General features: G+C 47.5%; 1 protein-coding gene across 1 annotated transcript; it reads left to right on the top strand.

Moving 5' to 3' along the window:
- The first annotated feature begins 1621 nt into the window (after window positions 1–1621).
- On the top strand, window positions 1622–21781 carry cmc2 (C-x(9)-C motif containing 2). The gene is made up of 4 exons (XM_085991826.1): window positions 1622–1674; window positions 8888–9042; window positions 18328–18399; window positions 21417–21781. The coding sequence occupies exons 2-4, from the start codon at window positions 8962–8964 to the stop codon at window positions 21489–21491; spliced, it is 228 nt and encodes a 75-aa protein (XP_085847952.1). The 5' UTR covers window positions 1622–1674; window positions 8888–8961; the 3' UTR covers window positions 21492–21781.
- The last annotated feature ends 50308 nt before the right edge of the window (window positions 21782–72089 follow it).

The following is a 72089-nucleotide window of genomic DNA, read 5'->3' on the forward strand; positions in this document are numbered from 1 at the left end:
GTGCATCTTGTCGACTTACATCAGGTGTCAAGGTCTCGACGTGTTTGATTTTCTTCACTTCCTGGTGCAACCGTTTCTTCTTCCTCTCTGGCTCCTTCTCCTCTGTCATGTGACATTGGTGCCGGCATTCATTTCCACTTGCTGAGCTGTCCTCTGCCATCTCACTGTGGCGCCGAAGCCTAAAAGTTCGAGAGTAGCAAAATTGGCCGGTCGGTAGATAGGGTTGGGGGCATGTAACATCTCTAGCCTTTTCCAGTTCTGACGAAGGGTCCCAGACCTGAAACGTTAACTCTGTTTCTCTCTCTCCACGGATGCTGCCTGGCCTGCTGAGTGCTTCCAGCATTTTCTGTTGTAATTAAAAGTGAATGTTTTGTGGGCTATGTGACAGATCAGGGAACTGTCTTTCTAGAATTCACAAAAAATATTGGGCCCGATTGAGGATTTAATAAGATCATAAGAAATACGAGCAGGAGTAGGCCCCTCGAGCCTGCTCCACTGTGCAATAAGATCGTGGCTGAGTGATCATCCTAATTGATTGCCAAACCCTCCCTCAGGACCCAGCTTTTGCTTTTTTTTATTAAACATATTTATTTAAATATGGTAGTACTTGTTACAACTCATCAAATACGTAATAAATCCATTACATTCATTAGCCGCAATAAAACAAAGCCTTAAAAACAGCTTTTTTTTGAGTTAAACATATTTCCAGTCGCCCGCCATTTTAATTCACCGCTCCATTTCCACTCGGACCTCACCGTCCTTGGCCTCTTGCATTGTTCCACAGAAGCTCAACGTAAACTCAAATAACAGCACCTCATCTTCTGATTAGGCACTTTGCAGTCTTCCGGACTCAATATCGAGTTCAACAATTTCAGATCATAACCTCGGCCCCTATTACATTTTTACTTATATTTTTTATCCACCCCTTTGTTTTGGTTTTTCCCTCCCCCCCTTTCCTTTTTTTCTCTCTCCCACATGGCAGCTGTCTCCCATTCTGCCAGAACATTTCACACCTAATCTGAGCCGTCTTTTGCCTCCACTAGTCCTATCACCATCTCGTCTCGTTTTGAATACCTCTTAATGTCTCTCCACTTCTTTTGTTCTCTCCCAGCCCTGCCTTTCGATCTATTTTATTTCCTTTCCAGTTTTGAAAAAGGGTTTTGACCCGAAACGTTGACTCTATTTCTCTCTCCACGGATGTTGCCTGGCCTGCTGAGTTTTTCCAGCATTTTCTGTTGTTATTTCGGATTTCCAGCATCTGCAGTATTTTGCTATCATATTTATTTAAATATGGTAGTACTTGTTACAACTCATCAATTACATAATAAATCCATTCATTAGCCGCAATAAAACAAAGCCTTAAAAACAGCTTTAGGGTTAGCTTTTGCTTTGATGTTGCTGCCCCTTTAAATCCCCAATTCTTGCCCAGTGCCTGCTGTGCCTTGATGCTCCACAAGGCGCAGGGCGTCATAGCCAACAGCTCCCGCCTCCCCTATTGGCTGATTGGCTCTTTCAGGATGCACCCGCCCCTTTCTGGCTCACCTATTGGAGGTTGTTATTTGACAGACAGAGGAATGCCATTATCTGTATGGCCCCTTCCCCTGTCAATCACAGGCAAAATGTTACTTCCTGCCATGAGTGACACAAGGTTCTGAGGGCAGCTGGAGACACAGGGTGAGTGTTGGCGAGGCAGTGTATTTAAACCCTGGTAGTTAGAAGTAAATCGATCTTAAAATGTCAGGGGTTGTGAATAAAATGCAAATGTTGAAGTAATAAAACACCTGGAATTATAGGTTTAAATGTGGAAATTAATGTCTTCCCCCTTGTGTGACCCTGAGCTCCTGTCCACTGCCTCAGGAGACTTTATGCCACTGTTCACTTCTTATCTTATTTATCTCATTGCTACTCGAGAGTTGTTGTGAGTGAGCCATATCTGTCGCATTTGCTTGTGTAACAACAATCACTGCGATTACTCAGTGGTCTGGTCGCACTCTTCGTCTCTTGAGTCAGAAGGTCGTCGTGAGTTGGAGTCTCGGACTCGTTCAAGTTTGAGACACGAATGCGTGTTGGGTGGGGTTTCTGCTTTGGGCGCAGTCGGGCAACTGGGCGCAAATTGCGCTGGCAGGAATGACGTATGAGGAGAGATTGGGTCGATTGGGCTTGTATACGCTGGAGTTTAGAATAATGAGAGGGGATCTCATTGAAGCTTATAAAATTCTAACAGGACCAGACAGACCAGATGCAGGAAGGATGTTCCCACTGGCGGGGAGTCCAGAACCAGCGGTCACAGTCTAAGGATGATGGGTAAGCCATTTAGGACTGAAATGAGGAGGAATTTCTTCACCCAGAGAGTGGTGAACCTGTGGAATTCTCTACCACACAAGGCAGTTGAGGCCAATTCATTAAATATATTCAAGAAGGAGTTAGATATATTTCTTAAGGCTAAAGGGATCAAGGGATATGGGGAGAAGGTAGGGGCAGGGTACTGAATTTGGATGATTAGCCATGATCTCATTAAATGGCGGAACAGGCTCGAGGGGCCGAATGGCCTACTCCTGCTCCTATCTTCTATGTTTCGCGAAGTGAAGTTACGGTTCTAGTTTCCGCCCAAGCTCATCTTTGCATAATCACAAACGTTAAACCTTCCAGGAACCAGCGCAATCAGTCAGTGTAATGGAACGTAATCGTTTTTTCCCCTCTGCATTAAATAATCTTCCTTGATGTGTTTAAGAGCGGTAACCTGGTGCGGTTTTATTACTACAGCTGAAAATGGGTTTATCACCAAAAATAAGCACTTTTAATAAGAGTGTCTCGTCATCCGTCTGTGAATAACCTGATTTAAAATCACTGAAAATGACTTAAAAACTATACAGAACCATTTACTAGTTTCATTAGTGTACACTAGCCAGTTTCTTAGTAAATTACATTTTTTTAATATGTAAAAACTTTAAAAATATGCCTGTACGAGCTCAGTTTGAAGAACCTCTTCGCAGTCGGTGGAAACTCTCCATCCTCATTATTTCGATCTGGGTGCGTGGCCACTTTTGTGGGCTGGTTGGCTTCGGGCAAAATTATTTTTAAACCAGCCTTAAAGATCGTGGCAACTCAATTTACACTTGATGTAGCTTGTGTTTAAAATTCCCTGATCGTTTCATAGAATCATAGAAATTTACAGCACAGGAGGAGGCCATTTGGCCCGACGTGCCCGTGCTGGCTCTGAAAGAGCACACACTCCCGCTTTTTGTCCGTGACCCTGTGAGTTCCTCATCCTCCAGTACCTGTCCAACTCCCTTTTTAAAATTATTTATGGAATCGGCTTCCACCACCTTTTTCAGGTCGAGCGTTCCAGATCCCGACAACTCTCCGAGTGAAAACATTTCTCCTCCTTCCCCCCCCCTCTAGATCTTTTTCCAATGATTTTTGCGCTGGTTTGGCCAATTTCATCTATTTTGCACTGATAATACTAGTGGAAACCCTACCGCATAACCTAGGCTGACACTCCAGTGCAGTACCGAGGGGGTGCTGCACTGTCGGAGGTGCCATCTTTTGGATGAGACGTCAAACTGAGGCCCCGCCTGCTCTCTCGGGCAAACATAAAAGATCCCATGGCAATATTTTGAAGAAGAGCAGTGGAGTTTGTAGCTTTTAAAAGCTCTTTATAAAATATTGTCCGTGACTACACAAACCACTCTGGGTACAGGTATATTGTGTATCAGTAAAACAGGTTTATTAAACATTAAACACCCAGTGCAAAGAAGTAATACTTAATGCAGTGGGGAAAGAGTTAAACTGACATCGCTGGCAGTTTCACTGAAATCGCTGGCAGTTTCACTGAATGGTGTAATAAAGACAATAATCTAATAGGCCTTTGCAGTAGTAAGCTTTTTCTAAGTTGCTGAACTAGCAGTTGAGATAACCTAGTCGGACGTGGAACCATAAGAGGCCTAGAGCATGTAAGTTCTGTTCTGACAGGAAAGTAAAACAATGAGTTGGAAGTAAAGAGGCCTAGAGAGGCAGGAAAGGAGGACAGTGAGTCAGAAGTACAATGTTGATGAGACCCCATCTAGCTTAAACAAAGGTCATAGGTGCAACAACAGCTTGGGGGATAACGGACATATACTTTTCCGATAATAAAGGCGGTACTTTAATGTAACGCGGCATAGGCAACCAATCAGTGAAGATGCATGCAGGCCAAGGTCCAATCAGATGGCAGGAATGAATTTTGAATGAGCTGGATGTATGTGTTGTAATGTATAAAAATGTAGTGTTTGCTGCACCAATTTGGAAAAGTCTGGCTAAGGCAGAGCAGACTGTTTCCCCACCAGTCCAATAATGACAACTTGACTATCGATCTAAAACCTTGTGTCGAGTGTTGGTTTAAAATACTCCACAACACTTAACAAGAAGATAGTCGCAGTCTGTTCATCGATCCCCGGCGTTCCTTCCGAGTGACTGTGGTGCGGTCTCTTTATTCTCTTGCTGTGTTCTGTTGACTGAAGCTGCTTCTTCCTCCGGTTTCGCACTGCTTTCAATGTTCAATACCTAGATATTTATACCCTTTTTCCTCTGTTTTGCCTTCGTGGCAGTTAGTAAACAAGCTATCCTTATCTGAGAACAACCTTCACACTAAATTCTCACAGATGTCTTTTTTGCTTTTTAATCAGCTCATTGTTTAGCCGGTTCTGCATTTTTGAGAAGACAGGGAGTGGTGACTGTCTCCAGTCCCCTATCTTCTTTTGCAATGTTGATGAATTTCTTGTTCCCCACGATCTCCTTGTTTACTAACAGACCATTTTACAGAATAACATCAATTTCTAACAGAGTTTAGTCAGGTTGGCATAATTCCCATCCTGCTTTGCTTCTCAGCTGTTTGCCATTTTATACAGGCTTTTTAGGTTTTTAACATACAATTTCACATATTATAGTTATTTAATAATGGTTACAAAATCTTAACAATGTTTACTAAATCCTACAGGTACTCTCTATCCTACAAGTTCTCCCCAGCCTAATCAGTAAAAATAATGAGGAGGAGGAATTCCTTGAGTGTTTAAGGGATGGTTATCTGGATCAATATGTCGAGGAACCAACTCGGGAACAGGCTATATTGGACTGGGTACTGTGCAATGAGAAGGGACTAATCAGTAATCTTGTTGTACGGGGACCCTTGGGTCAGAGCGATCATAACATGATCGATTTCTCACTCGAAATGGAGAGCGAAGAAATTGACTCAGAGACTAAGGTCCTGAATTTAAACAAGGGGAATTATGATGCCATGAGACGGGAACTGAGTAGGTCTGATTGGACAACGTTCCTGGGAGGACTGGAGGTAGATAAACAATGGCAAACATTTAAAGATAGAATGACAAAATTGCAAAAATTGTTTATACCAATCTGGCATAAAAGGAAATCTAAAAAGGTGACTCAACCGTGGATAACAGGGGAAATTAGAGACAGCATAAAATCCAAAGATAGGGCGTATAAAATAGCCAAAAAAAGCGCCAGAGCGGAAGATTGGGAACAGTTTAAGATAGAGCAAAGGAGGGCAAAGGGCATGATCAAGAGGGGCAAAATAGCTTACGAAAACAAGCTGGCGGAAAATATAAAAACTAACTCCAAAAGCTTTTATAAATATATCAAAAGGAAAAGACTGGTGAAAACCAAAGTTGGTCCATTGCAGTCAGATACGGGGGAATATATAATGGGAAATAAGGAAATGGCAGATCAACTAAATGCATACTTTGGGTCAGTCTTTACGAAGGAAGACACAAAAAACCTCCCTGGGATATCGGGAAAAATAGGGACATTGGCAAAGGAGGAACTGACGCAAATCAATATCTCTAAGGATATGGTGTTAAGGAAGCTAAAGGGATTGAAGGTGGACAAATCCCCAGGGCCTGATAACATGCATCCTAGGGTACTGAAGGAGGTGGCCCTAGAGATAGCGGATGCACTAAGGATGATTTTTCAGAATTCATTAGACTCGGGAACAGTGCCGATGGATTGGAGGGTAGCTAACGTTACCCCACTATTCAAAAAGGGGGGTAGGGAAAAAGCAGGTAATTACAGACCTGTAAGCCTTACATCAGTTGTGGGCAAAATGCTGGAGTCCATCATTAAGGATGAAATAGCGGAGCACTTAGCAAATGGGGACAGGATAGGACAGAGTCAACATGGATTTACAAAGGGTAAATCGTGCTTGACTAATCTATTGGAATTTTTTGAGGGAGTAACTGGTAGAATAGATGGGGGAGAGCCAGTAGATGTGGTGTACCTGGACTTCCAAAAGGCCTTCGATAAGGTCCCACATAAAAGATTAGCATGGAAAATTGAGGCTCATGGGATAAAGGGGAAAGTTTTGGCGTGGATAGGGAACTGGCTGTCAGATAGAAAACAGAGAGTTGGAATAAACGGCTCATTTTCTGAATGGCAGGCAGTAACAAGTGGGGTACCACAGGGATCTGTCCTGGGCCCCCAGCTGTTCACAATTTACATTAATGACCTGGATCAGGGAGTCGGATGCAGCATTTCCAAATTTGCAGACGACACTAAACTAGGAGGGGGGGGTGGGCTCAGAGGAAGAGACCAGGAAGCTCCAGAGCGATTTGGACAGACTGGGCGATTGGGCGGATAAATGGCAGATGCACTATAATGTGGACAAGTGCGAAGTTATCCACCTTGGGTGCAGGAACGGGAGGGCAAATTATTATTTAAATGGCAATAGATTGGGAGAGGGGGAAGTACAGAGAGACCTGGGTGTTCTTGTACACCAGTCACTGAAGGCGAGCATGCAGGTGCAACAGGCGGTCAAGAAGGCAAACGGTATGCTGGCCTTCATAGCAAAAGGGTTAGAATACAGGAACAGGGATACCTTGCTGCAGCTGTACAGGGCACTGGTGAGACCACACCTCGAGTACTGTGTACAGTTTTGGTCGCCTCATCTGAGGAAGGATGTTCTTGCCATGGAGGGGGTGCAGCGGCGATTCACCAGGCTGATACCAGGAATGGCGGGAATGACCTATGAGGAGAGACTATGTAGTTTAGGGATGTACACACTGGAGTTTAGAAGATTGAGAGGGGACCTCATAGAAGTGTATAAAATTCTGACAGGTCTAGACAGACTGGATGCAGAAGGAATGTTTCCCTTGGCGGGTGAGAACAGAACTAGAGGACATAATTTAAGGATAAGGGCTAAACCATTTAGGACAGAGATGAGGGGGAATTTCTTCACTCAGAGAGTGGTGAACCTGTGGAACTCATTGCCACAGAGGGCAGTGTACGCCAGCTCAGTAAATATATTTAAGAGGGAATTAGATATATTTCTACGGGCAAAAGGGGTTAAGGGTTACGGAGAGAAGGCGGGGACGGGATACTGAATTAAAGGATCAGCCATGATCTCATCGAATGGCGGAGCAGGCACGAAGGGCCGAATGGCCTACTCCTGCTCCTATCTTCTATGTATCTATGTATCTATGTGTCCTGGCCAATATTTATCCCTCAACCAACATCACTAAAACAGATGATCTAGTCATTACCACATTGCTGTTTGTGGGAGCTTGCTGTGCGCAAATTGGCTGCCGCGTTTCCTACATTACAACAGTGACTAAATTTCAAAAGTACTTAATTGGCTGTAAAGCGCTTTGAGACGTCCGGTAGTTGTGAAAGACGCTATAGAAATGCAAAGTCTTTTCTTTCGGAAGTAATGAATCGTGTGAAACTTTGAGCTGTGTATCTTATCGTAGTACTGGCAGGTCTCCTGTGGCATTGCTCATGGAGAGCTGGAGGAACGCTTGGATCATGAAGGGAAGTGTGATGTTGACAAAGTGTGCACTGCATATAAGAATTGTATTATAATGGCCCAGAAATTCGGGTCGGAGGCTTCCCGCGGGTGCAAGCCTCTGACCTGCACTTACCTAGTGTGCCGGACGTTGTGCTGTGGGCCCGCATGGAATTCCGATCCTGGGCCTCCTCCAACTGCCGGCGCGCAGTGCTTGCGTATGCCAGGGGCGCAGTTAGTTCGATGCGTCCCCTGGGATCATGTGGGCCATGGAGAGCCAATGGTAGCAGGGAATGCTTCATTCATAAGTTTGACAGGAAGGGCTGTCAAACCTATAAATACTACAAGCCCCAAAACATCACTAAAAACTCAAATACATTAAAAAAAAAAAAATCACATTTTTGAAATAAACTATAAATTACATGAAATAACTATTTTAAACAATTTAAATTTGTGAAAAAATTAATTACATTTTCTAACGGGGCTAAAAATAAACTTACCTTTCTTTAAAGTATTTAAAAATAATAAACCTGTGGGGAAAAAATGTTTTAATTTTAATTAATTCACCACTTACCTTGTTAAAAGCAGGCCTTGCGACTGCTTTTTACATGTCTAATTTCTGGAGACTTACCCTCCCGGAGAAACCTGGAAAAAAAACGTAAGTTCGATGCGCACGCACTGTCTCTCTGTCGCACGCGCTCCACCTCTTAACCCCTTCTTTCAGGGGAATGGAAGTGCCGGTTTCCCGCGCATGCGCAGTGCATGCACGAAACCAGCACTTCCATTGGGCCTACGGGTGAGTACCCCGTGCGTACTCACCCGTGGAGGCCCAAATTTCTGGGCCAATGTGCGTTATAATAAATACCCCAAATTGAGACACTACATCAGGAAAAGAGAAAATGATGTGAGTAGGATGATTTATTTTCTTGAAAGGAGCAACTGAAAGAAAAAGTGATATTTTTTTGTTGCCATTCTGACACCTGCCACCAACCTGTCTTGTCTCAGTTGTGAATGGAATTTGCTCACTCTGGTGTAAACATGAGCAATTTTGCTGATAATGTGCAATTTAATGATTTATCTGTGCTGATCTGTACCTATAAACCTGACTTTCAGAGGTGAGTTTTTAACCCTGACATCAGTATTAAGGATCCGCTTCCAGATTAGCAAAGAATAAGCCATAACCGGACATGCACCCGGATCTATCTCCACACTTGCATACGGAGGAGTGCAACAGTATCATTGATCGTCTCAAACAGTGCCATAGAGAAGTAAGTATGAATTAAGATGCTGCACTTTCTGAAGTGTTCTGTAGTATGTTTTAATGAATTCCTAGGCACCATTGCTGATCCTATTTTTGGGACGGTTAATTCCAAATATTATGCTGTTGTCGGTTTTCCTTTTTTGGCCCACCGAGCCTTTCGAGCGATCGCACAGATGTGCTGTGCTGTTGCATTCACAGTGTAACCCTGGGATAATCTGGGGAAAAGATGAACGACCTCCTTTTTTGCTTTGCCGAACGAAGGAATGTAGCGCAGACGACGATTCGCAGGAAGTTGGCCTGTGTAATCGTGCATTAATTGTGCGACACCCTGGAGCAGGCTTGTTTTTTTGGCTGATGTCCATATTTTCTCTCGTCACGCCCACAATTAGAAATTGAGTAGATCAACAAACTTCAGTTTATCAAGGCGGATAGAGCAATGAGCATCAGAAGCGACAGTGTGACTGCAATGTGATTGTAACACACTATACAGTGTAGTGTATGTGCTTTAAGTCAGAACTACTTTTTACAGCTCCTGTATACTGTAGTACCGGCAGTGACCACACCGGTATATAAGCTGTGCGCATGCCTCTGTACCCCAGTCTAGAGATTACCCTCCTCCAGTAAAGACCTGTTATTTGTTTATGTACAGCATCCGTGTAATTATTTATCCACTGAACCACGGATCTAACAGTGGCGACGAGTGTTGATGCGAATCTACCTGCAACATTAAAAAAAAAAAAAATAGTCGAGTCCAGGAACACGGGCGTCGACCGCGAGCAACCGCCCAGCAGTCAGGCAGAGATCCAACTTCGCTGGGGAGGTTGTGGAGAGCCGGGCTTGGTTCCCCAGCCACAACGAGCAGTAAGAGACCGACGACAGGTCCAGAGCAGACCCTTCCTGAGCAGCGGCGGCTGGAGCCGACTGACAGCAGAGAGAGAGAGTCGGGCAGCGTCGACGGGGTAAGAAAGAGGGTGAAGAGAGCAGGGCGCAGCCGGGGGTTGATCACCGAGCGGCGTCGAGGGAAAATACTGCAAACCGGAGAGAGAGAGGGTAAGAAACAGCCAGGTTCTAGACTGAGCGGCGTCGACAAATATCAAGAGAAGAACGCGCAGAGCACAGCCAGGGATCACGGGCTGATCAGGGTCCGCGGGCCGAAGCAAGGGGAGACGCCATTGAGCCGCGGAGAAGCAGGGAGAGCGCGGGAGACGCCATTGAGCCACGGAGAAGCAGGGAGAGCGCGGGAGGCGCCATTGAGCCGCGGAGAAGAAGGAAGAGCGCGGGAGATGCCATTTTGCGAAGCCGCAGCGGAGAAGACGGGTGAGCGCGGGAAGGAAGGAAAGAGCGGGAGATGCCATTTTGTGCCAGCGGAGAAGAAGGGGAAGCGCGGGAGGCGCCATTGGTGATAGTTAACGCACAACCAAGGATGCCGAAGAGTGGCAGTATCTCTACGTTCGACAATGAAGTCGAAGATTGGGCGACATATGTGGAACGTATTGAGGTGTACTGCAGGGCGAATGAAGTGCCAGATGCTAATAAAGCACTGGTTCTGTTAAATTCCATGGGTGCAAAAACTTATGGGTTACTGCGAAATCTAATAACCCCAGAGAAGCCGGTAAACAAGAATTTTGAAAGCATAGTAGAAATCCTACAGGACCACTTAAACCCCACACCGCTGCTGATAGCAGAACGATTTAAGTTCCATAAAAGGAACCAACACAAAGACGAAAGCAATGCTGAGTACCTAACGGAACTGCGCAAGCTATCGAAATACTGCCAGTTTGGAGTGGGACTAGCAGACACGTTAAGGGACAAGTTTGTGTGTGGGCTACAAAGTGAAGGAACCCAGAAACGGCTTCTATCAGAAAAGGACCTTACGCTGGACAAAGCTTTCAGTATGGCAGTATCACACGAAGCAGCCGCAAGGGGTGCTGCAGAGATACAACGGAGACCGCAAGAATATGGCACCAACGAAATGACCTATGGAACAGGGAAGTGCTATTGCTGCGGCAGGACAACACATGACCAGAAAGATTGTTGGTTCAAGGACCAAGTGTGCAGACAGTGTGGGAAAGCAGGACACATAGCAAGAGTCTGCAGGTCTGGGAAGAAAACCAACAGTAAGAAATCTCCACAGGAGAAGTACAAAAAGGTACACCAGGTGATGGACAGTGGTTCAGACGAACAGAAAAGTGACACAGACTCCGGAAGCAAGGAGCTGGGTTGTCTGAAACTACATAATGTAACCGAAATGGAGGATCACCAGACTATCTGGGTTACAATCAAGATAGACGGAGTCCAAGTGGAAATGGAATTGGACACAGGGTCAGCTCTATCAGTCATAAATCAAAGAGACTACAAGCGGCTATTTTCACACATACCCTTGAAAGCTACAGAGATTGTCTTGAAGACGTATACGGGGCAAAAAGTCTACCCCAAAGGAAAAATAAGGGTGAAAGTGACATATATAAAGGTCAGGAAATACCTAAAATGGATATATATGTATTGCCAAATGGAGGACCACCACTGCTAGGACGCGAATGGATCCAGAAGATACATTTAGATTGGCATTCCATATAGGCACTGAAGGTGGAGGCCAAAAAGGATGATAACGTCACACTTGGACGACTGTCAAAAATGCTAACTGACACAAAAGAAGTGTTCCAGGAGGGACTAGGAACACTAAAAGGAATAACAGCAACAATTAAAATAGAGGATAATGCAAGCCCAAAGTTTCTGAAGGCCAGACCAGTGCATTCTGCGATCAGACCAGCGGTTGAAGCGGAGCTGGAAGGGTTGGAACATTCAGGAGTACTGTCCAAAGTGGACTGCAGCGAGTGGGCTACACCCATTGTTCCTGTAATGAAGAGGTCGTTGAGTAATACGCCTGGGGAACCAAAGAAGGTCCGCATCTGTGGGGATTTTAAGGTGACAGTGAACCCAGTCCTTCACACAGTGCAATATCCGCTTCCACGAATTGAGGATATTTTCGCCTCGCTATCTGGTGGTAAACGCTTCACCAAAATTGATCTAGCCCAGGCGTACTTGCAAATGGAGGTAGAAGAAGCTTCGAAACATTACCTTACGATCAACACCCATAAAGGTCTCTATCAATACAACCGGCTGGTGTTTGGAGTAGCCTCGGCTCCGGCTATCTGGCAAAGGGCGATGGATCAGGTCCTGCAAGGGATTCCAGGGACCCAGTGTTATTTGGACGACATCTTGGTCACGGGCGAAAATGACGGTGATCACCTCGTTAACTTGGAGAAGGTGCTCGCCAGATTAAAAGAATATGGGCTACGAGCTAATCGCCACAAGTGCGAGTTTTTCCAGAAACAGATCTCTTATTGCGGCCACGTCATCGATGAAGAGGGGTTACATAAGTCCCCTGACAAGATAGAGGCAGTAGTCAAGGCTCCAGCAACGGAAAATGTGTCACAACTGAGGTCGTTCCTCGGGCTGGTAAACTATTACCACAAGTTCTTACCAAATTTGTCTACGGTATTACACCCGCTGAACACCCTACTGCAAACAGGGGTACCATGGAAGTGGGATGACGAACGTAGACGAGCTTTCCAGAAGTGTAAAGAATTGATCACATCAAAAGAGGTGTTGGCCCATTTCAACCCAGCACTACCAGTTCGTTTGGCATGTGATGCATCACCCTACGGCATTGGAGCGGTGCTGTCGCACAAATTCCCAGACGGGTTGGAGAGGCCAGTAGCCTTTGCATCTCGGTCACTAACCTCAGCCGAGCGCAACTATGCCCAGATTGACAGGGAGGCCCTCAGCCTAGTATGGGGAGTAAAAAAATTCAACCACTATCTGCATGGACAGAAGTTCACCTTGCTGACTGACCACCAACCACTTGTCTCCATCTTTAATCCTAAGAAGGGCGTGCCAGTAATGACTGCACAGCGGTTACAAAGATGGTCCCTGTTTCTAGGGGCGAATCAATATGAAATAGAAAATAAAGGCACAAAACAGCATGGAAACGCTGATGGGCTATCACGCCTGCCACTGCCTACTGTGGAGGAAGCACCAGCAGTGGACCCTATCGAGATATTTTACTCGTCGCTAATTGAACGATTGCCAGTAACAAACGTGGATATAGAGAAGGAGACCCGCAATGATCCGACGCTGTCACGGGTATATGAATTGACGGTGAGGGGATGGCCAACACATGGCGACTCACTGTTGCCAGCATTCTCATCCAGAAGAGAACAGCTGTCAGTATGCCAGGGGACAGTGATGTTGTGGATCCAGAGTGGTGATTCCACCCAAGTTAAGGGAGAGAGTGCTAAATGAGCCACATGAAGGTCATCTGGGGGGAGTGAAAATGAAAAGCCCAGCTAGGGCTTATGTGTGGTGGCCGGGAATCGATCAACAAATCGAAGACCTAACTAAGAGCTGCTTAGGATGCTAGAAGGTCCAAAATGCACCACCACATGCCCCTCTACACCCATGGGAGTGGCCCTCCTCTCCATGGCAACGGGTGCACATTGATTTTGCTGGTCCATTCATGGACTCAATGTTCTTAATAGCAGTGGATGCTCATTCAAAGTGGCCTGAGGTGATAAAGATGTCTTCAACCACTGCAAAGAAAACGATTGCAGTCCTACGGACCATATTTGCCAGAAACGGGTTGCCAGAGCAGATCTGCTCTGATAATGGACCACAGTTTGTGTCCGACGAGTTCCAAAAATTCATGAAAAGGAATGGGGTAAGGCATTACACATCCGCCCCGTATCATCCAGCCACCAATGGATTGGCTGAGAGGTTCGTACAAACCTTTAAGAAGGCGATAAAGGCTATGTGCGACGAGGAAATTCCACTACAGCATAAGATGGACAATTTCTTATTAGCCTACCGAAACGCGACACATGCAGTTACCAACCAGACCCCGGCCATGATGTTCTTTAACCGAAGGTTGAGATCTCGTCTGGACTTGCTCAGACCAAATGTGCGAAGAAATGTTGAGGACAAACAATTCCAGCACATCAACGAGAAGCCGACAAGGAGCTTCAATGTAGGGCAACCAGTCTTGGCCCGGGACTATCGAACAGAGAAGTGGCAACCCGGAACGATATGTACAAGGCAGGGGCCATTAATGTACACAGTGGATGTCGGGGAGAACATTGTGAGACGCCACGTTGATCAGATCTTAGCATCACAGGAATGCATCAACCCCATGTCTCGAGTACCTGGGGATGAACCCGACATACCGGTAGCATCTACTTCAGACCCAGTAGCAGTGGAACCCGATGAACTACCCGATGAAAAGGGGTCAGAATCGCCTCTGCACCAAGAACAAGAACCTCTGGAAAGGCGCTATCCCGAAAGGGTCAGGAAGCCGCCCCAAAGACTAATCTATAAATGGACTTTTGTTATTGAATGTACATGTAAAAATGTAATTGTTATTTGAATATTAAGGGGTTATTATTAATCTAAAAAGGGAGGAATTGTAGTGTATGTGCTTTAAGTCAGAACTACTTTTTACAGCTCCTGTATACTGTAGTACCGGCAGTGACCACACCGGTATATAAGCTGTGCGCATGCCTCTGTACCCCAGTCTAGAGATTACCCTCCTCCAGTAAAGACCTGTTATTTGCTAATGTACAGCATCCGTGTAATTATTTATCCACTGAACCACGGATCTAACAATTAGAGCCAGTATTTGGACCCTGATTGCTAAGGCAGGGGACTCCTCTATTTAAAAAAAAAAAAAAAAGTTATTTTGTGAGTTCTGCCTCCTTGATGTTGGTTGGCGCAAAATCACTGTTCCACTGACTTGATCTCCGTTGTCTTGTAGAAATGACCATGTACTAACTCTCTGATCTGACCCTGGACTTCCACAAGGTGGGGGGGGTTGTGGTGGTGGTGCTGGGGGGGTTGTGGTGGTGGAGGGGGGGTTGTGGTGGTGGTTGGGGGGGTGGTTGTGGTGGTGGGGGGGTGGTTGTGGTGGTGGGGGGGGTTGTGGTGGTGTGTTGTGGTGGTGGTGGTGTGGGGGGGTTGTGGTTGTGGTGGGGGGGTGTTGTGGTGGTGGTGGGGGGGTTTGTTGTGGTGGTGGTTGCGGGGGGTTTGGGGGTGGGGGGGTGGTGGTTGGTGGTGGGGGGGTGGGGGTTGGGGTTGGTGGTGGGGGTTGGGGTGGTGGTGGGGTTGTAGTTGGGGGTTGCGGGGGTGTTGTGGCTGGGGGTGTGGGAGCTGGGGGGGGGTGGTGCGGGGGCAGGATATGGAATGTATTGTGGGCACTAATGACTACTGAAGGTAGCAGGCCAGATAGAGAAGGTGGTTAAGAAGGCCTACGGGATACTTGCCTTTATTAGCCGAGGCATAGAATATAAGAGCAGGGAGGTTATGCTTGAACTGTATAAAACACTAGTTAGGCCACAGCTAGAATACTGGGTGCAGTTCTGGTCACCACATTACAGGAAGGATGTGATTGCACTAGAGAGGGTGCAGAGGAGAGTTCCGAGGATGTTGCCTGGGCTGGGGAATTTTAGCTATGAGGAAAGATTGGATAGGCTGGGGTTGTTTTCTTTGGAACAGAGGAGACTGAGGGGAGATTTAATTGAGGTGTATAAAATTGCAAAGGGCCCAGATAGAGTGGGTAGGAAGGACCTATTTCCCCTAGCAGAGAGGTCAATAACCAGGGAGCATAGATTTAAAGTAATTGGTGGAAGGATTAGAGGAGTTGAGGAGAACTTTTTTCACCCAGAGGGTGGTGGGGGTCTGGAACTCACTGCCTGAAAGGGTGGTAGAGGCAGAAACCCTCATCACATTTAAAAAGTACTTGGATATGCACTTGAAGTGCCGTAACCTGCCAGGCTACGGACCAAGAGCTGGGAAGTGGGATTAGGCTGGTGAGCTCTTTTTTTGGCCGGCATGGACACGATGGGCCGAATGGCCTCCTTCTGTGCAGTGAATTTCCATGATTCTATCAATGAAACATAGATTCAGGTTAATTTACTTTTAAGTAATTTTTTTGTATTTGCCTTTTTTCTTCATTATGGCGAACTGTTGTCATAGCTAGTAAGCCCAGGTCTCTCATCCCAGCAGTGATACAGACCCACTGACGTTCAATAGCAATGACGAATATAAAGGCAGAGCTCGTTGCGTCTGTGGAGATGGTTTCTTATTCTCAGTGTGAATGAACGATAGTGCCACACAGAGTTCTGCTGCAATAGGAGGAAGTGTCAAATGTAAAAGGACTTCTTAATTCTTACAGCTTCTCCAATCAGCATTTGCATTCTTTTTTTAAAGTGTGTATTTGAACTTTTCCAAGCAATTTGGTTTGTCATATTCTACCTTTTTTTGAGTTTACGAATAGATTCAGTGTTGAGACATGAACGCATTTTTTAAAATGGTGAGTGACTGGGAAATGTTGGTATTCAGAGGGACCTGGGTGTCCTTGTACACGAATCACGATGTGAGCTCGGGGCAAAGGAACAATGTAAGAACAGCTCGAGAGTGAGAGTGCAAGAGGAGTTAAATAAATTCACAGTTCAGTTATTACTATAGGAACAGGAGGCGGCCATTCAGCCCCTCGAGCCTGCTCCACCATTCAGTTCAACCAGGGCTGATCTGCTCCTCAACTCCATTTACCCGCCTTGTCTCCATATCCCTTGATACCCTTAGCTAACAAAAATCTATCGATCTCAGTTTTGAAAGCTCCAAGTGACCTCCAGTGTCCACAGCCGTTTGGGGGAGAGTGTTGCAGATTTCCACTACTCCTTGTGTGGAAAAAGTGCTTCCTGATTCCACTCGTAAATGGCCAAGCTCGAGTTTAAAGATTACGCCCTCTTGTTCTGGATTCCCTCACCAGAGGAAATAGTTTCTCTCTATCTACCCTACTGAATCCTTTAATCATTTCAAACGCCTCGATCAGATCACCCCTCAACCTTCTGAACTCATTGGAAAATCCCTCCTCTCATGCCAACCAACCACCTCTTGATGTTACTGCCAGTTCCCAGCTGATCTTGTCCTCCCCTAACATCTACACTTTGAGCGATGGATTCACCTAGGAACCACCAGGAGAGCTCGGACATCCACATCTAACCTTTGACTACTGAGCTTCTTGCTTGCTGCAAAATACATATCTTCTGCCTGATACAAAGCATTAGGAAAGATCATTAATATCTTACACCGAGACTGCCAATGTGAAACTACACCTTGGTAAGTGTAGCATTAAATCGGTGCAATTTTTAGTACCTGGACCAGAACGTAGACACAAAATATTGATTTAATTGCTAATCCATTTGCAACTCCTCAGATAATGAAGCAGTCCATGCCCGCATGCAGCAAGACCTGGACGACATTCAGGTTTGGGCTGATAAGTGGCAAGTAACAAGTGTGCCACACAAGTGCCAGGCAATGACTATCTCTAACAAACGAGAGTCTAACCACTACCCCTTGACATTCAACGGCATTACCATTGCCGAATCCCCCACCATCAACATCCTGGGGGGGTCACCATTGACCAGAAACTTAACTGGACCAGCCACATAAATACTGTGGCTACAAGAGCAGGTCAGAGGCTGGGTATTCTGCGGCAAATGTCTCACCTCCTGACTTCCCAAAGCCATTCCACCATCTACAAGGCACAAGTCAGGAGTGTGATGGAAAACTCTCCAGTTGCCTGGATGAGTGCAGCTCCAATAACACTCAAGAAGCTCAACACCATCCAGGACAAAGCAGCCCGCTTGATTGGCACCCCATCCACCACCTTAAACATTCACTCCCTCCAGCACCAGCGTACCCTGGCTGCAGTGTGTACCATCTCCAAGATGCACTGCAGCAACTCGCCAAGGCTTCTTCGACAGCACTTCCCAAACTCACGACCTTTACCACCTAGAAGGACAAGGGCAGCAGGCGCATGGGAACACCACCACCTCCACACACCATCCTGACTTGGAAGTATATCGGCCGTTCCTTCATCGTCGCTGGGTCAAAATCCTGGAACTCCTTCCCTAACAGCACTGTGGGAGTACCTTCACCACACGGACTGCAGCAGTTCAAGGCGGCGGCTCACCACCACCTTCTCGAGGGCAATTAGGGATGGGCAATAAATGCTGGCCTTGACAGTGACGCCCACATCCCAGGAATGAATAAAAGAAATAATTATTTTCATAAACAGTCTCAGTTCAATGCAATGTTGGAGGACTTTAATGTACCATGGCAGGTGATGCAGTGTCATCAGCTAGTTACAATAGCCTTGTCAAAGTGAGGTTACTCGACAGTGCTAGCGCAGCGTGACCAATGTTGTAACTTACTGGGTATCTTTTCACTTCAACAGCACAGCTTCATGAAGTTTCTGGGGAAATGTAATGATATTGACCGAGAGATGAGGCATTGCTTGCAATTGGAGGTAAGGTCGTCTTAAAACTGGTAGATTTTGCTGTTTGCTTGTTATTGGTACAGTACCACTTTTAAAAAATTTTTCCACTCTTTTTTTCCTCCTTGTTTACACAAACACGGATGTCCTCTTGCAGGCTTCTGCCCGCAAGGGTTGTAGCATCTTGTTTCATCCCCGTCACTGGGGAGCTTGTGCCTTGCCCAATGGCCTGACCGAAGATTGCAAACTCCCCTTCCTGGTGGCACCTGTAAACTGCGACCGCCCAGGCTGTTTATTTACAACAACAACCACTGCAACTTATTATATTTATATAGCGCCTTTAACATAGTAAAACGTCCCAAGGTGCTTCACAGGAGTGTCATGAAACAAAATTTGACACCGAGCCACATAAGGAGATATTAGGGCAGCTGACCAAAAGCTTTGTAGGTTTTAAGGAGCGTCTTAAAGGAGGAAAGAGAGGTAGAGAGGTTTAGGGAGGGAATTCCAGATCTTGGGGCCCAGGCAACAGAAGGCACAGCCACCAATGGTTGAGCGATTATAATCAGGGATGCTCAAGAGGCCAGAATTAGAGGAGCACAGATATCTCGGGGGGGGGGGGTTGTGGGGCTGAAGGAGATTACAGAGATAGGGAGGGGGCGAGGCCAGGGAGGGATTTGAAAACGAGAATGAGAATTTTAAAATCGAGGCGTTACTTAACCGAGAGCCAGTGTAGGTCAGCGAGCACTGGGGAGATGGGTGAACGGGACTTGGTGCGAGTTAGGACACGGGCAGCCCAGTTGTGGACGACCTCAAGTTTACACGACGACAGCCACGTTTGTTGTTCTGTCTGCTCTACCATCTCGCAGCGTGACGCTGCTCGTCTGCCCACATTATCCCAACTCCAGAGCCAATAATGGGGTGGAGCTGGCAGCGGGTGAGCACCATTCTGCGTGACTAGGATTCCAGAATGAAAACTGAGCTCTGCACGCTCGTGCTCGGTAACTTCTCCACGCCAGTTAGTTCCCTGCGGCCATTAGCACCTTGCATTTAAATAGAATTGTTATTTCTTTTCAACTTGACAGAAAGATGGGTGGGGGTGGGGGTGGGGGAGGAGTTAAAAGAAATAATGAACTCTTTGTAATAGTTTTAAAGGAATGATGGTATCTCATTGAGTTCTGCAGAATTGCTAGACGAGGAAAGACCTGGTAGTCGCATGATCCGACGATAATGGAGTTGTTGACTAATAAGGGAGGTTATGCTTGAACTGTATAAAACACTAGTTAGGCCACAGCTAGAGTACTGCGTGCAGTTCTGGTCACCACATTACAGGAAAGATGTGATTGCACTAGAGGGTGCAGAGGAGATTTACAAGGATGTTGCCTGGGCTGGGGAATTTTAGCTATGAGGAAAGATTGGATAGGCTGGGGTTGTTTTCTTTGGAACAGTGGATGCTGAGGGGAGACTTAATTGAGGTGTTTAAAGTTATGAGGTGTCTAAATACAGTGGATAGAAAGTACGTATTTCCCTTTAGTAGAGAGGTCAATAACCAGGGGGCATAGATTTAAAGTAATCGGTAGAAGGATTAGAGGGGAGTCGAGAGCTATTTTCACCCAGAGGGTGGTGGGGGTCTGGAACTCACTGCCTGAGATGGTGGGAGAGGCAGAAACCCTCATCAAGTAAATATCCAAGTTTTTTAAATGTGAAGTGCTGTTACCCACAGGGCTTGGAAGTATAGTGAACAGTGAGGAGGATAGTGATGGACTTCAAGAAGACATAGACAGGCTGTTGGAATGGGCCGACGTGAAATTTAACGCAGAAAAGTGTGAAGTGATACATTTCGGTAGGAGGAACGAAGAGAGGCAATATAAACTAAAGGGTACAATCCTAAAGGGGGTGCATGAACAGAGAGACCTGGGGGTATATGTGCACAAATCATTGAAGGTGGCAGGGCAGGTTGAGAAAGTGTTTAAAAAAGCTTACGGGATCCTGGGCTTCATAAATAGAGGTATAGAGTACAAAAGCAAGGAAGTTATGATGAACCTTTATGAAACACTGGTTCAGCCTCAACTGGAGTATTGTGTCCAATTCTGGGCACCGCACTTTAGGAAGGATGTGAAGGCCTTAGAGAGGGCGCAGAAAAGATTTACGAGAATGGTTCCAGGGATAAGGGACTTCAGTTACATGGATAGACTGGAGAAGCTGGGGTTGTTCTCCTTAGAGCAGAGAAGGTTGAGAGGAGATTTGATAGAAGTGTTCAAAATCATGAGGGGTCTGGACAGAGTAGATAGAGGGAAACTGCTCCCATTGGGGGAAGGGTCGAGAACCAGAGGACACAGATTTAAGGTGATTGGCAGAAGAACCAAAGGCGAGTGGTTAGGATCTGGAATGCACTGCCCGAGAGGGTGGTGGAGGCAGACTCAATCATGGCTTTCAAAAGAGAGTTGGTTAAGTACCTGAAGAGAGAAAATTTGCAGGGCTACGGGGAAAGGACGGGGGGAGTGGGATTGGCTGAAGTGCTCTTGCAGAGAGCTGGCACAGGCTCGACGGAGCGAATGGCCTCCTTCTGTGCTGTAACCATTCTATGATTCTAGGGCTATGGACCAAGAGCTGGAAAGTGGGATTAGGCTGGAGAGCTCTTTTCCGTGCTGGCACAGACACGATGGGTCGAATGGCCTCCTTCTGTGCCGTAAACCTCTATGATGTCCATGACTTGTCACCCTTCAATGTGGGGTGCACCAGGCCTTTCGGCATCGCAGCCCTCGCCTGACATCTGCACATTTCCAGCGGGGGTCACTGGATTGGGAACCTCCCCAAGCGAAGGGGTCTAGAGGCCGTTTGTCGTGCCCCACAAACCCCCTCCCCCGCACTGTTTGAGGTGGTCTAACAAACCGGGGGGGGGGGATCAAACCTAAAACTCTCCCGTTCTGTACGTCTCGGCTACTCCCTTGGGTAACCCAGCTTGCCCATCGGAGCTTGCCGTCCGATCGGCCCGACTCGCTCAGTTACTGTTTTCTAAAGCTTGTTCTTGTTTTCCCCCCCTCGCCCCTCAGCGGCAAGCCAAGAGAGCCAAGAGCAGAGAACACGCGGCAAGGATGCAACACCGACTTAACGAGTCTTCCGAGTAACCTTCCTGTCGGAGGGGGCGGGGGGAGTGTGTGGGTGCGACCAATCTCACTGGGCCGTGAACTGATCTCACAAACCCGGGTGCGGCAGCCTGGAGATTTGCAGAACTCGACGCCAGTGGTGTTCATTTGTCCCCTGTGCTGGCGAAATTATTCTAATTTTCAATATTTATACACGACGGCTGGGTTTGTCATCCGTTAATCCTCCATAAGTGGATCGTTACAAGACCCGCGAGCTACAGATGTTTATAAACTCTGCACACTTTGTTCTGTTGCAATGAAATGTAAAATTACTCCTGTGTTGTGTTTTTTTTTCCCCTTAAGCCAGAAATGAGTTCTGGTAACACACAGATCTGCCACTTAGTGGCAGAGCATGCCTACGGTGACACCTGCTGGACATTGAGTGTGGTGCAGTGGAAGTGAGATGTACATTGGTTTAAAACTTTAGCAGCTCTTACAAGATGAAAGTGATCGACAGTGCATCGCTATTGTTTGAAGATTTGACAGTTTTGTAAGGAAATACTTTTGGAGGTTTCCACAAGATTAAAATCCATGCTTTACTGTCACCCTTTAAGCAAAATACTGCGGATGCTGGAAATCAGAAATAAAAAAACTCAACGCTGGAAATATTCCGCAGCAAGGTTCCCTCTAAGTTGCGGGGCGCTCTGCCGGTCACGCGCAGCCCCTGGTCTGGCTTTTCCAATGTTAAATTTCGCGCAAATGGGCAGCACTCCCCTCACTCAACCCGCAAAAAAAAGAGGGGAACATTGCTCAGCATCTGTGGAGAGAGAAAGAGTTAATGTTTCAGGTCGATGACCTTTCGTCAGAACCTTTTTAAAATTCATTTTTGCCCGAGAACAAATTAAATCAGCGCAATAACTGTACCATGGAATGGAACAGGAGGAGGCCATTCAGCCCCTCGTGCCTGCTCCGCCATTCCATTAGATCACAGCTGATCTTAACTCCATCTACCCGTCTTGGTTCCATAACCATTAATCTCAGTTTTGAAATTTTCAATTGACCCGCCCCCGGCCCACCCCCAGCCTCAACAACTGTTTAAGGGAGAGAGTTGCAGATTTCCACTACCCCTTTTGTGTGACGAAGTGCTTCCTGACATCAACCCCGGAACGGCCTAGCTCTAATTTTAAGGTTATGACCCCTCCCGTTCTGGACTTTTTTTATTCGTTTCATGGGATGTGGACAGCGCTGGCGAGGCCTGCAATCAATTCCCCCAGCAGAGGGAATAGTTTCTCACTGTCTACCCTATCCAATCCTTTACTTATCTTAAACACCTCAATTAGATCACCCGTTAATCATAGAAACATTGAAAAATAGGAGCAGGAGTCGGCCATTCGGCCCTTCAAGCCTGCTCCGCCATTCAATATGATCATGGCTGATCCTCTATCTCAATACCATATTCCCGCTCTCTCCCCATAGCCCTTGATTCCTTTTGTTTCTAGAAATCTATCTATCTTCTTCTTAAATATATTCAGTGACTTGGCCTCTACAGCCTTCTGTGGTAGAGAATTCCACAGGTTCACCACCCTCTGAGTGAAGCAATTTCTCCTCACCTCAGTCCTAAATGTCCTACCCCGTATTCTGAGACTGTGACCCCTCGTTCTAGAACCCCCAGCCAGGGGAAACATCCTCCCTGCATCCAGTCTGTCTAGCCCTGTCAGAATTTTATACGTTTCAATGAGATCCCCTCTCATTCTTCTAAACTCTAGTGAATACAGGCCTAGTCGACCCAATCTCTCCTCATACGACAGACCTGCCATCCCACTAATCAGTCTGGTGAACTTTCGCTGCACTCCCTCTATGGCACGTTTATCCTTATGTAAGGAGACCAAAACTGCACACAGTACTCCAGGTGTGGTCTCACCAAGGCTCTGTACAACCGTAATAAGACATCCTTGTTCCTGTACTCAAATCCTCTTGCAATGAAGGCCAACCTACATTTGCCTTCCTAACTGCTTGCTGCACCTGCATGTTTGCTTTCAGTGACTGGTGTACAAGGACACCCAGGTCCCTTTGTATATCAACATTTCCCAATCTATCACCATTTAAATAATACTCTGCCTTTCTGTTTTTCCTACCGAAGTGGATAACTTCACATTTTTCCACGTTATGCTGCATCTGCCATTTATTTGCCCACTCACTCAATTTGCCTAAATCGCCTTGAAGCCTCTTTGCATCCTCCTCAAAACTCACAACCCCACCTAGTTTCGTGTCATCAGCAAACCTGGAAATATTACATTTGGTTCCCTCATCCAAATCATCATTGATATATATTGTGAATAGCTGGGACCCAAGCACTGATCCCTGCGGTACCCCACAAGTCATCGCCTGCCACCCCGAAAAAGACCCATTTATTCCTACTCTCTTGTTTCCTGTCTGTTAACCAATTTTCAACCCATGCCAGTATATTATCCCCAATCCCATGTGCTTTAATTTTGCACACTAACCTCTTATGTGGGACTTTAGCAAAGGCCTTCTGAAAATCCAAATACACCACATCCACTGGTTCTCCCTTATCTTTAAAAAAAAATTCATTTATGGGATCATGGCGTCGCTGGCAATGCCAGCATTTATTGCCCATCCCTAATTGCCCTTGAGAAGGTGGTGGTGAGCCGCCTTCTTGAACCGCTGCAGTCCGTGTGGCGAAGGTACTCCCACAGTGCTATTAGTTAGGGAGTTCCAGGATTTTGACCCAGCGATGATGAAGTAACGGCGATATACTTCTAAGTCAGGATGGTGTGTGACTTGGAGGGGAACTTGCAGGTGGTGGTGTTCCCATGCGCCTGCTGCCCTTGTCCTTCTAGGTGGAAGAGGTCATGGTTTGGGAGGTGCTGCCGAAGAAGCCTTGGCGAGTTGCTGCAGTGCATCTTGTAGATGGTACACACTGCAGCCACGGTACGCCAGTGGTGGAGGGAGTGAATGTTTAAGGTGGTGGATGGGGTGCCAATCAAGAGGGCTGCTTTGTCCTGGATGATGTCGAGCTTCTTGAGTGTTGTTGGAGCTGCACTCATCCAGGCAGGTGCTACGACAGTGGATCTCCCATGAGCAGGTGTCCAGGTGGGATCAGAGCTTGGCTGTGACGCCTCTGTAGTGTATGTATCTTTAAGAGAGAACTACTTTTACAGCTCCTGTATACTGTAGTACCGGCAGTGACCACACCTGTATATAAGCCTTGAGCATGCCTCTGTACCCCCAGTCTTGAGACTACCCTACCCCAGTAAACACCTGTTGATTGTTAAGTTACAGCATCCGTGTAGTTATTGAAAAACATCATACTCTCAGAATCACGGACCTAACAGTGGCGACAAGTGTCGATTCGAATCTACCTGCAACTCTGCATTTCCCTTCGAGGATTCGCTCCGGGAGGGCGGTGGAAGAAAGTCGAGGCCAGAAGCACGGGCATCGACCACGAGCAACCGCCCAGTCGTCCGGCAGAGAGTGAACATCGCAGGGGAGGCTGTGGAGAGCCGGGCTTGGTCCCCCAGCCATGATGATCAGTAACAGACTGACAACAGGTACAGCGCAGACCCTTCCCGGACAGCGGCGGCTGGAGCCGACTGACGGCAGAGAAAAAGCCGAGCAGTGTCGACGGGGCAAGAGAGAGGGTGAAGCGCACAGGGCGCAGCCGGGGGTTGAAAACCGAGTGGCGTCGAGGAAAAACAAAACGGAGAGAGAGAGGGTAAAGCAGCAGCCGGGTTCAGGACCGAGCGGCGGAAACGGGAAAGGCGCACAGAAAAAAAAAACGCGCAGAGCACAGCCAGGGCTCAAGGGCTGAACAGTGTCCGCAGGGAGAAGAAGGGAGAGCGTGGGAGATGCCATTGAGCCGCGGAGAAGAAGGAAGAGCGCAGGAGACGCCATTTTTAGAAGCCGCAGCAGAGAAGAAGGGCGAGCGCGGGAAGAAAGGAAAGCGCGGGAGACGCCATTTTATGCCAGCGGAGAAGAAGGGAGAGCGCGGGAGACGCCATTTTTGACAGTTAAATCACACCCAGGGATGCCGAAGAGTGGCAGTATCTCTGCGTTCGACAATGAAGTCGAAGATTGGGCGACATATGTGGAACGTATTGATGTGTACTGCAGGGCGAATGAAGTGCCAGATGCTAGGAAAGCACTGGTTTTGTTAAATTCCATGGGTGCAAAAACTTATGGGATACTGCGAAACCTAATAACCCCAGAGAAGCCCGTGGATAAGAATTTCGAAAGCATAGTAGAAATCCTACAGGACCACTTAAACCCCACACCGCTGCTGATAGCAGAAAGATTTAAGTTCCATAAAAGGAACCAACATAAGTACTCAGCATTGCTTTCGTCTTTAATGGAACTGCGCAAGCTATCGAAACACTGCCAGTTTGGAGTGGGACTAGCAGATACGTTAAGGGACAAGTTTGTGTGTGGGCTTCAAAGTGAAGGAACCCAGAAACGGCTTCTATCAGAAAAGGATCTTACGCTGGACAAGGCTTTCAGCATGGCAGTATCACACGAAGCAGCCACAAGGGGCGCTGCAGAGATACAACGGAGACCGCAAGAATATGGCACCAATGAAATGTCCTATGGAACAGGGAAGTGCTATCGCTGCGGCAGAACAATACATGACCAGAAAGATTGTTGGTTCAAGGACCAAGTGTGCAGACAGTGTGGAAAAGCAGGACACATAGCAAGAGTCTGCAGGTCTGGGAAGAAAACCAACAGCAAGAAATCTCCACAGGAGAAGTACAAAAAGGTACATAAGGTGATGGACAGTAGTTCAGACGAACAGAAAAGTGATACAGACTCCGGAAACAAGGAGCTGGGTTGTCTGAAACTACATAAGGTAACCAAAATGGAGGATCACCAGACTATCTGGGTTACACTCAAGATAGACGGAGTCCAAGTGAAAATGGAATTGGACACAGGGTCAGCCCTAACAGTCATAAACCAAAGGGACTACAAGCGGCTATTTTCACATATACCCTTGAAAGCTACAGAGATTGTCTTGAAGACGTACACGGGGCAAAAAGTCTACCCCAAAGGAAAAATAAGGGTGAAAGTGATATACAAAGGCCAGGAAATACCTAAAATGGACTTATGTATTGCCAGATGGGGGACCACCACTACTAGGACGTGAATGGATCCGGAAGATACAATTAGATTGGCATTCCATACAGGCACTGAAGGTTGAGGCCAAAAAGGATGACGACGTCACACCTGGACGACTGTCAAAAATGCTAACTGACGCAAAAGAAGTGTTCCAGGAGGGACTCGGAACACTAAAAGGCATAACAGCAACGATTAAAATAGAGGAAAATGCAAGCCCAAAGTTTCTTAAGGCCAGACCAGTGCCTTATGCGATCAGACCAGCCGTCGAAGCAGAGCTGGAAGGGTTGGAACATTCAGGAGTACTGTCCAAAGTAGACTGGAGCGAGTGGGCTACACCCATCGTTCCTGTAATGAAGAGGTCGTTGAGTAATACGCCTGGGGAACCAAAGAAGGTCCGCATCTGTGGGGATTTTAAGGTGACAGTGAACCCAGTCCTTCACACGGTACAATATCCGCTTCCACGAATTGAGGATATTTTCGCCTCGCTATCTGGAGGTAAACGCTTCACCAAAATTGATCTAGCCCAGGTGTACTTGCAAATGGAGGTAGAAGAAGCCTCGAAACAATACCTCACGATCAACACTCATAAAGGTCTCTACCAATACAACCGGCTGGTGTTCGGGGTAGCATCGGCTCCGGCTATTTGGCAAAGGGCGATGGATCAAGTCCTGCAAGGGATTCCAGGGACCCAGTGTTATTTGGATGACATCCTGGTCACGGGCGAAAATGACAGTGATCACCTCGCCAACCTGGAGAAGGTGCTCACCAAATTAAAGGAATATGGGTTACGAGCTAATCGCCACAAGTGCGAGTTTTTCCAGAAGCAGATCTCGTATTGTGGCCACGTTATCGATGAAGAGGGGTTACATAAGTCCCCTGAAAAGATTGAGGCAATAGTCAAGGCTCCAGCACCAGAAAATGTGTCACAACTGAGGTCGTTCCTCGGGCTGGTAAACTACTACCATAAGTTCTTACCAAATTTGTCTACGGTATTACACCCACTGAACACCCTACTGCAAACAGGGGTACCATGGAAGTGGAATGACGAACGTAAACGAGCTTTCCAGAAGTGCAAAGAATTGATCACATCAAAAGAGGTGTTGGCCCATTTCAACCCAGCACTACCAATTCATTTGGCATGTGATGCATCACCCTATGGTATTGGAGCGGTGCTGTCGCACAAATTCCCAGACGGGTTGGAGAGGCCAGTAGCCTTTGCGTCTCCGTCACTAACCTCAGCCGAGCGCAACTATGCCCAGATTGACAGGGAGGCCCTCCGCCTAGTATGGGGAGTAAAAAAATTCAACCACTATCTGCATGGGCAGAAGTTCACCTTGCTGACTGACCACCAACCACTTGTCTCCATCTTTAATCCAAAGAAGGGTGTTCCGGTGATGACTGCACAACGGTTACAAAGACGGTCCCTGTTTCTAGTGGCGAATCAATATGAAATAGAATATAAAGGCACAAAGCAGCATGGAAACGCTGATGGGCTATCACGCCTGCCACTGCCTACTGTGGAGGAAGCACCAGCAGTGGACCCTATCGAGATATTTTATTCGTCAATAATTGAACGATTGCCAGTAACTAACGCGGATATAGAGAAGGAGACCTGCAATGATCTGACGCTGTCTCCGGTATATGATTTGACGGTGAGGGGATGGCCAACACATGGCGACTCACTGTTGCCAGCATTCTCATCCAGAAGAGAACAGCTGTCAGTATGCCAGGGGACAGTGATGTGTGGATCCAGAGTGGTGATTCCACCCAAGTTAAGGGAGAGAGTGCTAAATGAGCTTCATGAAGGTTATCTGGGAGGGGTGAAAATGAAAAGCCTTGCTAGGGCTTATGTGTGGTGGCCAGGAATCGATCAACAAATCGAGGACCTAACCAAGAGCTGCTCAGGATGCCAGAAGGTCCAAAATGCACCACCACATGCCCCTCTACACCCATGGGAGTGGCCCTCCTCTCCATGGCAACGGGTGCATATTGATTTTGCTGGTCCATTCATGGACTCAATGTTCTTAATAGCAGTGGATGCTCACTCGAAATGGCCTGAGGTGATAAAAATGTCCTCAACCACTACAGAGAAAACGATTGCAGTCCTGCGGACCATATTTGCCAGGAACGGCTTGCCGGAGCACATTTGCTCTGATAATGGACCACAATTTGTGTCCGAAGAGTTTCAGAAATTTATGAGAAGGAATGGGGTAAGGCATTACACATCCGCCCCGTATCATCCAGCCACAAATGGATTGGCTGAGAGGTTCGTACAAACCTTTAAAAAGGCGATAAAGGCCATGTGCGATGATGAAATTCCACTACAGCATAAGGTGGACAATTTCTTATTAGCCTACAAAAATGCGACACATGCAGTTACCAACCAGACCCCGGCCATGATGTTCTTTAACCGAAGGTTGAGATCTCGTCTGGATTTGCTCAGACCAAATGTGCGAAGAAATGTTGAGGATAAACAATTCCAGCACATCAATGAGAAGCCGACAAGGAGCTTCAATGTAGGACAACCAGTCTTGGCCCGTGACTACCGAACAGAGAAATGGCAACCCGGAACGATATGCACAAGGCAGGGGCCATTAATGTACACAGTGGATGTCGGGGAGAACATTGTGAGACGCCACGTCGATCAGATCTTAGCGTCACAGGAACGAGTCAACCCCATGTCTCGCGTACCTGGGGATGAACCCAACATACCGGTAGCATCTACCTCAGAACCAGTAGCAGTGGAAACCGATGAACTAACCGATGAAAAGGAGCCAGAATCGCCTCCGCACCAAGAACAAGAACCGCAGGAAAGGCGCTATCCCGAAAGGATCAGGAAGCCGCCCCAAAGACTGAATCTATAAATGGACTATTGTTGTTTAATGTGCATGTTAAAGTGTTAATTGTTATCTGAATATTATGGGTACTGCTAATCTAAAAGGGGAGGAATTGTAGTGTATGTACCTTTAAGAGAGAACTACTTTTACAGCTCCTGTATACTGTAGTACTGGCAGTGACCACACCTCTATATAAGCCTTGAGCATGCCTCTGCACTCCCAGTCTTGAGACTACCCTACTCCAGTAAATACCTGTTGATTGTTAAGTTACAGCATCCGTGTAGTTATTGAAAAACATCATACTCTCAGAATCACGGATCTAACAGCCTCCACAGTTGAACAGCCTGTGTTAGTTGGGTGAGGTACTGGATATCTCGAGTGGCAAGGGTACAAATGGAAAACCCTGGTCTTGGTGCCAGCAGGTGACTGTAGAGGGCCTCACAGCTAAACCTGATGCTGTCCTCACTGAAGGACCACACTACCAACAGGAGAGGTCTCTGACGTGGGGCTATGAACCCACAACCTTCTCGCTCCGAGGCAAGAGTGCTACCTACTGAGCCATAGCTGACACACGGAAGAGCTCGGCCCTGAAAATCCCTGGGGTGGAAAGGGGGACGTCCCCAGTGTTTGTGCTGAGATGTTCCCGCCTGTGACCTCCCACCGCTGCCCCTGCCTAAGTTCACGAGGGGGGGAAGGCCCTTCCGTTAGATGCCAAAGGCAGGCACTAGTGGTGCATCCAGGGTGCCCACCCAGGGAAAAGACCGGCGAGTCTGCCCAAGGCGTGGCCTACCAGGGTGGGGTGGCGCAGTGGATTTCCTCCCCCACCCCCACTCCGGAAATATCTAAAAGCAATTCCTCTTTGGGGGTGGGGAAGGGGAATCCAGGCGGCGCTGGATCCCTAGGTGGGCTCCACGCCCGCTGTTGGTCTCAGCAGGCATTCCTCTGCCAATCACACACCTGACCTCTCTGAGGGCCAGGACAGCAGGCGCTCCTGACGGAGAGAGGAGCTCCGGCCCTGCCCCTCCCACTCACCTCAATTAAGTCTTGTTTGGGTTTTCCGTCCCAGAGGCACTAACTGGGAAGCAAAACCTGCGGCCTTCCTTAGTTTGTGCGGCTCGGAGGGGGGTGAGGGGCAGCAAACAGGCTCTCCTGGAAAGTACAGCACAAGGCCGGGACGGGGACAGGCCGGATCCCGGCTTAAATTGCGGCCCTTCAGGTGGACGGACGCCCACCGACGCTACAGAGGAAACAGTCGGGGATTTTCAGTGGACTTGTTTTCTCAATTACTGAAAAGTATCCAATTTTTCTTCCCCCCCAGTATTTTGAAATGTAACCTTATACAGTAAATATTTGTAGTTTCCTTCCTAATTTTAAACACAATTTGTATAAAATTCAAGCATTGTTAATTCTTAGACCACCTGGCAATAAAGCATTTTAGTAACTAACTATATCTGAAGAGATTCGGCAGAGTTAAGGTATTGTCCAGCTTGACCTATGCAGTAATCCCACAGAAAATCCTTTGGGCTTCAGATAATAAAGATGGTTACTTTCTCGTCTTTTTTTTTAAATGGCTCCGTTCTGCATTCCACCAGTTTCCCAAAACTTGGCCCAGCTTCTGCATACAAAGTAGTTCAGGACAATGTCCCCATTGCTGTCAGATCCAGATGTCCATTAGTGAACTCTACAGTGTGTTCACTGAATTTGTTTTTTCTGCGGTCTATACAGGGATACAAAAATGTGTGTTATCATGATCTCCAGATTCCTTTCGTATTTTGGGCCATTTTTTTTTCTGCACACTCATACTTTTGGGCCTGGCTTTAGTCCTCTTGCCTTTTAACAACAACAATAATTTGTATTTATACAGTGCCTTTAAAACGGTAAAATGTCCCAAGGCGCTTCACAGGAGCGTTCTAAAACTAAATTTGACACCGAGCCACATGAGGTATTAGGGCAGAAAGAGCTAGGTTTTAAGGAGTGTTTTAAAGGAGGATAGAGAGAGGCGGAGAGGTTTCTGGAGGGGATTCCAGAGCTTAGGGCCTTGGCAGCTGAAGGTACGGCCGCCAATGGTGGAGCGATTAAAATCGGGGATGCGCAAGAGGCCAGAATTAGAGGAGTGCAGAGATCTCGGAGGGTTGTGGGGCTGGAAAAAAGAGGTTTCAAGGGGATATAGACAGGCTAAGTGAGTGGGCAAGAACATGGCAAATGGAATATAATGTGGAGAAATGTGAAGTTATCCACTTTGGTAGGAAAAATAGAAAAGCAGAGTATTTTTTAAATGGTGAGAGATTGGGAAATGTTGGTGTTCAGAGGGACCTGGGTGTCCTTGTACACGAATCACTGAAAGTTAACATGCAGGTACAGCAAGCAATTAGGAAAGCAAATGTTGGCCTTTATTACAAGAGGATATGAGTATAAGAGTAAAGACGTCTTACTGCAATTATATAGGGCCCTGGTGAGACCACACCTGGAGTATTGTGTACAGTTTTGGTCTCCTTACCTAAGGAAGGATATACTTGCCATAGAGGGAGTGCAACGAAGGTTCACCAGACTGGTTCCTGGGGTGGGGGGATTGTCCTATGAGGAGAGATTGAGTAGACTAGGCCTATATTCTCTAGAGTTTAGAAGAATGAGGAGTGATCTCATTGAAACATACAAAATTCTTGCAGGACTTGACAGGGTAGATGCAGGGAGGATGTTTCCCCTGGGCTGGGGAATCTGGAATCAGGGGTCACAGTCTCAGAATAAGGGGTCGGCCATTTAGGACTGCGATGAGGAGAAATTTCTTCACTCAGAGGGTGGTGAATCTTTGGAATTCTCTACCCCAGAGAGCTGTGGAGGCTCAGGCATTGAGTATATTCAAGACAGAGATCGATAGATTTTTTGACTGTTAAGGGAATCAAGGGATATGGGGATAGTGCAGGAAAGTGGATTTGAGGTCAATGATCAGCCACGATCTTATTGAATGGCGGAGCAGGCTCGAGGGGCCGAATGGCCGACTCCTGCTCCTATTTCTTATGATCTTATGTTCTTCCCTTGTGCCAAGTAGTTTAATCGTAGTCTCCTTCCTCCTTACCCTTTAATAGTTCTCTTTTTTTTTTAGAGTTTTTAGTGTTCAAAATTATAAGAAAGAACTTATATATTTATATAGTGCCTTTCACAACCTCAGGATGTCCCAAAGCGCTTTACAGCCAATGAAATAATGTACAGTGTAGTCACTGTTGTAATGTAGGAAACACGGCAGCCAATTTACACACAGCAAGCTCCCATAATTTTTTTTGATGTTGATTGAGGGATAAATATTGGCCAGGACTCTGGGGAGAACTCTCCTGCTCTTGTTCGAAATAGTGCCATGGGATCTTTTACGTCCACCTGAGAGGGCAGACGGGGCATCGGTTTAACGTCTGATCCAAAAGACGGCACCTCCGACAGTGCAGTACTCCCTCAGCACGGCACTTGGAGTGTCAGCTAGATTTTTTTAGGAGTTTTGATAGAGTACATAGGGAGAAACTGTTTCCACCGGCAGTGGGGAGTCAGTAACCAGAGGACACAGATTTAGGATAATTGGCAAAAGAACCAGAGTGGAGATGAGGAGAAATCTTTTTACACAGCGAGTTGTTATGACCTGGAATTCACTGCCTGAAAGGGTGGTGGAAGCAGATTCATCAGTAACTTTCAGAAGGGAATGGGAGATAAAGTTGAAAAGGAAAAATTGGTAGGACTTTGGGGAAAGAGCAGGGGGGAGTGGGACTAATTGGGTAGCTCTTTCAAAGAGCCGGCACAGGCACGATGGGCCGAATGACCTCTTTCTATGCTGTATTATTCGATGATTTTTCGAGCTGCAGTCTAATTGAAATAATTCATGGACTCTGCTTTAACAATGGTTTATGGCAGACAATTCAACCTTCTAACCACCCTCTATAAAAAGATTATTTTTTAACTGGGGCCAATTTGGTGTCATCAGCAAATTTCAATATTCTCTCTATCTGTTAGTCACATCACTTATGTATATGGTCAATAACAACTTGCATTTATATAGCACTTTTAACGTAGTAAAACGTCCCAAAGCGTTTTACAGGAGCCTTATCAGACAAAATTTGACACTGAGCCACATAAGGAGATATTAGGGCAGGTGACCAAAAGCTTGGTCAAAGAGGTAGGTTTTAAAGAGCAACTTAAAGAAGGAGAGAGAGGCGGAGAGGTTTAGGGAGGGAATTCCGAAGCTGAGGATCTAGCTAGCTGAAGCCACGGCCACCAATGGTGGAGTGATTAAAATTCAGGGATGTGCAAGAGGCCAGAATTGGAAGAGCGCAGAGATCTCAGAGGGTTGTGGGGCTGGAGGAGGTCACAGAGATAGGGAGGGGCAAGGCCATGGAGGGATTTGAGCATAAGAATAAGAATTTTAAAAATCGAGAAAATAAAATCGATTAAAGACACAACTCAACAGAACACCACTCGCCATATCTTTCCAGTACAAGAAACCACCCTTGACCCCTACTCTTTGCTTTCTGCCCCCACCCCCCACTATCTCTCTAACCACGTGCCCGCATTCCTCTTAATTCATCTTTGCTGTAAGTCTCTTATGTGGTGAATCATGGAAAATGCAATCCAATAGTAACTCTCAAGTCATGTTTCGGAGAAAAAGAACAACATATTTTCGCAAAAGAATTTGCAAGATGCCAGAAGAACTTTGTAGGGCCACCAACGTCAGGAGTGAAGATTCCCTCTGTCCACCAGATGTACTGGAATTGTGCATGTTTTTACAAAGAATAAATTAGGATTTTGCTACACCTAATGCATAATGGAGATCTTCCCCCTAAATGAACCATAAGCAGCCTGGGATTATCTTTTTACATTTTTCCCTGTTAAAGGCGCCATACACGTGCAAATCATTGTTGTTGGGTTAAATAAGCCCAAAATGGCAATAGGTTGTCCCATATAAAAGACTTACATTTATACAACGCCTTTCACGACCTCAGGACGTGACAAAGTGCTCTACAGCCAATGAAGTACTTTAGAAGTGTAGTCACTGTTGTAATGTAGGAAACGCTGCAGCCAATTTGTGCACAGCAAGCTCCCACAAACAACAGTGTGATAATGACCAGATAATCTGTTTTAGTGATGTTGGTTGAGGGATAAATATTGGCCAGGACACCGGGGATAACTCCCCTACTCTTCTTCGAAATAGTGCCGCGGGATCTTTTACATCCACCTGAGGGAGCAGACGGGGCCTCGGTTTAACGTCTCATCCGAAAGACGGATATAATAAAGGATGGAGAACAATGCGAGAAAAGGCTAAGTGCCCTGAAAAGGGTGACATGATTGAAGATGACCTACAACAGAAAGTGAAAGGGCCAAACTGTGGCATCTAAAAATTATTGAATTGCGGGAAAAGATGAAGGAGTCCTTGATGAAGAAAGAACTCATCAACAAAATCCTCAGATTCTAGTCTTGTTCTTTAAACTCTCCGAGTGATGTTGATGATGCTAAAGTCCCGTATCTCAGTTTCATAGAATGATAGAAATTTACGGCACAGAAGGAGGCCATTCGGCCCATCTTGTCTGTGCCGGCCAGAAAAGAGCTCTCCACCCTAATCCCACTTTCCAGCTCTTGGTCCGTAGCCTTGTAGGTTACGGCACCTCAAGGGCATATCCAAGTACCTTTTAAATGCAATGAGGGTTTCTGCCTCTCCCACCCTTTCAGGCAGTGAGTTCCAGACCCCCACCACCCTCTGGGTGAAAAAGGTTCTCCTCAACTCCCCTCTAATCCTTCTACCGATTACTTTAAATCTATGCCTCTGTGTATTCCTGTGAAATATATCACTTAGATATCTTGTCCCATCGAACTATAGAAGCACACAGCACAGCAGGAGGCCATTTGGCCCATCATGTCTCTGCTGTCTCTTTGTTAGAACTGGCTGGCTTGTTTTATGGGCTTCGCTTGCTTTGGTTATTGAAACTGCACATACACCACTTGACCTCGTCCTTGTGATGAGGTGTAACTTAATTTGCATTGGGTTTGAAAAAACGGTCTTTCAAAGAATGTTTCAGCAATTGAACAGCCTGATTTTACTTTGATGACCTCTGGTTCTGTGTTTGTCTGGTCTCACGTAATTGTAAAAAAACAGGTGGTTGGGACGGCGGGGTGTATATGCAAGGCTGCGATAGATTGATTTTTGGACTCTAGGGGGTCGATTTTCAGTGTGCCGTGGAGTCAGGATTGGAGGCATGCGGGGGGTTAAATTCCCGAATTTGGGGGTCCCGACACCATCCCGCCCAAAACCCACCTCCATGTAAGTTTCAAAGGAGGCGGGTACCCGCCCCGCACTGGGACCCGCCGACCCGAGGCGGGAAGGGATTAGTGCCAATTAACTGCCTGTTAACAGGTAGTTAACAGGCAGCTTTTAGCCTAATCCCTATTTTGAAGGTTGTGTGAGATTCCCGACGGCTCCAAACCACGCCAGGTTAGAGGAGTCGGGCCGTCGGGTTGAAGGACTTGGAGGGGTCGCGATGTCGGTGTTCAGGTGAGTGATGGGTGCATGAGTGCAAAGGTAAGTGTGTTTGGTGTGTCTAAAGTGTGTAAAGAAGTTTAAATTACCTGTACTTACCTTTACAGCCTTCCTTCCTCTAGGTTTCGGGAGTCCATCATTCAGCCGGCACAGAAAGCAGAATGGCCGCGAACTGTCAAAAGTGACAGCCTGCAGCTTTCTGTGCCGGCGAGATTTCTAACTGAGTCTGTGTAGAAGGACTCAGGTTAGAAGTAAGACTGTCAGTGTTTGACAGCTTCAAACAGCTGTGAAACATGGATATTTCATCTGTCAACACGTCTTGACAGATGAAATTTCAGTCTGTGACGCCACCTGTTGCCGGGTGGCCCTTAATTGGCCTGCTGAGCCCACTGGGCGGGCTCAACAAGGTCAATCAAGTTAAAATCGCGTGGATTGGCTGCATCTCGATGTATCACAGAATCACAGAATCACAGAATCCTCACAGTGCAGATAGAGGCCATTTCGGCCCATCGAGCCTGCACCGACACATATCCCACCCTATCCCCGTAACCCCACGTATTTAATCCCCTAACACTAAGGGTCAATTTATCATAGCCAAATCAACCCAAATCAACCTAACCTGCACATCTTTGGACTGTGGGAGGAAACCGGAGCACCCGGAGGAAACCCACGCAGACACAGGGAGAATGTGCAAACTCCACACAGACAGGCGGGACTACAACCCTGAAAGTTGTAGTACTGCCTCCTTCCTGACTTCTGAATGAAAATCACCCCCTAGGGGAACCAAGGGCTATGGTGATTGGGCTGGAAAGTGGAGATGAGGTCGAAGATCAGCCATGATCCTATTGAATGGCTCGTGGGGCCGTATGGCCTACTCCTGCTCCTAATTCTTATGTTCTTATTAAATATTGTGGTGATGTCAACAGTTTAAAGGTTAAAATCATTTATATTTAACCTCATTCGCCATGTACAGATGTCACACAAAAGAAAAACACTGCGGATGCTGGCAATCTGAAATAAAAGCAGAAAAATGCTGGAAACACTCAACAGGTCAGGCAGCATCTGTGGAGAGAGAAACAGAGTTAACGTTTCAGGTCGATGACCCTTCATCAGAACTGGAAAAAGTTGGAGATGTAACAGGTTTTAAGCAAGTGTAGGGGCAGGGAAAGGGGGGAGGGAGGAAATAACAAAAGGGAAGGTCCGTGATAGGGTGGAAGGCAGGAGAGATTAAATGACAAAAGGGATGCTGGTGTAAGACAAAAGAGGGTGGTAACTGGACAAGTAAAAGATGGGTCTAGAGGAGCTTGTAAAGGGCAACAGGCGAACCATTACCAGCATCTGCTGTCCGAAAAAAATAGAATCTGAAGTTATTGATATCAATGTTGAGTCCGGAAGATTGTAAAGTGTACAGATATCAAACACATGTGATGTAAGCAAACCTGATCTGAATTCCAATGTCGCTTGGTGTAACACATTATAATGCATTTGGAATGATCATTGTCCTCATGTTTGCACTTCATAAAAGTAAATAGAGTTCAAAGTCCAGCCCAAACCATTTAGGAAATGATCCTCTGCATGTGAAAAGCAATAAATCTACTATTCATATACTCACATAACTCTACATCACAGCCACAACAGTAGACCCTTCTGACCTCGAACTCTTTGTTGTCTTGATGAAGGAGGATGATTCAGCCCAATTTAGAGGATGACGAGTGAGTGGAATCTGCCGGTACTGGATGGCGAACATGTGATGGGCAAAACACAAGTAGGTGGGGTTTGCAGAGTGGATGTAATCCTTGTTCTAGATGCTCCACAGGGCTGAATCACAAAAGGTCAGGGTCCGTTATCGGTAGAGTCATCTGAAACATACAAAGAAACTGAACTCCAAGGGTTAAGTTACGAGGAGGGCGTACACAAACGAGTGTTGTATTCCTTTAGAAGGTTATGGGGTGATTTGATCAAAGTTTTCAAGATAGTAAGGGAAACTGATAGAGGGTAGATAGAGAGAAACTATTTCCGCTGGTTGGGGAGTCTAGGACTAGGGGGCATAGTCTAAAAATTAGAGCCAGACCTGTCAGGAGTGAAGTTAGGAAACACTTCTACACACAAATAGTAGAAGTTTGGAACTCTCTTCCGCAAACGGTAGTTGATGCTAGGTCAATTGTTAATTTTAAATCTGAGATTGATTTTTGTTAACCAAAGGTGTTAAGGGATATGGGGCAAAGGCGGGTATATGGAGCAATGTTTCCGCTAAGCTGTCTGCCGGTCCCGCACAGCCCAAAATCGGCTTTTCCAATGTTAAGTTTCGCGCATGCGCAAAACTATGACCAGGCCGTGCAGCCCCTTAAAGGGGCCACGCACCCCAAAAATAAATTAGGGGGAACATTGATATGGAGTTAGGTCACAGATCAGCCATGATCTCATTGAATGGCGGTACAGGCTCGAGGGGCTGAATGGTCTACGCCCATTCCTATGTTCCTAGATCAGCCACAACAGTCAGGAGTTCTCCCATCAACCTGCACACACTAAGAGCTTCCTGGTCATACGAAGGCTAGGATAGCCCCAAAGACTCTTTCCATTTACACTGTGTCCTCCATGAAAGAAAACCATAAACTGCTTGTTATAAATCTCATCATCATGAAGAAACGACTCATGAAATAACACTGGATGGCCAGCTGGTGGCGCCGTCCAAGGAGTATAAATACTCAGGCGTGGGCCCAGCTTGAACAGGGACATTTTGTAAGACAGGAACTAGTGAAGTACAACTAGACCTCCATGTTCTGAAACAAGTTGATTAAAGCCTTGCTTTATACTCGAACCAAGTGCGTAGTGAGTTTTATTACGTCAATTTAATCAATTTGATATCGACTCCACGCTCAGTGATTTCGGGAACAGCCAGCTACGACTTCAACTGCAGAAGGGAACTCTGACATAGTAATCAATCCATCATGGACAAACTACTCAGACCCGCCCGTCTTGACCTGGACCCGAATTCACCTACAACTGCTAAGGTATGGAAATACTGGTATCGTACCTTCAGCAACTTCCTCAGGGTGTGTGGTGAGAATGTTCCTGATAAATTAGAGATACTTGCCAATTATGTATCTCCTCATGTGTTTGACTATATCGAAGACTGTGTAGACTATGACTCCGCTATCCTAATATTACAGCGACGATATGTTAAGGCCCCAAACAACATTTTTGCTCGGCATCTACTGGCTACAACTCGACAACAACCCGAGGAATCACTTGATGAATTCCTTCAGAAACTTCGCAGGCTCAGCAAGGATTGTAATCTTAAAGCTGTTACAGCTGAGCAGTGCCAGGAGGAATTAATTTGTGATTCCTTTATTAATGGGATTGCGTCTCCCTTCATACGCCAGTGTCTGTTGGAGAATAAAACCCCCGAGTTACAGGCTGCCTATGACCAGGCATGTTCCCTGGACTTAGCAAAGCGGAATGCAGATACCTATCTTTTACCTCGTGCACGGGCTGCTGCTATCACTTTTAATGACTCCTTCAATAGGTCTCGGGTGGAAGCCCTCACTGATGATGACTCTAACCTAGCGGATGACAACCCTACTCTAGAAGCCTTCACTGATGACGACCCTGCCCTAGCGGCATCTTGGCAATCTGGAAGGAAGTGTTTCTTCTGTGGAGGTGCGTTCCATTATAGTGGGACCCACGGTAATGATGCCGACACTCTTGCACTCCTTTGAAGATGACACCCTACCTGGAACATCAAGGGATCTGCCGGCTACCCCACCGGATCCACTCAGGGAGCCAAGCGCCCCCCGTGGGATGGCCACCCGAAGCCAGGACACCAGTCAATCCCCGGCTATCAAACAAGATGAAGCCAGCTCTGCGCCTGTGGGGACTCGCACCCGGAGTCACGATCTCCCCAGTCTCCCTCAGGTTGATCAAGGCGACACAGGCCCTGTTGATCTACCAGTATGGATCAAGCGGCCCAGGGACCAAGACATGGTCCGGGAAGACGTGCCTTCCAGCCTTAAACAAAGCTCTAAAAGACTGCGGCTATTCGTGATCCGCCTAATCCGTTCGGAGGAAGTCGTCGGACTTCCAAATCTTTTAGGCAGGAAGAATGTTATAAATCTCATCATCATGAAGAAACGACTCATGAAATAACACTGGATGGCCAGCTGGTGGCGCCGTCCAAGGAATATAAATACTCGGGCATGGGCCCAGCTTGCTCCAGGGACATTTTGTAAGACAGGAACTAGTGAAGTACAACTAGACCTCCATGTTCTGAAACAAGTTGATTAAAGCCTTGCTTTATATTCAAACCAAGTGCGTAGTGAGTTTTATTACGTCACTGCTCATGGGATCCGCGAAGAATGCTTTGCGAGCATCAAGTGCTGGTGACCATGGGATCTGCGAAGAATGCTTTACGAGCATCAAGTGCTGATGACCATGCGTCAGGATGGTGGCTTGGCTGAAGTGATCCACCAGCTGCATGTACGCAGCCTAACACAATTGCTTTTGCAACACCGCAGTTTATTATGGAGCCTGGGACAACTCTAATGACACCTGTCATGGAGCCCCCATGCCGGAGGTCCCAAGCGCACTTGGTGCTTCGCCCGCGGATGCTTGGATAGCTGCCCCAGAGGCCGGAGGTTGTCTCTTCTGTCTTAGACAGGATTGGGGTTTTGTTAGTGAGAACCATCGACAGGGCTGCTTTGAAATCCCTCCATGGCCTCGCCCCTCCCCTACCTCTGCAACCTCCTCCAGCCCCACAACCCTCTGAGATCCCAGCACTTCTCCAATTCTGGTCTCTTTTCATTTCTCCACCAGTGGTGGCCGTGCCTGCAGCTGCCTTGACCTTAAGCTCTGGAATTCCCTTCCTAAATCTCTCTGCCTCTCTACCTCTCTTTTATCCTTCAAGATGCTCCTTAAAATCTACCTCTTTGACCAAGGCTTTTGGTCACCTATCCTAATATCTCCTCGTGTGGCTCAGTGTCAAATCCTGTTAGACAATCGCACCTGTGAACTGTCTTTGTATGTTTTACTATGTTAAAGACGCTATATAGATGCAAGTTGCTGTTGTTGATGTTCCAGTAACACTGGTATCAGCTGTGGCTCAGTGGGTAGCACTCTCTCGCCTGTGAGTCAGCAGGTTGTGGGATCAAGTCCCACTCCAGAGACTTGAGCACATAATCTAGGCTGACACTCCAGTGCAGTGCTGAGGGAGTACTGCACTGTCAGAGGTGCCGTCTTTCGGCAGAGATGTTAAACCAAGGCCTCAGGTGGACATAAAAGATCCCGCGGCACTATTTCAAAGAAGAGCAAGGGTGTTATCCCTTGTGTCCTGGGCACTATTTATCCCTCAATCAACATCACTAAAAACAGATTATCTGGTCATTAAAACATTGATGTTTGTGGAAGTTTGTGTTTCCTACATTATGGCCCCGATTTTCTGCCAGCCGTCGGGCGGCTTACAAGGCGGCCGGGGGCCGAAAATCACCGAAAAAGTGGGTTGCGACCCCCCCGCACCTGATTCCCCGCCCCGTCCGACTTTAGGACCGCCGTTTCTCCGCGACCCGCTTCAGTCCCGGCCGCCGCTGGCGGGACTGGCCGTCGGAACACAAATCACCAATTATTACCTTGTTTAAGTAGATTTTAAGGGGCCGTTGCGATTTTGGGGCTTTCCCCACGTGAAACATGCCTGCGGGGAACCCCGCTGATGAGACCTGGTGTGAAAACAGTTGGCTTGCTTGCTTGCAGCTGCAGGTCAATGAGGACTGAAGAGATTTAAACAGGCAGCATTTGCAGGCTGCAGGACCTTGTTGATGAAGGCTTGGGGGAACTTTTTGAAGGCTTAGGCACAACTGTAGAAAGTTGGAGCCTCACACACTTCTCCAGTGTGAGCTCCTGGGAAGCCCCTCTCACCACCCTAACTCAGCGCCTCCTCAATGGAGGCATCTGCCAGAAGCATGAGAGGCCTTTGGTACCTTCCCTTCCTGGCATTAGAGGATCTCCAACAGCAGAGGAGGCTGGAGCAACTCCAGCAACAGCATCACCAGCAACACCAGCAGAACCAGCAGGAGCGGCAGGCTGCGGCTCACCCACCTGAGGCAGCACAGGCCAGAAGGGGTCAGCGCATGGAAGGCCGTCGGCGCAGGAGATACCCCCCAAACAGGGTGTACAGACACAGGTTCAGCTACCTCAACATGACTGAGCAGCAGTGCCAGAGGCGGCTCCGACTTTCGCAAGAGGTTGTGACTGACAGCTGCGCAATGCTGCGGCAAGACCTGGAGCCCAGAGCAACAGGTCTACACTACTCGCCAGTAGCCTTCAAAGTCACCACCGCACTCAACTTTTATGCCTCAGGCTCCTTCCCGGGATCAGCAGCAGACGTCAGCGGCATCTCCCAGGCTGCCGCACACACATGCATCACGCAGGTAACCGATGCCCTCTTTGCCATCGTGCACAATCACATCCATTTCACCAGGGATCGCGCAAGTGTGAGGGCGCGAGCGCGTGGATTTGCTCAGCTGGCAGACTTTCCAAGGGTGCAGGGCATCATTGACTGCACACATGTGGCCCTTAGGGCACCCCACCGCAATCCAGGAGTTTTTGTCAACTGCAAGGGCTTCCACTCCCTTAATGTTCAGCTGGTGTGTGACCACAAGAAGGTGATTTTGCATGTTTGTGCCAGGTTCCCTGGCAGCTGCCATGACTGCTTCATACTGCGCCAGTCTACTGTGCCTCCGCTATTCAGTCTGCCAAACGAACTTCAAGGATGGCTACTTGGAGACGAGGGATATCCCCTGCGCTCTTGGCTAATGACGCCATTGAGGAGACCAGCCAGCGAAGCTGAGGAGCGCTACAACTCCAGCCACATTACCACCAGATGCATTATCGAGCAAACCATCGGATTGCTGAAGATGCGCTTCAGATGCCTCGATAGATCAGGTGGAGCCCGACAGTACTCATCAGCCAGGGTCTCCAAAATCGTTGTGGTATGCTGTGTGCTTCACAACATGGCACAGCGTCGTGGCTTGCCGATTCCGCAGGACCAAGAGGCTCCTCACAGAGCCGCCTCGGATGAGGATGATGCTGAGGAGGAGGAGGACGGAAACGAGCATCCTGCAGAGGCCCGCCAACCAGCGGCACCAGTGCGTGAGAACGTTGCTGGGCGGAACGCAAGGAACGCACTCATCCTGGGCAGATTTGCGTAGCTTGGAACATCAAACACTGCAGCCTCACTGCTTCTGAATTGACCATGGACAGTGGCCCATGCCTGCACTTTCCAACAACTTTGACCAGCTTACAGCCATCTGCAAGTTATCCTAAGGCCTCTATATGACATCCCCATTCGCCAAATGACAGATGCCATAACTGCAGCAGCTGGCACCAGATTTTTTATGTACAGGAAAATGATGGCATTAAAACTATTTACAAGACTGGATAGTGGAATAGTTATGTGAATGTGAGCATAGAGAGAGATGGAATGGGTAAGGGTGCATGGATGTGACTGTGAAGTGGGATGTGGAGGAAGAGATTGCTGAAGCTGAGTGCTGTTGGGGAAAGGCAATGGGGATCAGGTTGAGGGTGATGGAAACTTCGTACTTGCTTTCCCTGTGCGGTGAAGGTCATGGAAGCGCTTCCTGCATTGCAGCCAGGTGCGACGGGTGACACCCAGAGAGTTTACCTCTGCTGCCACCTCCATCCAGGCAGCCGTGGTCTCTTTGGGAGGCCTCTTCCTCCCTGAGCGAGGGTAGAGGACCTCCCTGTGGGCCCTTACCCCATCCACCAAGGTCTGCAATGACGTCTCATTGAATTTGGCCGCAGCTCGGCCTCTGCCGCTGGCAGCAGCTGGTGCAGGCTCCTCTGCCATTGTGCAAGAGTGGTTGAGAAGCCTGCAGAGGTGGAGAAGCTTGCTGGACACTTTGAAAGCACCACGAATGATGACATCATACTGTGGGGCTTTCTGACTGGAAATGGACAATTAGCAAGGCTGCCCACATGCTGGGAATTAATTGGCCACTTGAGGGGAAATTGCGTGGAGCTGGCTGACACATTCTTTTGTGTGTCGGAAACCCCACATTCGGGGAAACCCGACCATTTCCCACACAAGCCAAAAATCGGGCCCTATAACTTCAAAAGTACTGCATGTCCTGAGGTCATGAAAGGTGCTATAGAAATGCAAGTCTTTCTTTCTTGGTATCGCACTGTTCACTAACCAATGGCATGATGGAGCTCAGCAGCAGGGACATGGTTCGAATGAGACAGATGATCCTGACTCTCACTAGTGACTTTGATACCTGCGCATGTAACATGTAAATACTGAGGCCAAGGCTGCCCCACAGTATTGGAAGTGGTGCAATTTGCAGCGGTTCCATTTCAGGAATTAGCTGCTGGGAGGTGAGGCCCAACCACCCCCCTCACTCCCAAGAGGCTGGTGTCTACAAACAGCAGCCAAGTACCGCCCTCATACACCTGCCATTGGGTTAATACCTAGAAGAGGCTCAGGGCTCAAGGGCTTATTCATCACGTACAGTTACTAAGGAGAAGCACCGTGGAAACAAACACTAGGGAGTCTCAAATAACAACAGAAAATGCTGGAAACACTCAGCAGGTCAGGCAGCACTGAGGAGAGAGAAACAGAGTTAACATTTTGGGTCGAAATTTCAGATTTCCAGCATCCGCAGTATTTTGCTATTGTACTAGAGAGTCTCACATGTACAGGTTGATTTGAAATGAAAAATCTGGTTGTACTGAAGCTGTGTGTAGAGAATGTTCTTGCAAAGGTGTAGGTGTATATTTTATAGATGGCAGCAAGATTGCTCATTCGGTAGCATTCTCACCTCTGAGTCAGAAGGTTGTGGGTTCAAGTCCCACTCCAGAGACTTAAGCACAAAAATCTAGGCTGACACTCCAGTGCAGCGCTGAGGGAGCGTTGCACTGTTGGTGGTGCCGTCTTTTTAATGAGATGTTAAACCGAGGCCCATCTGCTCTCTCAGGTGGACGTAAAAGATCCCATGGCATTATTTCATACAACATAGGAACATAGAAAACATAGAAAAATAGGAGCAGGAATAGGCCATTCGAACCTGCTCCGCCATTCAATATGATCATGGCTGATTCTCTATCTCAATACCATATTCCCGCACTCTCCCCATACCCCTTGACGCCTTTTGCGTCTAGAAATCTATCTATCTCCTTCTTAAATATATTCAGTGACTTGGTCTCCACAGCCTTCTGTGGTAGAGAATTCCACAGGATCACCACTCTCTGAGTGAAGACATTTCTCCTCATCTCAGTCCATAATGTCCTACCCTGTATTCTGAGACTGTGACCCCTCGTTCTAGAACCCCCAGCCAGGGGAAACATCCTCCCTGCATCCAGTCTGTCTAGCCCTGTCAGAATTTTATACGTTTCAATGAGATCCCCTCTCATTCTTCTAAACTCTAGTGAATACAGGCCTAGTTGACCCAATCTCTCCTCATACAACAGTCCTGCCATCCCAGGAATCAGTCTGGTGAACCTTCGCTGCACTCCCTCTATGGCAAGTATATCCTTTCTTAGGTAAGGAGACCAAAACTGCACACAGTACTCCAGGTGTGGTCTCACCAAGGCCCTGTATAACTATATTAAGATATCCTTGCTCCTGTACTCAAATCCTCTTGCAATGAAAGCCAACATACCATTTGCCTTCCTAACTGCTTGCTGCACCTGCATGTTTGCTTTCAGTGACTGGTGTACAAGGACACCCAGGTCCCTCTGTACATCAACATTTCTCAATCTAGCACCATTTAAATAATACTCTGCCTTTCTGTTTTTCCTACTGAAGTGGATAACTCAATTCAATTCAATTTTATTTGCCATATGTAACCAGTACAAGTACAAGTACAATGGAATGCTTGCTCCCCGTAGGGACACGTCAGCTATTTTTTCCATTTTCACATTTATCCACGTTATACTGCATCTGCCATGTATTTGCCACTCACTCAACTTGTCTAAATTGCCTTGAAGCCTCCTTGCATCCTCCTCACAACTTACAATCCCACCTAGTTTTGTGTTGTCAGCTAACTTGGAAATATTACACTTGGTTCCCTCATCCATATCATTGATATATATTGTGAATAGCTAGGGCCCAAGCACTGATCCCTGCGGTACCCCATTAGTCACCACCTGCCACCCCGAAAAAGACCCATTTATTCCTACTCTCTGTTTCCTGTCTGTTAACCAATTTTCAATCCATGCCAGTATATTATCCCCAATCTCATGTACTTTAATTTTGCACACTAACCTCTTATGTGGGACTTTATCAAAGGCCTTCTGAAAATCCAAATACACCACATCTACTAGTTCTCCCTTATCTATTCTACCAGTTACATCCTCAACAAACTCCAGTAGGGTTGTCAAACACGATTTCCCTTTCATAAATCCATGTTGACTTTGTCTAATCCCATTGATATTTTCCAAGTGTCCTGTTATCACATCCTTTATAATAGACTCTAGCATTTTCCCTACTACTGATGTTAGGCTAACCGGTCTGTAGTTCCCTGTTTTCTCTCTCCCTCCTTTTTTAAATAGTGGGGTTACATTTGCCACCCTCCAATCTGCAGGAACTGTTCCATAATCTATAGAATTTTGGAAAATGACAACCAATGCATCCAATATTTCCATGGCTTCCTCTTTTAGTACTCTGGGATGCGGATTATCAGGCCCTGGGTATTTATTGGCTTTCAGTCCCATTAATTTCTCCAGCACTATTTTTTTTACTAATACTAATTTCCTTTAATTCCTCCTTTTCACTAGACCCTTGGTTCCTTAGCATTTCTGGGAAGTTGTTTGTGTCCTCTTCCGTGAAGACAGAACCAAAGTATTTGTTTAATTGCCCTGCCATTTCCTTGTTCCCCATTATAAATTCTCCTGTTTCTGACTGTAAGGGACCTACATTTGTCTTCACTAATCTTTTTCTTTTTACATACTTGTAGAAGCTTTTACAGTCTGCTTTTATGTTCATTGCAAGTTTACTCTCGTACTCTATTTTTCCCCTCTTAATCAACCTCTTGGTCCTTTTTTGTTGAACTCTTTTGAAGAGCAGGGGAGTTATCCCCGGTGTCCTGGTCAATATTTATTCCTCAACCAACATCACTAAAAAAACAGATTATCTGGCTATTATCACATTGCTGTTTGTGGGACCTTGCTTTGCGCAAATTGGCTGCTGCATTTCCTACATTACAACAGTGACTACACTTCAAAAAGTACTTCATTGAATATAAAGTGCTTGAGAAGCTCCTGAAGTTGGGAAAGGCGCTATATTAATACAAGTCTTTCTTCTTTCTTTTCACAACCCATGTGACCTAAAATATTCGGAAACTGGGCACAAAACGGTTTGATCACCGGCATTAGACATAGATGAGAAACATCTGAAATAATTCAATGAAGAGGAGAGTAAGTAATAGAATTAAATGAACGGGTTTTAGTTCCTTGTCAATATTGTTGCTAGAAGGGTGCTGCCAACCATCTCCTTAAGTCCCTCTCCCCTGCCCCCGCCACCCTCCAACAAGTGCGAGGAGCTCATGGACTTCTTTGTCAATAAGATTGAGACCATCTGCTCAGTTGCCTCTGCCACATCCCTCCCTTCCCCTTGCCCATCATGCAAAACCTCCCCAAGGACCCCCCCACCCCTGCCCTAGCTCATAACTCACAAATTTCTCTAGTTTCTCTCCTCATGCCCTCTGTAAGCTCAACTTGTCTATGAGACCCACCTTCTGCTCTCTCGACCCTATTCCCACTAAACTGCTGACCATCCAACGTCCCTTCCTGGCTCCCATGCTGTGAACAGTTCCCTCTCCTCAGGTACTGTCCCCCTCAATTTCAACTCTGCCGTCCTCACCCCTCAGAAAGCCCACCCTTGACACCTCTGTCTTTGCAAACTACCGCCCCTCTCCAACCTTCCTTTCAAATCCAAAATTCCTGAACGTGTTTTCGCCTCTCAAATCCATGCCCATCTTTTCTACAAATCCATCTCTGAATCTGTCAGGTTTTCGCCCCTGCCTCTGCACAGAAATGGTCCTAATCACAAATGACATCCTACCTGAGTGTGACCATGGTGTACTATCTCTCCTCATCCTTCTCGACCTCACTGCAAACTTTGACACAGTTGACCAGACCATCCTCCACCAACACTTTTCCTCCGTTGTCCAGCTGAGGGCAACTGACCTCACCTGGTTCCATTCCTGTCTATCCAATTGTATCCAGAGAATCTCTTGCAATGGCTTCTCTTCCCGCTCCCACACTGTTACCTCTTGGAGTCCCTCAAGAATTTATCCTTGGCCCCTCCTATTTCACATCTCCCTTGGCAACATCATTTGAAGACATGATGTCAGGTACCACATGTACGCTGATGACACCCAGCTCTAACTCACCACCACCTCGCTTGACCTTTCCACTGCCTCTGTGTTGTCAGACTGCATGTCCGACATCCAGTCCAGGATGAGCTGCAATTTCCTTCAATTTTGTTTTTAAATTTGTTTATGGGATGTGGGCATCGCTGGCAAGACCAGCATTTATTGCCCATCCCTAATTGCCCTTGAGAAGGTGGTGGTGAGCCGCCTTCTTGAACTGCTGCAGTCCGTGTGGTGAAGGTACTCCCACAGTGCTGTTAGGTAGGGAGTTCCAGGATTTTGACCCAGCAACGATGAAGGATTGGTAGTATACTTCTAAGTCAGGATGCTGTGTGACTTGGAGGGGAACTTGCAGGTGGTGGTGTTCCCATGCGCCTGCTGCCCTTGTCCTTCTAAGTAGTAGAGGTCGCTGGTTTTGGAGGTGCTGCCGAAGAAGCCTTTGCGAGTTGCTGCAGTGCATCTTGTAGATGGCACACACTGCAGCCACGGTACGCCGGTGGTGGAGGGAGTGAATGTTTAAGGTGGTAGATGGGGTGCTAATCAAGTGTGCTGCTTTGTCCTGGATGGTGTCGAGCTTCTTGAGAGTTGTTGGAGCTGCACTCATCCAGGCAAGTGGAGAGTATTCCATCACACTCCTTACTTGTGCCTTGTAGATGGTGGAAAGGCTTTGGGGAGTCAGGAGATGAGACACTCGCCGCAGAATACCTAGCCTCTGACCTGCTTGTGTTGCCACAGTATTTATGTGGCTGGTCCAGTTAAGTTTCTGGTCAGGATGTTGATGGTGGGGGATTCGGCAATCTACTGCTGTTGAATGTCAAGGGGAGGTGGTTATACTTTCGCTTGTTGGAGATAGTCATTGCCTGGCACTTCTGTGGCGCGAATGTTACCTGCCACTTATCAGCCCAAGCCTGAATGTCATCCAGGTCTTGTTGCATGTGGGCATGGACTGCTTCATTATCTGAGCAATTGTGAATGGCGCTGAACACTGTGCAATCATCAGCCAACATCCCCATTTCTGACCTTATGTTGTAGGGAAGGTCATTGATGAAACAGCTGAAGATGGTTGGGCCTAGGACACTGCCCTGAGGAACTCCTGCAGCAATGTCCTGGGGCTGTGATGATTGACTTTCAACCACCACAACCATCTTCCTTTGTGCTAGGTATGTCTCCAGCCAGTGGAGCGTTTTCTCCCCGATTCCCATTGACTTCAGTTTTATGAGGGCTCCTTGATACCACACTTGGTCAAATGCTGCCTTGATGTCCAGGGCAGTCACTCTCGCTGCACCTCTGGAATTCAGCTCCTTTGTCCATGTTCGGACCAAGGCTGTAATGAGGTCGGGAGCAGTTCAACATTAGGAAAACCGAAGACATTGTCTTCAGCCCCCCACTACAAACTCTCTTCATTCGCCATCAATTCCATCCTCTTCCCCGGCCACTGTCTCAGGCTGACCCGGACTGCACGCAACCTCGGCGTCCCATTTGACACTGAGCTGAGCTTCTGATCCCGTAACCTCTCCATCACAAGGACTGCCAATTCTGCCTCTGCAATATCGCTGCTGTGAAGCGCTTTTGGATGTTTTCCTTCATTAAAGGCGCTATATAAGTGCGATTTGTCATTGTTGCTATAGGAAGGATTTAATTATAGGATTTTTTGGTTTAAAAAATGCATGTATTAATTATTTAAATGCCATAATAAACATGTTATTCATAAATGTACGATAGCAAAATACTGCAGATGCTGGAAATCCGAAATAACAACAGAAAATGCTGGAAAAACTCAGCAGGCCAGGCAACATCCGTGGAGAGAAATAGAGTCGACGTTTCGGGTCTAACCCCTTTTCAAAACTGGAAAGGAAATGAAATAGATCGAAAGGCAGGGCTGGGAGGGAACAAAAGAAGTGAAGAGACATTAAGAGGTATTCAAAATGAGACGAGATGGTGATAGGACTAGTGGAGACAAAAGACGGCTCAGATTAGGTGTGAAATGTTCTGGCAGAATGAGAGACAGCTGCCATGTGGGAGAGAGAAAAAGAAAAAGGAAGGCGGGGGGGAGGGAAAAACCAAAACAAAGGGGTGGATAAAAAATATAAGTAAAAATATAATAGGGGCCGGGGTTATGATCTGAAATTGTTGAACTCGATATTGAGTCCGGAAGGCTGCAAAGTGCCTAATCGGAAGATGAGGTGCTGTTCCTCGAGTTTACGTTGAGCTTCCGTGGAACAATGCAAGAGGCCAAGGACGGTGAGGTCCGAGTGGGAATGGAGCGGTGAATTAAAATGACAGGCGACCGGAAGCTCGGGGTCACCCTTACGGACTGAACGGAGGTGTTCCGCAAAGCGGTCACCCAATCTGCGTTTGGTCTCCCCAATGTAGAAGAGACTGCATCGTGAGCAGCGAATACAGTATACTAGATTGCAAGAAGTACAAGTAAATGGCTGTTTCACCTGAAAGGGGTGTTTGGTGCCCTGGACAGTGGGAAGTGGGGAGGTATAGGGCAGGTGTTACATCTCCTGCGCTTGCACGGGAAGGTGCCAGGCAAAGGGGAAGGGGTGCTGGGGGTGATAGAGTAGTGGACTAGGGTGTCTCGGAGGGAGCGGTCCCTACGGAATGCTGAAAGGGGAGGGGAAGATGCATTTGGTGGTGGGATCACTTTGGAGGTAGCGGAAATGGCGGAGGATGATCCGTTGAATGTGGAGGCTGGTGGGGTGAAAGGTGAGGACAAGGGGAACCCTATCGTGGTTCCGGGAGGGAGGGGCAGGGGTGAGGGCAGAAGTGCGGGAGATAGAACGGAGGACCATGTCAACCACGGTAGAGGAGAATCCTCGGTTGAGGAAAAAGGAAGACATGTCGGAAGCACTGGTGTGGAAGGTGGCATCGTTGGAGCAGATGCGGCGGAGACGGAGAAACTGGGAGAATGGAATAGAGTCCGTACAGGAGGCGGGGTGGGAGGAAGTGTAGTCCAGGTAGCTGTGGGAGTCAGTGGGCTTGTAGTGAATATTGGTCAATAACCTATCCCCAGAGATGGAGATGGAGAAGTCGAGGAAGGGAAGGGAACAGTCAGAGATGAACCATGTGAAGGTGAGGGAAAGGTGGAAATTGGAGGCAAAGTGAATGAAATTGTCTAGTTCAGGGCGAGAGCAGGAAACGGCACCGATACAGTCATCAATGTACCGGAAAAAGAGGTGAGGGAGGGGACCTGAGTAGGACTGGAACAAAGAGTGTTCCACATAGCCCACGAAAAGGCAGGCATGTTATTTATAAATGTTGTACTATCATGCTAAGCGTTAAAAATTCAAGTTCAAAATTCTAGCAATCCAAACGCATCCACAGTACCATTAGGGACTAAATAAAATGGTTAAATTGTTAACTAGAATGCCCAGGAATATCTCACTCCAGTTTATATTCAGACTGGAGAAACAGCCAAGCGTGAATTCTCCCATCCGTTCAACAGTCTTTCCACTGAAATTGGAGCAAGGCTGACAGTCCAATCATGAATGCTTCTTGGAACCACCGAAGATATTGGATAAGAATAAGAAGGCTGTTGTAGAATAAAGAGAGAAAAATGGTAGTTCAGTAAACGAGCAAGTAGATATGATTAGCAGCAATGCAAGTAACCGATTACTGTTTGCTCAGTTTCAAACCAAGGTTAATCCAGACCAAGGTTAATTCAAACCAAGGTTAGTTCCGCTGGGTGCTATGTACTCACACCATCTCACACCATAGTGTCAGCTGTGGCTCAGTGGGTAGCACACTCGCCTCTGAGTCTGAAGGTTGTGGGTTTGAAGCCCCACTCCAGGGACTTGAGCACATAAATCTAGGCTGACACTCCAGTGCAGTACTGAGGGAGTGCTGCACTGTCAGAGGTGCTGTCTTTCGGGTGAGACGTTAAACCGAGGCCCCATCTGCTCTCTCAGCTGGACGTAAAAGATCCCACGGCACTCTTTCGAAGAAGAGCAGGTGAGTTCTCCCCGGTGTCCTGGCCAATATTTATCCCTCAATCAACATCATGAAATATGAATATCAGGTCATTATCACATTGCTGTTTGTGGGAGCTTGCTGTGCGCAAATTGGCTGCCGCGTTTCCTACATTACAACAGTGGCTGCACTTCAAAAAGTGCTTCATTGGCTGTAAAGTGCTTTGAGACGTCCAGTGGTCATGAAAGACGCTATAGAAATGCAAGTCTTTGCTTTTTTCTTTATCTGGTTGTTAATGGTTGTAATGTGTCTCATTGAACGATGATATAATAGCAAGTGACTGCTGAACGTCTGTTCTGAGTTGAGCGCATTGTGTTATAATCTTGGTCTTTTGCCTTCAACTTGTGTTTACATTGTGTCTTTATCAAGTACAGCTTTTAGCTTTGACTCAGAAATCGTAACCACTTGGTGTTATCTTTTCTTCTTTTCTCTTTTATTGGGAAAGGCTCCCTTTTTGTTGAACATTGTTCTCTAAAGTTTTAATTTTCAGAGTGGGAAGCACCTTCAAAGTAGTACTTGGTTATAACATTGAACTTTCAGAAAGATAAACACATTCCTTTTATAACCAAACAAATATTTGAAATGCTGCAACTCATGTATATTTTCCACAGTCATTAATTTTAGCAGAAACATAGAGGCGAGTATCAAATAGTGTCTCGTGCATTACCTCACATTCACTTTTTCACTAAAATTAGGGCATGGAGGAAGGTAGCCCCAGTATATGACGGGTTAACTGGCCAGTTACTTCATTTGCTGTTCTTCCTTTGTGCAAATGGGCTGCCGTGTTTGTCGACTTAACAAGTGACTCCGGGGTACGGTAGAATGTGTTACTGGACCAGTAATCCGGAGGCCTGGACTAATGATCCAGAGACGTGAGTTCAAATCCCACCACGGCAGCTGGGAAGAATTTAAATTCAGTTAATTAAATAAATCTTGAATAAAAAGCGAGGGGGCGAAACTTGGTTATGCTCCGTTTGGGGGCGGTAGCTGAATTATTGCTGGAGATTTACCGCCCCGGTGAGGAAGTGAAGTGCTATCTCAAGCGCTCCACTTCCTCTCAGGGCGGTGTCGGGGGACACCAAGTGTGGCAGCGCCGGTGCACTCTGCGGCTCCCTGTTAAAGGGGAAGGCCGCTGGGAGCTCTGCAGGGCCTCTGGTAGCCCACACTAGCCCACCAGGGTGGCGTGGTGCCGTGGCTGCCGACAAAAAAATAAAATGGCGGAGTGAGTCCCGGCCGCACCTCCCTTTAATTAGCGCCCCATGAGCGGAGGTCAGCCCAGTTTGCGACTCGTGAAGCTGGCGCTGACATCGCCCGCGACAGCCTCGCGGGCCGCAGATTAATTTCTGCCGCAGGGTGGTAAGGGGTTGTAGCGGGGCGCTAAGGGGTCGCTGCGCATGGCGATGATGTCATCGCCGGTGGCACAGCGGCCCGGGGCGCTACCAGCAGGGCACATGCTATCGGCTAGTGCCTCAGTAGTGCCCCGCCGAATTTCTTGAGGGTGCTGCCCCCACCTGGGCGATAAGCCCTTTGCGCCCTTGGAGGCACAATAAAGCCATAAGGGAACAATTAAAGGTAAGGAAAGAGGCATACATTAAGTACATAGACAGCAGGGGAGTGCATGATAAGGGAGAACACAAAAAGATTAGGAGAGAAGTCAAAAAAAATGAGGGAGGCAAAGAGGAACCATGAAATTAAATTATCAAGGAACATAAAACAAAATAGTAAAATAGTATACAGGCACATCAATAAAAAAAGGAAGGTTGGGATGGAAATAGGGCCATTAAGGGATAGACCGGATAATACCACAGGTAACGATAGAGAGATGGCAGAAATATTAAACAATTATTTTGCTTCAGTATTTACCAGGGAGATAGAACAGGTGGACATGACATTGGATGATGAGATTAGTAATGAGGTAAGTGCATTTAAAATCAAAAAGAGGATATATTAAATAAACTAATCAAACTCAATGAGGATAAAACCCTTGGTCCGGATGGATTGCATCCACACATTTTAAAAGAATCTAGGGAAGAGATAGCAGAGGCATTACTACACATATTTAATAATTCATTAGAAAAAGGTGTAGTGCCAGAGGACTGGCGGATAGCTAATGTAATACCGATATTTAAGAAGGTGGAATTATAGACCAGTCAGCTTAACATCGGCGGTAGGAAAAATAATGGAATTCCTACTAAAGGAGAAAATAGAAGATCATCTAGAAACCAAAAATATAATAATGAAGTCAGCATAGATTTCAAAAGGGAAAGTCTTGCTTGACCAACCTTATTGAATTTTTTGAAGAGGTAACAGAGAGAGTAGACAATGGTACTGCAGTAGATGTAATTTATCTGGATTTTCAAAAGGCCTTCGATAAGGTACCCCATAATAGACTGATGAACAAGGTCAGAGAATGTGGAGTCAGGGGACAAGTAGCAAGAATGGATTGCTGGCTGGCTTCAGGACGGAAAGCAGAGAGTAGGAGTAAAGGGTAGCTATTCACAGTGGCAGAAGGTGGGTAGTGGTGTTCCACAAGGATCAGTGCTGGGACCACTGCTGTTCACAATTTACATTAATGATTTAGACTTTGGAATCAAAAACACAATTTCTAAATTTGCGGATGACACCAAATTGGGGGGGGGATAGTCAATACTGAGGAGGACTGCAACAAATTACAGGAGGACATTAATAACCTTGCAGAATGGGCATATAATTGGCAAATGAAGTTCAGCACAGATAAATGTGAGGTACTACATTTTGGTAGGAAGAATAAGGAGGTCACTTATCACTTGGAGGGTGCGAGTCTAGGTGGGGTAGAGGAACAAAGGGATCTCAGAGTACAAATACACAAATCACTAAAAGTTGCGACACAGGTTAGCAAGGCCATAAAAAAAGCAAACCAAGCACTAGGGTTTATTTCTGGAGGGATAGAATTGAAAAGTAGGGAAGTTATGCTAAGCCTGTATCAAACCCTGGTTAGACCACACTTAGAGTACTGTGTACAGTCCTGGTTGCCATATTATAAAAAGGATATAGAGGCACTGGAGAGGGTGCAGAGAAGATTTACAAGGATGATACCAGAAATGCGAGGGTATACATATCAGGAAAGGATGAACAGGCTGGATCTCTTTTCTCTTGAAAAAAGAAGGCTGAGGGGTGACCTAATAGAGGTCTTCAAAATTATGAAAGGTTTTGATCGAGTGGATACAGAGAGAGTGTTTCCACTTGTGGGGAAGAGCAAAACTAGAGGCCATCAACATAAGATAGTCACCAAGAAATCCAATAGGGAATTCAGAAGAAACCCAAAGAGTGGTGAGAATGTGGAACTCGCTACCACAGGGAGTGGTTGAAGCGAATAGTATAGATGCATTTAATGGGAGGCTAGGCAAGCATATGAGGGAGAAGGGAATAGAGGGTTACGCTGATAGAGTTAGATGAGGAAAGACGGCAGGAGGCTCGAATGGAGCATAAACGCCGGCATGGACTGGTTGGGCCGAATGACCTGTTCCTGTGCCGTATATCCTGTGTAATGTAATCCTGTGTAATTCTGACGGGCTCCAATCTGGTGTGGGGAGGAGCGGAGAATGGCTGTTTCAGGCTTTGGAGGAATGCAGCAGCAATGCATGGTTGGCCTGTAAAAGTTGATTTAAAAAATGTAAACATTAAAAAAAAATCACCTTTTGCCTCTTAAAATTGAAATATCATCTTGCGCCATGCACAGCAAAACACAGGATGCCAGGGACAAATGGGCATCCCAGCACCTAGCGCTGTTATGGTGCAAATGGCTTATTAATGTTATTTGCATACCATGGGCAGGTACATTGCATGGCACCCATCACTTTGAGTGGGAAATTGCACTGATGAAAGAAATGGGTGGGTGCCTCGTGAAGCTAATTTCCTACCCCGCCACGCTAATTTTGTGATGCAAATATAACTGAAAATCTGGGCTAAAATTTACAACAGAATTAGCATGTGTAATAATTGACAAAAACAAAATCACAAAGCTTCCAATTCCTAAATTACAACCGTGATGCCACTTCAAGAAAGTACTTCATTGGCTGTAAAGCGCTTTCGGTCGTCCTGAAGTCGTGAAAGGCGCTATAGAAATGAAACTTTTTTTTTTGTTTTCCGTTCAATTACTCACACTGGTATGTTGCCTCCCTGGTGCCAGGGTCAAGGATGTCTCCAAATGGTTGCAGAGCATTCTGGGGGGAGAGGGTGAACAGCCAGATGTCGTGGTCCATGTTGGTACCAGTGACGTAGACAGAAAGAAGGATGAGCTCCTGCAGGCAGAGTTTAGGGAGCTAGGAGTCAGATTAAAAAACAGGACCTCAAAGGTAGTAATCTCTGGATTACTCCCGGTGCCACGTGCTAGTGAGTCCAGAATTAGGAGGGTACAGCAGATGAATGCGTGGCTGGAAGGATGGTGTAGGAGGGAGGGCTTTAGATTCCTGAGGCATTGGGGCCGTTTCTGGGGGAGGTGGGACCTCTACAATCCGGACGGGTTGCACCTGAACAGGACCGGGACCAATATCCTCGCGGTGGGATTTGCTAGTGCTGTTGGGGAGGGTTTAAACTAGCTTGGCAGGGGGATGGGAACCTAAGTATAGAGTCAGTAGGGAGGGAAGAAAAGCTGGAATTGGAAAACAAAAACGTAGAATGTAAATTGGAAGGACAGAGGAATCAAGGGCTAGATAGTAGTCAACAAGGAGGTTTGCCTGTACTAAATGGTATATACTTCAATGCAAGGAGTATAGCGAACAAGGCAGATGAGCTGAGGGCACAGGTAGATACTTGGGACTATGATATTATAGCTATTACAGAGACGTGGCTGAAAGATGGGCAGGTATGGCAGCTCAACATTCCTGGTTACAGGATTTTCAGACAGGATAGAGAGGGAGGTAAAAAGGGAGGGGGGGGGTCGCGGTATTGATTAAAGGAACTATTACAGCTGTGAGGAGGGATGATATGTTGGAGGGATCATCAAACGAGGCCATATGGGTCGAATTGAAAAACAAAAATGGGGCAATCACACTGCTGGGATGTACTACAGACCCCCAAACAGTGAGAGGGAGATAGAAGAGCAAATATGTAGACAAATTTCTGAGAAGTGCAAAAACTATAGGGCAGTAATTGTAGGGGATCTCAACTACCCCAATATTAACTGGGATAAAATTAGTGTGAAGGGTATAGAGGGTGCGGAATTCCTAAAATGCATCCAGGAGAACTTTTTTAGCCAGTATGTAGCAATCCCAACAAGGGAGGGGGTGGTTCTGGACTTAGTTTTAGGGAATGAAGCTGGGCAGGTAGAAGGCGTATCAGTGGGGGAGCATTTTGGTGCTAGTGACCATAACTCAGTTAGATTTAAAGTAGTTATGGAAAAGGACAAGGATAGACCAGGAATAAAAATTCTAAATTGGGGAAAAGCAAAGTTTGCTAAGCTCAGAGGGGATTTAGCCACAGTGGACTGGAAACAGCTACTTGAAGGTAAATCAGAGTCAGAGCAGTGGGAGGCATTCAAGGAGGAGATCTGGAGGGTTCAGATCAAATATGTGCCCTTAAAGAAAAAAGGTGGGACTAACAAATCTAGAGCCCCCTGGATGTCTAGAGACATACAGGGTAGGATTAAAAAAAAGGCAGGTGTATGACAGATACCGAGGGCTAAATACTGCAGAATCTTTAGAGGAGTACAGAAAGTGCAGGGGTGCAATTAAAAAGGATATTAGGAAAGCAAAGAGAGAGAGCATGGAAAATTCTTGGCAAGTAAAATCAAGGAAAACCCAAAGATGTTTTATAAATATATTAAGAGTAAGAGGATAACTAAAGAAAGGGTAGGGCCTATTAGAGATCATGAGGGTAATCTGTGTGTGGAGGCGGGAGACGTTGGTAGGGTTCTTAATGAATACTTTGTGTCTGTTTTCACAAAGGAGAGGGGCGAAGCAGACATTGCTATCGGGGGGAGGAGTGTGAAATATTAGATGAAATAAACATAGTGAGAGAGGAAGTATTAAGGGGTTTAGCAGCTTTAAAAGTGGATAAATCCCCAGGCTCGGATGAAATGTATCCCAGGCTGATAAGTGAAGCAAAAGAGGAAATAGCAGAAGCACTGACCATCATTTTCCAATCCTCTCTGGCTTCAGGTGTGGTGCCAGAGGACTGGAGGACTGCTAATGTGGTACCCTTGTTTAAAAAGGGAGAAAAGGCTAGACCGAGTAATTACAGGCCAGTCAGCCTAACCTCGGTGGTGGGAAAATTATTGGAAAGAATTCTGAAGGACAGGATAAATCTTCATTTAGAAAGACACGGATTAATCAAGGATAGTCAGCACGGATTTGTTAAGGGAAGGTCGTGTCTGACAAATTTGACTGAATTTTTTGAGGCGGTAACAAGGAGGGTAGATGAGGGTAGTGCGTTTGATGTAGTGTATATGGACTTTAGCAAGGCTTTTGATAAGGTTCCACATGGCAGACTGGTTATGAAGTTAAAAGCTCATGGGATCCAGGGCAAAGTGTCAAGTTGGATTCAAAACTAGCTCGGAGGCAGGAAGCAGAGGGTAATGGTTGATGGGTGTTTTTGTGACTGGAAGGCTGTTTCCAGTGGGATCCGCAGGGCTCAGTACTAGGTCCCTTGTTTTTTGTGGTATATATCAATGATCTAGACTTGAATATAGGGGGTATAATTAAGAAGTTTGTAGATGATACTAAAATCGGCTGTGTGGTTAATACTGAAGAAGGAAGCCGTAGACTGCAGGAAGATATCAGTAAATTGGTCAGGTGGGCAGAACAGTGGCAAATGGAATTCAATCCGGAGAAGTGTGAGGTAATGCATTTGGGGAGGGCTAACAAGGAAAGGGAATACACATTAAATGGTAGGACACTGAGTAGTGTAGAGGAACAAAGGGACCTTGGAGTGCATGTCCACAGATCCCTGAAGGGAGCAGGCCAGGTAGATAAGGTGGTTAAGAAGGCATACGGAATGCTTGCTTTTATTAGCTGTGGCATAGAATACAAGAGCAGGGGGGTTATGCTTCAACTGTATAAAACACTAGTTAGGCCTCAGCTAGAGTACGGCGTGCAGTTCTGGTCACCACATTACAGGAAAGATGTGATTGCACTGGAGAGGGTACAGAGGAGATTTACAAGGATGTTGCCGGGAGTAGAGAATCTTAGCTATGAGGAAAGACTGGATCGGCTGGGTCTGTTTTCCTTGGAAGAGAGGAGGCTGAGGGGAGACCTTATTGAGATGTATAAAATTATGAGTGGCCTAGATAAAGTGGATAGAAAGGACCTATTTCCCTTAGCAGAGGGGGTCAAAAACCAGGGGGCACAGATTTAAAGTGGAAGGTTTAGAGGGAATATGAGGGGAAATCTCTTCACCCAGAGTGTTGTGGGGGTCTGGAACTCACTGCCTGAAAGGGTGGTAGAGGCAGGAACCCTAATCACATTTAAAAAGTACTTGGATGTGCACTTGGAATGCTGTAACCTGCAGGACTACAGACCAAGAGCTGGGAAGTGGGATTAGGCTGGATAGCTCTTTGTTGGCTGTCGCGGACACGATGGGCCGAAATGGCCCCCTTCCGTGCTGTAACTTTCTATGATTCTATGACTTATCTTTCCCCCAAAATTCAACAGTCTCAACTCCCAGTACACCTTCCACAGCTGCTACACAGCACCACATTTGCTCACATCCCTGTAACAAAGTGCACAGCCCAATTTCATGCACCAAGGTCTGATATGAAGAATTCATGCACAGCTGCTCAAAGCCATGCACACACATAGGACTCCATCTCTCCCTGCCTTCTAATGTCAGATACGGCCACCCCACATTTGTTCTGCTTTCTCCATACTCCACTTACTCCTTTCCATGGATTCCCACTTGGTGCTCAGTCCCTGGTACCCTTGCAGCCTTTGAAGGGATTATTACCAGTCCTAGCCCCTTTAGGGCTACCCCAGATCAGACGTATTCCTCAGACGTTCACTTTCAACTAAAGTTTGAGGTAGCCGAATCCTAAAGACGCTTAATTGGGTCTAAAGGTCTGGACCATCTCTCCCTAAAGGAAAGGAACAACCTGAAAATGTTACCGTCCTCCAGATAGCACTTTTAATAAGTTTAGCTCGACTAACGTTCTGGATATTATGAGGGTCCGGAAAACTCCCCCAGAATTCTGCAACTCCTCACCAAAGAGTGTACAGAGATTGAGTTCGCGAGTTTGATACAGAAGTATTATGTGAGACAATTCTAAAAATATATAGATTTATTAAAGAACTGACATGTAATTTACAGTTGGTGATTCAATCGCAACATTAACAGTTCCAAAAAGAGAAAGCTTTACAATCTTATTATCAGAGATCCTATTCTCAAATCTTAACTTCGCTACAGTTTCACAGTTCTTAGTCTCATTCAGGATATCCACCAAAATCAAATACAATACCTTGATCCTCGAGATACTAAGAGTTGTAGACTTACAGAGCCGCCTCTGAAGCCTGAGAATTGCTTTGCCCCTTTACAGCGAATCTATTATCCCATTTGAAAGTTCAATATTTATACCCTTTCCCAGTGGTATTCCCTTTAAGGTTTTCTGCTGATGTAAGCTAATTATCTCCAATCATTTTTCTGCTGACTTCTGCAATTCTTAGTTACCTCAGCTGGTAGCAATACAGACTCATGTCTCTCCTCTAGGTGTTCGAAGCTTACCATAAAAAACGGTGTAACAGCAGGTGCATTTTATTTGATGTCATTTTTACTTAAGGCAAATGTTTTTGCTTCTTTACGAAGTGTAAATTAGAACACCTTAACCAGGGTGATCTATTGTTTGTTCCCAAAGATTCAGACTGTCAGGAGCCTTTAACCTTCTGTTTCAATAAGGTTATTGATTCAGTGTCAACAACTATCTTATCTCAATAGTCTGAATGCTGTTACAGATTTAGACTGTTGAGGCTTCCAGATTTCCAAACCCAGTTTGTCATGTTTTAGTAAGGCCAGAATTCTTTCACAGAATGGTGTATTTTTCTGAATAGGTTATATGGCTTATTCCTTCACACCTTATCAATTGATCCAACTAGCTGTCTATGGTCTCTCACTGCAGAACCTAGCAGCTCCTCCATTTCACATTGCTAATACCATTCTGGCTCCAGTGCTTGAGTTCAAGGCAAGCCTATCTGCTCCTCACTCATTGAAATGTGTAAAACTCATTGCTGGGTGGGCGTGTGTGCTGTGAGGAGGATGCCGAGAAACTCCAGTATGATTTGGACAGGTTGGGTGATTGGGCAGATGCATGGCAAATGCAGTATAACGTGGATAAATGCGAGGTTTTCCACTTCGGTTGCAAAAACAGGAAGACAGATTATTATCTGACCGGCAATAGATTGGGAAAAGGGGAAGTGCAACGAGACCTGGGTGTCCTTGTGCACCAGTCGCTGAAGGTAAGCATGCAGGTGCAGCAGGTGGTTAAGAAGGCAAATGGTATGTTGGCCTTCATAGCGAGAGGATTCGAGTACAGGAACAAGGATGTCTTGCTGCAGTTGTACAGGGCCTTGGTGAGACCACACCTTGAGTATTGTGTGCAGTTTTGGTCGCCTTATCTGAGGTAGGATGTTCTTGCCATGGAGGGAGTGCAGCGAAGATTCACCAGACTGATACATGGGATGGCAGGAATGACGTATGAAGAGAGATTGAGTCGATTAGGCTTATACTCGCTGGAGTTTAGAAGAATGAGAGGGGATCTCATTGAAACTTATAAAATTCTAACAGGACTAGACAGACTAGATGCAGGAAGGATGTTCCCGATGGCAGGGGAGTCCAGAACCAGGGGTCAGAGTCTAAGGATAAGGGGTAAGCCATTTAGGACAGAGATGAGGAGGAATTTCTTCACCCAGAGAGTGGTGAACCTGTGAAATTCTCTACCACAGAAGGCAGTTGAGGCCAACTTATTGGCCCAGTAATTCAGGTCGGGGGCTTCCCGTGGGTGCAAGCCCCCGACCTGCACTTACCTACCATGCCGGTCGTTGAGCTGTGGGCCCGCGTGGGATTCCGATCCTGGGCCTGCTCCAACTGCCGGCGCGCAGTGCTTGTGTATCCCAGGGCCGCAGTTAGTTCGATGCGTCCCCTGGGATCACGTGGGACGTGGAGAACCAATGGTAGCAGGGAATGCTTCATTCATAAGTTTGACAGGAAGAGCTGTCAAATCTATAAATACTATAAGCCCCAAAACATCACATCTTCAAATAAAAATTTTTTTAAATCACATTTTTAAAATAACTATAAATTACATGAAATAACTATTTTAAACAATAATTTAAATTTTTGAAAAAATGAATTACATTTTCTAACGGGGCTAAAAATAAACTTACCTTTCTTTAAAGTATTTAAAAATAATAAACCTGTGGAAAAAATGTTTTCATTTTAATTAATTCACCACTTACCTTGTTAAAAGCAGGCCTTGCACCTGTTTTTTAAAAGTGTAACTGCTGGAGACTTACCCTCCTGGAAAAACCTGGAAAAAAAACATAAGTTCGATGTGCACGCACTGCCTCTCCGGCGCACGCATTCCACCTGTCAACCCCTTCTTTCAGGGGAACGGAAGTGCCGGTTTCCCGCGCATGTGCAGTGCATGCACGAAACTGGCACTTCCATTGGGCTTACGGGTGAGTACCCCATGCGTACTCACCCGTGGAGACCTGAATTTCTGGGCCATTAAATATATTCAAGAAGGAGTTGGATATATTTCTTAAGGCTAAAGGGATCAAGGGATATGGGGAGAAAGCAGGGACAGGGTACTGAATTTGGATGATCAGCCATGATCTCATTAAATGGCAGAGTGGGCTCGAGGGGCCGAATGGCCTACTCCTGCTCCTATCTTCTATGTTTCTATGAAATATGTAACATTTTCAGAGGGATTGACAGGGTAGATGCTGAGAGGCTGTTTTCCCTGGCTGGAGAGTCTAGAACCAGGGGTCATAGTCTCAGGATAAGGGGTCGGCCACTCAAGACTGAGATGAGGAGAAATTCCTTCACTCAGAGGATTGTGCATCTTGGAATTCTCTACCCCAGAGGGCTGCGGAGGCTCAGTCAATGAGTATATTCAAGACTGAGATTGAAAGATTTTTAGGCAGAAAGGGAATCAAGGGCTATAGGGATAGGGCGGGAAAGTGGGGTTGATTTAGAAGTTCAGCCATGATCTTATTGAATGGTGGAACAGGCTCGAGGGGCCGTATGGCCTACTCCTGCTCCTATTTCTTATGTTCTTACATTTTTTATGCAAATTGAGTATTGCCACCACTGTGTCAACCAATGAGTTGGACTGTGGGGCGGGACTAAGGCAGGACTCACAGCAGTCTATTTTACACTCAAACAAAGTCTATTTACTTAGCAAACAGTCTACAGGGCTAGAAATTCACTTTGGCCCCGCCAGCTGGCTAGCGCCCACAAGTTAGTGCTGCGCGCGGAGCCAGTTGCGCCCGTCAGAAATTCAGTTTTTGCGCCCCAAGTTGGAACCGGGCGCTATTCCAGGGTGTGCCCGCCCCCGCTTGGGGCGCTGAAACTGAATTTCAGCGCTGTAGGTGCCGCAGCGCCACTCGCTGCGGAGCGGCAGGCTGCGGTACTGCAGGCCTCCTCCTTCTCTTAAGGGGGAGATGCCTGCAACTCGGAGATCGCCGCTCGCTAGTGCCGGCAAATGAGCCCGGCACCACGGAGAAGTGCCGGGCTCCCGGAAAGCAGCCGGCAATGCCGCGGGGGGGGGGGGGTGGAGGAGGCCGGGGAAGGAGGTGCGGGCAGGCGGCCGCCGAAAAAGCGGCCGGCCGCACCTCCGCCTTAACTAGCGCCACTAAGGCTGCAGCACGGCCCGGTCTTCACATCGTTGTTTGCGGCCGCTGCGGAAGAGGCGGCCGCAACTAAATATGGGGGTCGGGCCGGTAGCGGGGCGGAACCGGGGCACTGTGCACACCGATGACATCATCAGTGCCGGCGCAGCGCTACCGGCTACCGCCGCCATTACCGCAGCGCTGAATATCAGCGCAAACTCCTCTACTGGCACAGAAGCCCTCTTTGGGCGGTAACTGGGCGCAAAGCCCACTGAATTTCTGGCCCACAGAGTCTATTTAAAAAGAGTCTCAAAAAATTACAGCAAACAGAACTCATAACCAAAACTACAGCAAAGTCTCCCGATAAAAGCAGGATTATTTCTCTAGCAAAATGCAGTGAGTGGAGGATAGATACACAATACGAATTATGTGCGTAATATCAGTCCCAGCCATTTACAGCAGTGTGGTCTCTGGGTGTGATTGACGGGGGAATTACCCAATCATCTCCATTCTGGCTGGGACTTTTAGTGTCACTATCTGCTGTCTTTTTTATGCACTGTAGCCACTGAGCTCAGCCCAAAAGACCCTTGCCCCCCTGGTCTTAGACTCAGTCAGCCTTGTACAGCGCTGACTCTGCAGTGCTAAAGGATATCAGTAAATGGTGCAACAACTCTCAAAAGACTAACATTAAATGCTGACCCAATTTTCTCTAATTGGAAAATGTGCCGCTGAAATAAACGTCTTGAAGACTATCTGACTACAATAAGTCACTCGAGTGGGAACACAGAGCTTATGACCAAGATAAAAGAGGACATTACAACAAGGGAGCATCGGCTGAAACTAGTGAGCAGCACCAAAGATCAACTAATATTTTATAACAGTCGGTATGATAGTACAGTATATAATGGGCTGTATTTTCCGATCGGAGGCTTCCTGCGTGCGGAGGCCTCCGATCTGGAAAAAATCTATGGACTTACCTGAGGGCTCCCGAGGTGCGTATACTTCCGCTCCTGGGCCTCTCCAACTCGAAATGCGCAGGGCCCACGTATCCCACTAAAGAGGGTGGCTGGTTAAACTTCTGTAGTGTGTTGCAGTGTGACAGTCCAACCTCAGTTGAATTTCACCCTATAGTGTTCGTCAGTCACATTTTCTGCAATCAAGTTGTACTGAATATCAAGACCCTTTTCATCAAGTGGTTCGCAAGTGTACCTGGGATCATGTGGGCCATGGGGAGCCAATCAAAGAAGGGAATCTCCCTTCATACGCTTGACAGATAGACTTGCCTAATGTATGAATGGAGATCACCCCCAAAACACTGTAAAACATTAAATCAATTTAAAAAAAATCACATTTTTAAAATGAGTTGAAATTATTTTAAACAAAATTAAATTTTTTGAAAAAAATAATTAAAGTTTTTTACGTGGCTAAAAATAAACTTACCTTTTTAAAAGTATTTTTAAATGATAAATGATTAAAAAAATTAAAAAAAAACTTTTTTCCAATCTTATGCTTTTACCAGGCGTAAGATTTCTAAGGGTTTTCTGCGGGCGGAGGTTCTCCAGAAAGCGGAACTCTCCCCCCCGCAGAGGCCCTTCTCCAGGGCAGGCGTCCGATCTGTCAAGAGCATTCTTGACAGATCGGAAATGCCGGTTTCCAGCGCATGCACTGGGCATGCCTGAAACTGGCATTTTCGATGTCCCAACGGGTGTGTACAACAGCGCGTACCCACCCGTAGGGATCGGAATATACAGCCCAATAAGTCAGTATATCATTGTACTATACAATAACACAGCATACAAGCAAGGGTAAAAGCAAAAATGCGACTCAGCTCAACCACTAAAGAGGATGGCTGGTTAAACTTCTGTAGTGTGTTGCAGTGTGACAGTCCAACCTCAGTTGAATTTCACCCTATAGTGTTCGTCAGTCACATTTTCTGCAATCAAGTTGTACTGAATATCAAGACCCTTTTCATCAAGTCTTTATATTCCTTGATCTGTTCTCCCCTCCCCCACTTCACACATACGCTCCAATTCAGAAATGGTTGGCTCCACCAAACTGTACGAACTCAAAAGGAATTATACACACAAATTACGCTATCCTACTACTCTGCTCTTGAAGAACTCTGGTCTCTCGATAATATGTATTTAGATCCAACCCTTTTAGTAAACAGAATCAACAGAAAAACATAGACACGTGGTCCAACAACAGCTTGCATTTCTGTAGTGCTCTTCACGTACAGGAAGATGCCTCAAAGTGCTACACACTGATATTAAAGAAAGACTTGCATTTATATAGCGCCTTTCATGACCACCAGACGTCCCAAAGAGCTTCACAGCCAATTAAGTACTTTTTTTGAAGTGTGGTCGCTGTTATAATTTAGGAAACGCAGCAGCCAATTTGCGCACAGCAAGCTCCCATAAACAGCAATGTGATAATGACCAGATAATCTGTTTTACTGATGTTGACTGAGGGATAAATATTGGCCAGGACACCGGGGATAATTCCCCTGCTCTTCTTCGAAATAGTGCCACGGGATCTGTTACATCCACCTGAGAGAGCAGACGGGCAGCACTCCCTCAGCACTGCACTGGAGTGTCAGCTTAGCTTTATGTGCTCAAGTCCCTGGAGTGGGACTTGAACCCACAACCTTCTGACTCAAAGGCGAAGGTGCTACCCACTGAGCCACAGCCGAGGAAGAAAAACAATAGACACCAAGCACAGGGAAAAATGTAAAAGGTTGGAGGAGAGTGTAGGCATGGTCCTAGAGAGGGGTTTTGAGGAAGTTTTTGGAAGCAGGGGAGGAGACGGAGGTGTCCAGGGAAGGAGTTAAAGAGGGCATGGACACACTGGCTAAAAGAGCGAGCACCAGTGATGCAAGAGAGGGAACAAAGAGTAGCATGATGACAGAGGAGCAGAAGGATATATGGTTGGAGCAAATCACTAAGGTAGGTGGACTGATGCCATAGAGGAATTTGAAAACAAGGATGAGTCATAGAGTCATAGGCTGGAATTTTGCCGGCGCTCAGGGAGCGGGTTTGGAGGCAGGCATCCGATAAAATCGCAAAGATTGGCAGCGGGTCGGAAACCCGCTGCCAACCCGCCTCCAATCTTCCCAAGTGTTGGGTCCCCGATTTGCGCATGGACCCGGCACCTAGCGGCGGGAAGAGGATTGTAGGCACTTAACTGTTTGTTAACAGGCTTTCTGCAATTTTGACAAGGCTACTGCAGGCTTCCCAACGTCCGGACACCACGCCAGGTAAGTATGGCGTGCTGTGGGTCTACTGCAATGTTTCTGCATTGATGACAGCTGCAGAAGTGGTGTTAAAGATCCAATGGTACACTGGTGAGTTTCACAGGTAAGAAAATGTTGGGAAAATCATTTTTAATGTATTTACACTTTTCTGTAGGTGACAAGTTTTGGATTGTGTGTGTAATCCCATGTAGGGTTCGAAAATCCACAACCACGTTTTACCAAAAATTGGATTGCCCTATACAGTTTAAAACCAACATTTTCGGCCAAGGCAGAGGTCCCGACAAGCAGGCTGGGATATGCCTGGGACATCCGAATACAGGGGACTGTGGCTCAGAGGCGAGCCATAGATGTCGGCCAATCGAAGCAGAGTGCATTCTCAAAGGCCAATCAGGGGACCGAGTCAGACCTGAAGCGAGGAAACCCCCGGCCAATGGGGACCACCCGGTCCGGGTTTGAATATGTGACTCACCCCTAATCGGGCTATGAATACAAGCCATCATCACCTTAATCAACTCGGACTAGGGACAATAGTCTTGGGATCACTACAGTTAAGAGGTGGCCCGAACTAATCAAGTCCCAGGACTGACACAATGGGGCAGCAGACTTGGAGGAGCCGATGTGCACTCAAAACAATACCCCTGTCCTCACACCTACCTGTATAAATATGGAACACAAGAAGGACCAACGCTGAGAGAGAACTATTACCAGAAGAAGAAACAAGAGAGCGAGTTAAGACGCTAAGGGAAAAGACGAGCCCGGGAGGGACAAGCTGGGGCGAACTAACATCTAAAGTACTCCAACCGCGCTGAGGAGAAGACCCACCATCAGGCCCCAGGCTCAATCGGTATACTGAAGGTTTACTCCGCTACCAGATGGCGCAACATCGCCGCAAGAAGCCGTACCGTATACCGACTCCCGTTCTGGGTACCTCGACAAGAAGACACCAACGACCGAAGTGGCTGTGGAAGACGGCATTCACTCAAGTCATTTCGGGAACCTTTTCCATCAAGCACAAACCAACCAACGGCAACCGACCGAAAGCGCAATCAACAAAACCAAACTTCGAGAAAACCCGACCAGACGCAGCAAGGTCCTCTCCAAGGTTTGGGGTACGGCGAACCCCGAGGCACAGGTCGAATTCCGACAACGACAGCAACAACAACAACCCAACAACCGCACTCAAAATTCCATCTGTCAAGGGAGGAGGCTGTGAGTATAATCCAAGGGCCTGCAACTGTCAGTCTAGTTTAGGTAGGAAAGTGGGTTGGTGGGATTGGACTTGGTTGTGGCGACACGCCACCATTGGACATAATCCGCTCACGGCGGCACGGACAGTTTACGCAGGTGCACTGCCGGCAGCAGCCACCCCCAGCCGTGGGCCCTTTCCTCCGGCAACTTGTTTCCCGCAGGGACAGGCTGCCGGGAGCACTTCCTATCTGGGGAGTATTTAAGTGGTTGCGCGGGCTTTTTAAGCACTTGTTTTGGCATGATGTAAATTAAAGCAGTTGTGTTCCATCAACTCTGGTCTTGACTCCCACGTTTGCCGCGGTATCTCAACACTGGTGACCCCGACGCTCAGGACGAATCCTAAGCTAGCATGGCGGATACAAACGCAGTCACGGTTAAACTACCTGACTTTTGGGAGAACCTGGCCGAGGCCTGGTTCATTCAAGCCGAGTCCAGATTCCGGCTGAGAAGCATTACAGTCGACGCCAAGAAGTACGACTACCTCGTCGCCTCTCTCACCTGCGCCACAGTCCCTAAGGTTTGGGCAGCGCTGCAGGATCCACCAGAGGAAGGCAAGTACGAACATCTGAAGGCCGCGCTCCTTAAAAAATTTCAGGCGTCCTCCTACCAGCGCAACTGCCAACTCCTCGACCTCCCAGGCCTTGGTGACGCTTCACCATCAGACCTGCTTTCCCACATGCTGTCCCTCTCGGACGACAAAAAACCCGGCGCCCTCTTTCGTACGCTTTTCATTCGGCAGCTCCCCGCCAGCATCCGCCCACTCATTGTGGAGTCTGGCTCCATGGACCTGAACGACATAGCCGAAAAGGCCGACCGGCTGCTCTCCGCGCAGACCGCCCGCGACGTCGCGCCCGACCTCACGGCAACGACCACGCGGTCCCCCCGGCTCACTAGGCCCGACCGCCCTTCCACTCCGGGTTACTGCTACTACCACACCTGTTTTGGCACCAGGGCCCAACGTTGCACACCACCATGCACTTTCAAACCCTCCCCCGCACCGGCCCCCATGATGGCCACGGGGCAAAAGGGGCCCCTACTGTACGTCACCGACCACAGCACCAACCGCCGATTCCTGTGCGACACAGGAGCCCAGCACAGCATCACCCCCGCCTCCGCCCTCGAAATCCAACACGGCGCACGGGGTGTCACGCTGGCTGCAGCCAATGGCTCTGACATCCGCACATACGGCACCCACATGGTCACGCTCGACCTCACAGGCCGCCGCTACTGCTGGGAGATCCTCACAGCGAAGGTCCTCTGCCCACTCATCGGCGCCGACTTCCTACGCGCCCACGGCCTCCTTGTTGACATTCCGAGGCACCGCCTCGTCGACATCAACACTATGGCCCCCATCCCTGGCGCAGTCACCCCGGCCCGTTCGGCCGGCCTGATGACCTACTGCCTCGCCAGAGCTACGGACGACTACTCGGCACTACTAGCCGAATTTCCCGCCCTCACTAACCCGACCTTTTCAGCCAAAGCCGCCAAACACGGTGTGGAGCACTATATCCCCACCATCGGCCCCCCGGTCTCTGCCCACGCCCGCAGACTCGACCCGGCCAAGATGGAAATCGCGCGGGCCGAGTTCACCACCATGGAGCAACTCGGCATCATCCGCCGCTCCAGCAGCCCTTGGGCCTTGCCCCTCCACATCGCCCCCAAGCCCGGCGGAGGCTGGCGCCCCTGCGGGGACTACCGCCGCCTCAACGACACCACCACCCCCGACCGATACCCGGTGCCGCACATCCAGGACTTCTCGGCCCGACTGGCCGGACGAACCATCTTCTCCAAGGTCGACCTGGTGCGCGGTTACCACCAAGTCCCCGTACACCCCGCGGACATCCCCAAAACGGCCGTCATCACCCCATTCGGCCTGTTCGAGTTCCTGAGGATGCCCTTTGGCCTCAAGAATGCAGCCCAGGCTTTCCAGCGCCTTATGGACTCAGTCCTCCAGGACCTGAACTTTCTATTCGTCTATCTAGACGACATTCTTGTGGCCAGCTCCTCCATACAGGAACACCTCGAACACCTTCGCATCTTGTTCGGGCGCCTAGCCCAACATGGGCTTATCCTCAGCCCGGCGAAGTGCCAATTCGGCCTAGCCGAGATCGATTTTCTCAGCCACCACATCACCCTTGCTGGGGCCATCACCCTGCCCAACAAGGTGCAGGCCGTCCAGCAATTCCCCCGCCCTAAAACCACCAAGGGCCTCCAGGAGTTCCTCGGGATGGTGAACTTTTACAACAGGTTCATCCCCAGAGCTGCGGCCCTCATGAAGCCCCTATACGATTCCCTTAGAGGTAAATCCGGCAAGATGGCCATAGTCTGGACCGCTGACACGTCAGCCGCCTTCGACGCCACCAAAAACGCGCTCGCCGACGCCACCCTGCTCGCGCACCTGAGGGCCGATGCCCGGGTCACGCTCACCACCGACGCCTCCGACCATGCGGTCGGAGCCGTGTTCGAGCAGTGGGTCAATGGCGCGTGGCAGCCACTTGCCTTCTACAGCCACCAACTGCGCCCCCCGGAGGTAAAATACTCTACTTTCGACCGCGAGCTCCTCGCGCTCCACCTGTCGGTCTGCCATTTCAGGTTCCTCCTGGAGGGCTGCTCCTTTACCGCGTACGTGGACCACAAGCCGCTCACATACGCGATGGCCAAGAACACCGACCCTTGGTCCGCTAGGCAGCAACGCCAGCTCGCGGCTGTGTCCGAGTTTACCACGGACATCCAGCACGTCTCCGGTAGAGACAACGTTGTCGCCGACTGCCTTTCCCGTCCCGGCATCTGCGCGAATCACCTAGCGGTCGACTACACGCAACTAGCAGCGGCCCAGCTCACGGACCCAGACCTCCCCTCGGCGGCTACCAGCCTGCCAGGGCTACGCCTAGCCAAGGTTGCGCACGGGTCCGAAGCCACGGCAGTCACTTGCGACGTCTCACTCGGCCAACCCAGGCCGGTCATCCCTGCAACCTGGCGCCGCCGCATCTTCGACGCGCTCCACAGGCTCTCCCATCCGGGTTCCTGCGCATCTGTTAAACTCCTCTCCCAGCGCTTCGTCTGGCGCGGCCTCAGCAAAGATGTTCGGACTTGGGCCAACTCCTGCCTCGCCTGCCAACGGGCTAAGGTGCAGCTGCACACAAAAGCACCCCTGGGCGACTTCGAGGTACCCAGCCGCCGCTTCGACCACATACATGTCGACATCGTCGGTCCTCTGCCGCCATCGCAAGGCCAAACTTATCTTCTCACGATGGTCGACCGCTACACACGCTGGCCTGAGGCAGTGCCGTTGACCTCCATCACCACAGCCGACATCGCCAGGGCGTTCGTTAACACCTGGGTCGCGAGGTTCGGCGTACCGGCCGATATAACCTCCGACAGAGGCGCCCAGTTCACCTCCGAACTCTGGACGGCCACAGCACGCAACCTCGGGGTGACGCTCCACCGAACCACGGCGTACCACCCGCAGGCCAACGGGCTGTGTGAACGCTTCCATAGGTCACTCAAGGCCTCACTC

The sequence above is a fragment of the Somniosus microcephalus genome, chromosome 6 (assembly GCF_052327205.1).
Source record: "Somniosus microcephalus isolate GS21.2 chromosome 6, FLI_Smic_1.0, whole genome shotgun sequence".
Taxonomy (NCBI): domain Eukaryota; kingdom Metazoa; phylum Chordata; class Chondrichthyes; order Squaliformes; family Somniosidae; genus Somniosus; species Somniosus microcephalus.

Coding starts and splice junctions, on each gene's coding strand:
- cmc2 (XM_085991826.1), top strand. CDS start 8,962: ATGCACCCGGATCTATCTCCACACTTGCATACGGAGGAGTGCAACAGT. Junction 9,043..18,327: donor TCAAACAGTGCCATAGAGAA/GTAAGTATGAAT, acceptor TCACTTCAACAG/CACAGCTTCATGAAGTTTCT. Junction 18,400..21,416: donor GGCATTGCTTGCAATTGGAG/GTAAGGTCGTCT, acceptor CTCGCCCCTCAG/CGGCAAGCCAAGAGAGCCAA.